Source organism: Sciurus vulgaris (assembly GCF_902686455.1).
Source record: "Sciurus vulgaris genome assembly, chromosome: 11".
NCBI lineage: Eukaryota > Metazoa > Chordata > Mammalia > Rodentia > Sciuridae > Sciurus > Sciurus vulgaris.
This window is the reverse complement of record NC_136472.1, coordinates 109,873,153-109,945,241: the sequence shown is the minus strand read 5'-3', so window position 1 is coordinate 109,945,241 and position 72,089 is coordinate 109,873,153. Positions and strand designations below refer to the sequence as shown.

General features: G+C 37.2%; 1 protein-coding gene across 1 annotated transcript; it reads left to right on the top strand.

The window, feature by feature from the left end:
* Positions 1–46,621: 46,621 nt before the first annotated feature.
* LOC306640031 (NXPE family member 1-like) lies at positions 46,622–60,889 on the top strand (the record flags this gene model as incomplete). Its single annotated transcript, XM_079103872.1, has 4 exons — positions 46,622–47,253; positions 49,784–49,845; positions 59,773–59,985; positions 60,354–60,889. The coding sequence occupies exons 1-4, from the start codon at positions 46,670–46,672 to the stop codon at positions 60,887–60,889; spliced, it is 1,395 nt and encodes a 464-aa protein (XP_078959998.1). The 5' UTR covers positions 46,622–46,669.
* Positions 60,890–72,089: the final 11,200 nt, after the last annotated feature.

Sequence of the window (72,089 nt, the reverse complement as noted above, 5' to 3'; positions counted from 1 at the left end):
TATATTAGGTAGAGAGGACTGAAGGGAGGGAAAGGGATATGGGGGAGGGAATGATAGAGTGAAACAGACATTATTACCTCATGTACATGTGTGACTACATGACTCATGTGATCCTGTAAAATGTATAATCAGAAAAATAAGAGATTATAGTCCATTTATGTATGAACTATAAAAATGCATAAATGCATTCTACTGTCATGTACAACTAATTAGAATAAAAAAATAAAAGAAAAAATAAAATGGATGCCAACCAAGAATACTACACCCAGAAAAATTAAGCTTCAGATTGAAGATGAAATAAAAACCTTCCATGATATACCGAAGTTAAAAGAATTCACAATTAGAAGGTGTACACTACAGAAAATTCTCAACAAAATGTTCTAGGAGGATGAAAAGAAAAAAAAAAAAAAAACAGGAGTGAAAACCACTAAAGGAAGAACTACACTAAAGGAATAGTCAACCAAAGGAGAAACAAAGTCAAATTAAAAACCAGAAATAAACTAAAATGACTGGGAATACAAACCATATCTCAACAGTAACCTTGAACATTAATAGCCTAAGCTCACTAATCAAAAGACAAAGACTGACAGACTGGATTTTCAAAATGTCTCCCAAAATAGGCTGTCTCCAACAGACTCGCCTTATAGGCAAAGATCCACAGACTTAAGGTGAAAGGAGGAGATAAAAAATATCACTCTCGTGGATCACATAAACAAGCAGGGGTTTCCACCTTTGTATCAGATAGAGTAGACATCAAGCCAAAGTTAATCAGAAACAACAAAGAAGGACATTTCATATGGCTTAAGGGAATTATGCATCAGGAAGACATAACAATCGTAAATATTTATGTCCCAACATTGGAGAAGCTGAGTATATCAAACAAACCCTTCTCAATTTCAAGAAGAAAGTACACCACAATACAGTAATACTGACTTTAACACACCTCTCTCACCACTGGATAGATCTTCCAAACAAAATCCAAAGAAAGAAACTATAGAACTAAATAATACAATCAATACTTAAGACTTAAAAGACATATATAAAATATTTCATTAATCAATGAGCAAATACACTTTTTTCTCAGTAGCACATGGATATTTCTCTAAAATAGACCATATGGTATGCCACAAAGCAACTCTTAGCAAATATAAAAAAATAGAGATGCTATCCTACATTCTATTAGATCATAATGGAGTAAAGTTAGAAATCAATGATAAAGTAAAAAATAGAAGCTAATATAACACCTGAAGACTAAATAAAATATCACTGAATGACAGATAGCAGAGGAAATCAGGAATGAGATAAAAAATACTTGGAGGTAGATGAGAACACTGATACTGATACAACACATCAAACTCTCTGGGTCACTATGAAGGCAGTGATAAGAGGAAAGTTTATTCATCTCCAGGATATATAAAAAACTCAAAAAACTAAACACCAAAAAAATCAAATAACCCAATCAATAAATGGGTTAAGGAAGTGAATAGACCCTTCACAGAAAAAGAAATACAATCAATCAATAAATACACACAAAAAGTTCAACATCCCTAGCCATTAGAAAAATGCAAGCGAAAACTACACTGAGCTTCCATCTCACTCCAGTCAGAATGGCGATTATCAAGAATACAAGCAGCAATAACTGTTGGTGAGTATTTGGGCAAAAAGGTGCACTCATACATTGCTGGTGGGATTGCAAATCGGTGCAGCCTCTGTGGAAGGCAGTAGGAGAGTCCTCTGAGAACTAGGAATGGGATCTTTGTTTGACCCAGCTAGCCCACTCCTCAGTTTACTCAGCACACGACAGCGATGTAGCCGCATCGATGTTTACAGTGACTTGATTCACAATAGCTGGATTAGGGAATCAACCTATGTGCCTGACCTTCAACAGATGAATGGATAAAGTAAATGTAGTGTATACAAAGTGAAATGTTAATCATAAAATAGAATGAAATTATGGCATTTGCTGATAAATGGATAGAGTTGGAGAATATCATGCTTAGTGAAATGAGCCAATCCCAAAAAAACAAAGGCTAAATATTTTCTCTGATATGCAGATGCTAATTTAAAATAAGGGATGGGGGGCTAGGGAAAAATAGAAGTACTTTGGATTAGACAGAGGGGAGTGAAAGGAGGGTAAGGGATATGGGAACAGGAAGGATAGTAGAATGAATCAGACATCATGACTCTATGTGCATATATGGCATCTGCAGGTAAATGGATGGAAATTGAAAATATCATGCTAAATGAATAAGCCAAACCTACAAAATCAAAAGTCAAATGTTTTCTCTCACATGAAGAAAAAACAAAATGAGGGAAATAATTAAGCGATCTCAGTAAAAACCCTAATGATGCATCTTGATGTCTTAGGGAAAAAAAAGAAACAAACCAATCCCCAAATCAGCAAAAGTAAAGAAATAACAAAGATCAGAGCAGAACAAATTGAAATGGAGACTGAAAGACCCTTTGGAAACATTTTTAAAATGCATAAACTTTTAGCTAAAGAAACAAAGAAAAGACCAAAATAAATAAAATTAGAGGTGGAAAAGGAAACATTATAACAGACAACACTGAAATGTACACAATCATTAGGAAATAGTATGAAAAAGAGTATGCCAATATATTGGAAACTAGAAGAACTGGGAAAATTTCTGGACATATATGATCTAATCAATATTGAACCAAGAAGATACAAGAAACCTAAATAGATCAATAATGAGGAATGAGATGGAAGCAGAAAAAAAAACAAAAGCAATGAATAACCCAGGACTATATGGATTAACTGCTACATTTTTCCAGACTTTAGAAAATAACTAACACCAATGCCAATCAAATTGTTCCATAAAATAAAATGGAAGGAACCTTTCCAAAGTCATTCTTATAAAAAGTATTACCCTGCTAACCAAAACCAGATAAGGACACACACAAAAATATATTTAACTATGGATCAATGTCCCTGATGATCATAGATGTAAAAATTCTCAATAAAATACATGCATATGAAAATTACAGCACCTTAAAAGATCATATGCCATTGTCAAGTGGGTTTGATTCCAGAAAGTAAGAATGGTTCGACATATTCAAATCAACAAACATAATTCAGCATAAAAATAAAATAAAATAGTAAAAATCACATGATAATCACCATATATGCAGAAAAACCTTTGATTAAGTTCAACATCCCTTCTTGAAAAAAAAAATCCCTGAGTAGGTATGGAAGGATCATAATTCAATATAATAAGGGTTATTTGTGATAAATCCATAACTAATACTATAACAAATGGGTAAAATACAGAATCATGTCCACTAAGATCAGGAAAAAGACAGGTGTCCACTGCCATGACTCTTATTCAACCTAGTACTAGAAATGGTGTCCAAGGCAATTAATCAAGAGTAAGAATTGAAAGATACAAATAGGAATCAAATATAATTATCAATGTTTCTAGTTTACGATTCTATACATCGAATACTAATGGCTCCACCACAAGACTTGAAACTGATGAAATAACAAAAGCTAGATACAAAATCAACAAAGAAAAATCAGCAGTGTTTTGATACTATAGGGTGTGGAAGACTTCTACAATCAAAATTACAGAACACTGAATAAAGAAATTGAAGACTGGCACCAGGGAGGCAGGCCCAGAGAGCTGGGTCCAGCCCAGGGCCGCCAGATGAGACTTCCACACCGGGGAAGTAGGTATAGAGACTCATTTCCAGCCCAGTGCCACCAGGCAAGATGTCCACTACAGGAACCCAATCCCAGACCAGCTGGGCCCCAGCCCACAGTCTAGTGCCCCTGCAGTTGACAATCTGTCAACACGTGGAGGTGACTCTGTCCACTTGCAGGGAATATACCCTACCTGGAGGCCACCATCTCTAGAGGGCAGCATCCTTTTGGGGTCACTGCATTATCAAGTTCCTCCAAGATTTCAGGCTACTGAAGACTAGGAGGTGAGTAATTGGAAACCTGCAGGGACACTATAAGTCTATAGGGGGGAAATTGCAATACCTCATATCTGCAGTCCTAGGGGGAAAGATACCTGAGCAACATGAGAAAACAAGGGAAGAAAGTATCCCAAACAAACCCAGATGCTGCATCAATAAAATCCAATGACAGCATGGCAGAAGAAATGTCTGAAAGGGAGTTCAGAATGTACATAATTAAAATGATCAGAGAAGCAAACAATGAGATAAGAGAGCAAATGTAGACATTGAATGATTGCACCAATCAGTAGTTAAAAGAGCAAATGCAGGAAGCAATGATTCATTTCAAAAAAGAGATAGAGATCCTGAAAAAATAAATCAAACAGAAATTCTTGAAATGAAGGAAACAATAAAGCAAATTAAAAACTCCATAGAAAGCACAACCAATAGGATAGAACACCTGGAAGACAGAACCTCAAACATTGAAGACAAAATATTTAATCTTGAAAACAAAGTTGGCCAAACAGAGAAGAAGGTAAGAAATCATGAATAGAATGTACAAGAATTATGTGATATCATGAAAAGACCAAATTTAAGAATTACTGGGATTGAGGAAGGCACAGAGAACCAAACCAAAAAAAGAATAATCTATTCAATGAAATAACATCAGAAAATTTCCCAAATCTGAAGAATGAAATGGAAAATCAAATACAAGGGGCTAATAGGACACCAAATGTACAAAATTACAACAGAACCACACCAAGGCACATTATAATGAAAATAACTAACATACAAAATAAAGGCAGAATTTTAAAGATTGTGAGAGGAAAAAAAATCAAATTACATTCAGGGTGAAACCAATACAGGTATCAGCAGATTTCTCAACCCAGATCCTAAAAGCTAGAAGGGCCTGAAACAGCATTTTACAAACTCTGAAAGAAAATGGGTGCCAACCAAGAATCTTATACCCAGCAAAATTTACCTTCAGATTTGATAATGAAAAAAAGTCTTCCATGATTAAAAAAAAGTTAAAAGAATTTACAAATAGAAAGCCAGCACTACAGAACATTCTCAGCAAAATATTCCATGAGGAAGAAATGAAAAACAATGATATAAGTCAGCAAAGGGAGGAACTACCCTAAAGGAATAGCCAAATAAAGGAGAAACCAAGTCAAGTTAAAAACCAAAAATAAGCCAAAATGACCAGGAATATAAATCATCTCTCAATAATAACCCTGAATGTTAATGGCCTGAACTCATCAATCAAAAGACTTTGACAGGAAGATTGGATTAAAAAGAACCAACAATATGCTGCCTTCAAGAGATTCATCTCTTAGAAAAATATACCCACAGACTAAAGGTGAAAGGATGAGGAAAAACATACCATGCACATGGACTCAGTAAAAAAGCTGGAGTATCCATCCTCATTTCAGATAATGTGGACTTCAAGCCAAAGTTAGTCAGAAGGGATAAAGAAGGTCATTTCATACTGCTTAAGGGAAGCATAAATCAGCAAGACATAACAATCATAAACATCTATGCCCCAAACATTGGCTCATCCATGTACGTCAAACAAATCCTTCTCAATTCCAGAAATCACATAGACCACAACACAATAATACTAGGTGATTTTAACACACTTCTCTCACCACTGGATAGATCTTCCAAACAAAAATTGAACAAAGAAACCGTAGATCTCAATAACACAATTGACAATTTATCCTTGAGACATGTATAGAATAGTCTATCAATCAATGAGCAAATACACTTTCTTCTCAGCAGCATATGGATCCTTCTCTAAAATAGGCAATATGTTATGCCACAAAGCTACTCTTAGCAAATACAAAAAGATAGTGATACTACCTTGTATTCTATCAAATGATAATGGAATGAAATTAGAAATCAATGACAAAATAGAAAACAGAAGCCACCACCCCAACACCTGAAGATTAAATAATATCCTATTGAATGATGCATGGATAACAGAAATATCAGGGGGAAATAAAAACATTCTTAGAGGTAAACGAGAACAAAGATACAACATATCAAAATCTCTGGGATACTATGAAAGCAGTACTAAGTGGAAAATTCATTACATGGAATGCATTCAATAAAAGAAGAAAAAGTCAACGAATAAACAACCTAACATTACAGCTCAAAGTCCTAGAAAAAGAAGAACAGAGCAGCATCAAAAGTAGTAGAAGACAGGAAACAGTTAAAATCAGAGCTGAAATCAATGAAGTTGAAACAAAAGAAACAATTGAAAAAATTGACAAAATAAAAAGTTGGTTCTTTGAAAAAATAAAAAAAATTGATAAACCCTTAGCCACACTAACAAAGAGAAGGAGAGAGAAAACACAAATTACTAAAATTTGGGATGAAAAAGTAAATATCATGACAAACACTATTAAAATACAAAATATAATTAGAAGCTATTTTGAAAATCTATATCCAACAAAATAGAAAATCTCAAAGACATCAACTTGTTTCTAGAGACACATGATCCACCCAAACTGAATCAGAAGGACATACACAATTTAAATAGATCAATTTCAAGCAATGAAATAGAAGAAGTCATCAAAAGTCTACCAACAAAGAAAAGTCTGGGACCAGATGGATTCTCAGTCAAGTTCTACAACAGCTTCAAAGAAGAACTCATTCCAATACTCCTCAAAGTATTCCAAAAAAATAGAAGGGGAGAGAACCCTTCCAAACTTGTTCTATGAAACTAATATCACCCTGATACCAAAACCAGACAAAGACTCATCAAGGAAAGAAAATTTCAGACCAATATCCCTAATGAACATAGATGCAAAAATTATTAACAATATTTTAGCATATTGCTTACAAAAACATATTAAAAAGAATACACCACAATCAAGTGGGCTGTATTCCAGGGACGTAAGGTTGGTTCAACATCCAGAAATCAATAAATGCAATCCACCATATCAACAGATGTAAAGTTAAGAATCACATGATTATTTCAGTAGATGTGGAAAAATCATTTGATAAACTACAGCACCCCTTTATGCTCAAAACACTAGGAAAAAATGGGGATAGTAGGAACATTCCTTATCATTGTAAAGGCTATCTGTGCTAAGCCCATGACCAACATCATTCTAGATGGAGGAAAACTGAAAGCATTCCCTCTAAAAACTGGAACAAGGCAGGGATGCCGTCTTTCACCACTTCTATTCAACATCGTCCTTGAAAATCTAGCCAGAGCAATTAGACAGACTGAAGAAATTAAAGGGATACGAATAAGAAAAGAAGTCAAACTCTCCCTATTTGCCAATGACATGATTCTATATTTAGAGGAGTTGAAAAATTCCACCAGAAAACTTCCAGAACTCATAAATAAATTCAGAAAAATAGCAGGATATAAAATTAACACTCATTAATCTAATGCATTTCTATTCGTTATCAATGAATCCTCTGAATGAGAATTCAGAAAACTACCCCAGTCACAATAGCCTCAAAAAAGTAAAATACTTGGGTATCAATCTAACAAAAGAGGTGAAAGACCTCTACTATGAATACTACAGAACACTAAAGAAAGAAATGAAAGAAAACCTTAGAAGATGGAAAGATCTTCCATGTTCTTGGATAGTAAGAATTAATATTATCAAAATGGCCATACTACCAAAAGTGCTATACAAATTCAATGCAATTCCAATTAAAATTCCAATGACGTACCTCATAGAAACAGAGCATGAAATCATAAAATTCATTTGGAAGAACAAGAGACCCAGAATAGCTGAAGCAATCCTTAACAGGAAGAGCGAAGCAGTGTAGGTATCACAATACCAGAACTTCGAATATACTACAGAGCTTGCAACAAAAACGGCATGGTATTGGAACCAAAATAGACAGGTAGATCAATGGTACAGAATAGAGGACACAGACACAAACCCAAAGAAATACACTTTTCTCATATTAGACAAAGGTGCCAAAAACACAATGGAGAAAAGATAGCCTGTTCAACAAATGGTGCTGGCAAAACTGGAAATTCACATGCAGCAGAATGAAACTAAACTCCTATACCTTGCCCTGCACAAAACTCAACTCAAAATGGATCAAGGACCTTGGAATCAGACCAGAGACCATGCACCTTATAGAATAAAAAGTAGGTCCAAATCTTCATCAAGTTGGCTTAGGATCAGACTTCCTTAACATGACTCCCAAAGAACAAGAAGTAAAAGCAGGAATCAACAACTGGGATAGATTCAAACTAAAAAGCTTCTTCTCAGCAAAGAAAATTCAACAATGTGAAGAGAGAGCCTACAAATTGGGAGAAAATCTTTGTCACACATACTTCAGATAGAGGACCAATCTCCAGAATCTATAAAGAACTCAAAAAACTCTACACCAAGAATACAAATAACCCAATCAATAAATGGGCTAAGAAAATGAACAGAGGCTGCACGGTGAGCTGTTTGGACCTAGAGGGACCGCTTCTGAACACCGGGGCCTGCCCTGAGGAGGAGGAGGAGGAGCGTGGCCGCGTGGATTCGAAGTGACTGCACCAGAGCTACAGGCGGTTGCCAGAGGAGGAGCTGCGTGGTGAGCTGTTTGAACTCAGACCACTTCTGAACACCGGGGCCTGCCCGGAGGAGTAGGAGGAGGAGGAGGAGCACGGCGGGTCGTTTAGACTCGCAGTGACTGCATTAGAGCTTCAGGCGGCTGCTCAGAGGAGGAGGCGACTGGTGAGTTGTTTGGACTTAAAGCAACCGCTCCTGAACACAGGGGGGCTGCCTGGAGGAGGAGCGCGGTGGATCGCTTGGTCTCGAGTGGCTGCACCAGAGCTCTGGGCGTGCAGCGGGTCACGTGGATTCAGAGACACTCAGAGCGACCGCTCCTGAACACCCGGGGGGTTACTTGGAGGAGGAGGAGGAACGGGGAGGGTCACTTCGACTCGGAGTGATTGATTGCCCAGGGCTACGGGTGGTTGGTGGGAGGAGGAGGCACGCAGTGAGTTGCTTGGACTCCTAATGACCGCACCGGAATACTGGGCGGCTGTCTAGAGGAAGAGGCATGTGGCGGGTCTCTGGGACTCAGAGTGATTATACAGGGCCCCAGGTGGCTGCTCAGAGGAGGGGCCGCATAGCCAGGCGATTAGGTGCAGAGCAGGGTCCCAGGATCTAGGAGGCTTCTGGGTGGAAGAGCCGCACAGAGACAGGCTTAGGGCGGAGCGAAGGTTCCAGGACTGCGGGCAGATTCTCTGAGGAGGGGCAGCCTAAGGAGATTCATCTGCGAAGGGTGAGGCTCCCAGGCACAGTAGGTGGGGCCGGGCCCCTGGGAACTTTGCAGAGGAAGGCAGCCCAGCCCAGGCGGTAGCTGTAAATTGAGACGAACCTCTAGGAGGGAACTGACCAGCGAGACCTCCCCACCGGGTGAGTCTTCCCTGCCGGGTGAGGTTTCCCTACAAGGACGGTAAAGCCAGAGACACAGGCCCAAACAGGCCTTGCCTCAGCCCGCAGCCTAGTTCCCCTTTGGATGACCATTGGTCAACAAGTGGAGGCACCTCTGCCCACTAGCAGGGATTATACCCCACCTAAAGGCCACCACTCCTAGAGAGGCAGCTTCCTTGTGGAGCACCGCATTATCAACTTCCTCCAAGACTTCAGCCTACTGAAGGCTAAGAGGGGATATATATAGAAATCTTCAGGGACATTGTAAGTCAATAGAGGAAATCTGCAATATCTCAGTGGTCCACTGATACCTGAACAATATGAGAAAACAAGGAAAGAAAATGCTGCAAACAAATCTAGATGTTACATCAATAAAACCCAATGACAGCATGGCAGAAGAAATGACAGAAAAGGAGTTCAGAATGTACATAATTAAAATGATCAGAGAAGCAAACAATGAGATGAAAGAGCAAATGCACGCACTGAATGATGAGATGAAAGAGCAAATGCAGGCATTGAATAATCGCATCAATCCACAATTAAAAGAACAAGTACAGGAAGCAAAAGATCATTTCAATAAAGAGTTAGAGATATTGAAAAAAAAAAAACAGAAATCCTTGAAATGAAGGAAACAATAAACCAAATTAAGAACTCCATAGAAAGCATATCCAATAGGATAGAACACCTGGAAGACAGAACCTCAGACATTGAAGACAAAATATTTAACCTTGAAAACAAAGTTGAACAAAGAGAGAAGATGGTAAGAAATCATGAACAGAATCTACAAGAACTATGGGATATCATGAAAAGGCCAAATTTAAGAATTATTGGGATTGAGGAAGGCCTAGAGAAACAAACCAAAGGAATGAACAATCTATTCAATGAAATAATATCAGAAAATTTCCCAAATCTGAAGAATGAAATGGAAAATCAAGTTCAAGACGCTTATAGGACTCCAAATACACAAAATTACAACAGACCCACACCAAGGCACATTATAATGCAAATACCTAACATACAAAATAAAGACAGAATTTTAAAGGCTGTGAGAGAAAAGAACCAAATTACATTTAGGGGGAAACCAATACGCATATCAGCAGATTTTTCAGTCCAGACCCTAAAAGCTAGAAGGGCCTGGAACAACATTTTTCAAGCCCTGAATAAAATGGATGACAACCAAGAATCTTATACCCAGCAAAACTTACCTTCAAATTTGACGATGAAATAAAATCCTTCCATGATAAACAAAAGCTAAAAGAATTTACAAAAAGAAAGCCAGCATTACAGAACATTCTCAGTAAAATATTCCATGAGGAAGAGATGAAAAACAAAGAAGCAAATCAGCAAAGGGAGGAATTATCCTAAAGGAATTGTCAAATAAAGGAGGAAACAAGTTGTGTCAAACAAATAAATAAATAAAATTTAAAAAATGAACCAAATGACCAGGAAACCAAATCATGTCTTAATAATAACCCTGAATGTTAATGGCCTGAATTCATCAATCAAAAGACATAGACTGGCAGGTTGGATTAAAAAGAAAGAACCAACAATATGTTGCCTACAAGAGACTCACCTCATAGAAAAAGATACCCATAGACTAAAGGTGAAAGGATGGGGGAAAACATACCATGCACATGGACTCAGCAAAAAAGCTGGAGTATCCATCCTCATTTCAGATAATGTGGACTTCAAGCCAAAGTTAGTCAGAAGGGATAAAGAAGGACATTTCATACTCCTTAAGGGAAGCATAAATCAGCAAGATATAACAATCATAAACATCTATGCCCAAACAGTGGCTCATCCATGTATGTCAAACAAATCTTTCTCAATTTCAGAAACCAAATAGACCATAACACAATAATACTAGGTGATTTTAACACGCCTCTCTCACCACTGGACAGATCTTCCAGACAAAAACTGAACAAAGAAACCATAGATCTCAATAACACAATCAATAATTTAGACTTAACGGACATTTATAGAATATACCATCCAACCAAGAGCGAATACATTTTCTTCTCAGCAGCACATGGATCCTTCTCTAAAATAGACCATATATTATGCCACAAAGCTAATATTAGCAAATACAAGAAGATAGAGACACTACCATGTATTCTATCAGATCATAATGGATTGAAGTTAGAAATAAATGAAAGAGTAAAACACAGAAACTATCCCAACATCTGGAGATTAAACAATATGCTATTATATGATGAATGGATAACAGAAGATATTAGGAAGGAAATTAAAAAATTCTTAGAGGTAAATGAGAACAAAGAAACATCATATCAAAATCTCTGGGACACTATGAAAGCAGTACTTAGAGGGAAATTTATTTCATGGAGCTCATTTAATAAAAGAAATAAAACTCAACAAATAAATGACCCAACAGTACAGCTCAAAGCCCTAGAAAAAGAAGAGCAGACCAGCACCAAAAGTAGTAGAAGACAGGAAATAGTTAAACTCAGAGCTGAAATCAATGAAATTGAAACAAAAGAAACAATACAAAAAATTGACAAAATAAATAGTTGGTTCTTCGAAACAGTAAGCAAAATTGATAAACCTTTAGCCACACTAACAAAGAGAAGACGAGAGAAAACCCAAATCACTAAATTTCGGAATGAACAAGGAAATATCACAACAGACAGGAATGAAATACAAAACATAATTAGAAGCTATTTTGAAAATATATACTCAAACAAAATAGAAAATTTTGAAGACATCAACAGGTTTCTAGGGACATATGAATTGCCTAAACTGAACGAGAAGGACATACACAATTTAAATAGACCAATTTCAAGTACTGAAATAGAAGTCATCAAAAGCCTACCAACAAAGAAAAGTCCGGGACCAGATGGGTTCTCAGCCGAGTTCTACAAAACCTTTAAAGAAGAGCTCATTCCAATACTTCTCAAAGTATTCCATAAAATAGAAGAGGAGGGAACCCTCCCAAACTCATTCTATGAAGCCAATATCACACTGATACCTAAACCAGACAGAGACTCATCAAGGAAAGAAAATTTCAGACCAATATCCTTAATGAACATCGACACAAAAATTCTCAACAAAATTTTAGCAAATCGCATACAAAAACATATTAAAAAGATTGTGCACCATGATCAAGTGGGTTTCATCCCAGGGATGCAAGGTTGGTTCAACATCAGGAAATCAATAAATGTAATTCACCATATCAATAGACTTAAAGTCAAGAATCACATGATTATTTCAATAGATGCAGAAAAAGCATTTGATAAAATACAGCACCCTTCATGCTCAAAACACTAGAAAAAATAGGAATAGTGGGAACATTCCTTAACATTGTAAAGGCCATTTATGCTAAGCCCATGGCTAATATCATTCTAAATGGTGAATAACTGAAAGCATTCCCCCTAAAAACTGGAACAAGGCAGGGATGCCCTCTTTCACCACTTCTATTTAACGTCGTTCTTGAGATTCTAGCCAGAGCAATTAGACAAACCAAAGAAATTAAAGGGATACGAATTGGAAAAAAAGAACTCAAACTATCCCTGTTCGCTGATGACATGATTATATATTTAGAGGAACCTGGAAATTCCACCAGAAAACTCTTAGAACTCATAAGTGAATTCAGTAAAGTAGCAGGTTACAAGATCAATGTTCATAAATCCAATGCATTTTTATACATAAGTGATGAATCTTCAGAAAGAGAAGTTAGGAAAACTACCCCATTCACAATAGCCTCGAAAAAAATAAAATACTTGGGAATCAATCTCACAAAAGAGGTGAAAGACCTCTACAATGAGAACTATACAACACTAAAGAAAGAAATTAAAGAACACCTTAGAAGATGGAAAGATCTTCCATGTTCTTGGATAGGAAGAATTAATATTGTCAAAATGGCCATACTACCTAAAGTGCTATACAAATTCAATGCAATTCCAATTAAAATCCCAATGACGTACCTTACAGAAATAGAGCAAGCAATTATGAAATTCATCTGGAAGAATAAGAAACCCAGAATAGCTAAAGCAATCCTTAGCAGGAAGAGTGAAACAGGGGGTATTGCAATACCAGATCTTCAACTCTACTACAAAGCAATAGTAACAAAAACGGCATGGTATTGGTACCAAAATAGAAAGGTAGATCAATGGTACAGAATAGAGGACACGGACACAAACCCAAATAAATACAATTTTCTCATACTAGACAAAGGGGCCAAAAATATGCAATGGAGAAAAGATAGCCTCTTCAACAAATGGTGCTGGGAGAATTGGAAATCCATATGCAACAGAATGAAACTAAACCCATATCTCTCACCATGCATGAAACTAAACTCAAAATGAATTAAGGACCTCGGAATCAGACCAGAGACCCTGCAGATTATAGAAGAAAAAGTAGGTCCAGATCTTCAACATGTCGGCTTAGGACCAGACTTCCTTAACAGGACTCCCATAGCACCAGAAATAAAAGCAAGAATCAATAACTGGGATAGATTCAAACTAAAAAGCTTTCTCTCAGCAAAGGAAACTATCAGCAATGTGAAGAAAGAGCATACAGAGTGGGAGAATATCTTTGCCAATCATACTTCAGATAGAGCACTAATTTCCAGAATCTATAAAGAACTCAAAAAACTCTACTCCAAGAATCCAAATAATCCAGTCGACAAATGGGCTAAGGAAATGAATAGACACTTCACAGAAGAAGATCTACAAGCAATCAACAAACATATGGAAAAATGTTCAACATCTCTAGTAATAAGAGAAATGCAAATCAAAACCACCCTAAGATTCCATCTCACCCCAATTAGAGGGCGATTATCAAGAATATGAGCAACAACGGGTGTTGGCGAGGATGTGGGGAGAAAGGTACACTCATACACTGCTGGTGGGGCTGCAAATTAGTGCAGCCACTCTGGAAAGCAGTGTGGAGATTCCTTAGAAAACTTGGAATGGACCCACCATTTGACCCAGCTATCCCACTCCTTGGCCTATACCCAAAGGACTTAAAATCAGCATACTACAGAGATACAGCCACATCAATGTTCATAGCTGCTCAATTCACAATAGCCAGACTGTGGAACCAACCTAGATGCCCTTCAATTGATGAGTGGATAAAGAAACTGTGGTATATATATACAATGGAATATTACTCAGCCATAAAGAATGATAAAATTATGGCATTTGCAGGCAAATGGATGAAACTGGAGAATATCATGCTAAGTGAGATAAGCCAATCTCAAAAAGCCAAAGGACAAATGATATCGCTAATAAGTGGATGATGACACATAATGTGGGGAGGGAAGGGTTAGTGTTAAGGTTAGAGTTAGGGTTAGGGAGGGGGGCAAGTATGGAGGAAGGAAGCACTGTATAGAGGGAAAAGAGGGGTGGGGGGTGGGGGGAAGGGAAAAAATAACAGAATGAATCAAACAACATTACTCTATGTAAATTTATGATTACACAAATGGTATGCCTTTACGCCATGTACAAACAGAGAAATAACATGTATCCCATTTGTTTACAATAAAATAAAAAAAATCAAAAAAAAAAACAAAATGAACAGACACTTCACAGAAGATCTATAAGCAATCAACAGATATATGAAAAAATGTTCAACTTCTCTAGTAATAAGAGAAATGCAAATTAAAACTACCCTAATAATTCATCTCACCCCAATTAGAATGGCAATTATCAAGAATACAAGCAACAATAGGTGATGGGGATGATGTGGGGAAAAGGCACATTTATACACTGTTGGTGGGGTTGCAAATTAGTGCAGCCACTCTGGAAAGCTGTGTGGAGATTCCTTAGAAAACTTGGACTGGAACCACCAGTTGACCCAGTTATCCGACTCCTTGGCCTATACCCAAAGGACTTAAAATCAACATACTACAGAGATACAGCCACATTAATGTTCATAGCTGCTCAATTCACAATATCTAGATTGTGGAACAAACCTAGATGCCCTTCAATAGATGAATGGATGAAGAAACTGTGGTATATACACTCAATGGTATATTACTCAGTCATAAAGAATGATAAAATTATGGCATTTGCAGGCAAATGGATGAAGTTGGAGAATATCATGCTAAGTGAGATAAGCCAATCTCAAAAAGCCAAAGGACAAATGATATCGCTAATAAGTGGATGATGACACATAATGGGGGGTGTGAGGGAGGCAAGAATGGAGGAAGGATAGATTGTACAGAGGAAAAAGAGGGGTAGGAGGGGTTGGGAGAAGGAAAAATAGCAGAATGTGACAAACATCATTAATCAAAATAAATAAATTTAAAAAAGACAAATGACAATAAATGTTGGCGAGAAGAGGTACACTCATATACTGCTGGTGGGAATGCAAATTGGTGCAACCACTGTGGAAAGCAGTATGTAGATTCCTCAGAAAACTTGGAATGGAACCACTATTTCACCCAGCTATTCCATTCCTCTGTTTATATCCAAAGGACCTAAAATCAACATATTATAGTGAAGCAGTCATATCAATGTTTATAGCAGCTCAATTCACAATAGCTAAACATTGGAACCAACCTTAGTGCCCTTCAACAGATGAATGGGTAAAGAAAATGTTGTACATATACATGATGGAATATTACTCAGCCTTAAAGAAGAATGAAATTATGGCATTTACCAGTAAATGATGAAGCTGGAGAACATTATGTTAAGCAAAATAAGCCAATCCCCCAATAACAAAAGCAAATGTTTTCTCTGATATGTGGATGCTAATTTGCAATAAAGCAGGGGGCAGGGGTTAGGGAAGGATAGAGTTACTTTTGATTAGGTAGAGGGGAATGAAGGGAGGGGAAGGGGTATGGTGGTAGGAAAGATAGTAGAATGAATCAGACATCATTACCCCATATACATATATAACTATACAACCAGTGGGATTCCACATCATAAATAACCAGAAGAATGAGAAATTATACTCCACTATATATGATGTATCAAAGTGTATTCTACTCTTGTATATAACTAATTAAAACAAATTTTAAAGAAAAAAAAGAAATTGAATTTCATACTAGAGGATAGAAATATCTCCCATGTTTATGGATTGCAAAAAGTAATATTTATAAAATGGCTATTCTTCCAAAACCAATCTACAGATTTGATGAAATTCCCATCAAAATGCTAATGACATTCTCCACTGAACCCCAAAAATTCTAAAATTCATATAGTAGCACAAAATACCCTAAATAGCTAATGCAATCCTTAGCGAAAGAAAGAAAGAACGAAAGAAAGAAAGAAAGAAAGAAAGAAAGAAAGAAAGAAAGAAAGAAAGAAAGAAAGAAAGAAAGAAAGAAAGAAAGAAAAGAAAGAAAGAAAGAGAAAAGAAAAAAAAGAAAAAAGAAAGCAATGCTGGATACTTTGCAATAACTGATTTCAAAATATACTAAAAGGGACATAGTAACAAAGACAGCATGATACTGGCATAAAATAGATACACAGATCAATGGAACAGAATATTCCCTGTCTCAGAAATGATTCCATGTGTCTATAGCCAACTGATTCTCTGCAAAGGTGCCAAAACTTACCTTAGAGAAAAGACTGCCTTTCAACAAATTGTGCTGGGAAAACTGGATATCCACATATAGAAGATTAAATCTACATCCCTCTCTCACACCCTGTACTGAAATCAAATCAAAATGAATGAAACACCTTAATGTAAGACCTGAAACCTTAAAACTACTAGAAGAATCCATGAAGCATACACTTTGAGATATTGGCACAGGCAGTGATTTCCTGGATAGAAGTCTAAGAGCTCAGGGGGGGAAAGCAAGAACTGACAAATGGGATAACATCAAATTTTAAAACTTCTACATAGTTAAGGAAACAATCCCAAGAGTGAAGAGATAACCTAGAGAATGGGAGAAAACATTTGCTACGTGTTCAACCAACAGGATTCATATCCAGAATATATAAAGAACTCCAAAATTTCAACAGCAAAAAGCAAGCTATGAATCAAAACATAGGCCAAAGACCTGAATAATCACTTCTTAAAAGAAGAATTACAATAAATAAATACAGGAAACTAATACTCAATACCTTAAAGCATCAAAACTATATTGGGATTCCATCTCACCCCACTTAGAATGGCTATTATCAAAGAAAAAAAGATGAGAAACGCTGGAGAGGATGTGAAGTCAGTAGAGCCACACACACTCTTGGTAGGATTGGTAACCAGTATGCAAAACAGCATGGGATTTCCCCCCAAAATAAAAATAGAACTAACATGTGATCCAGCTAAACCACTCCTGGGAATATACCCAAAGGAAATGCAGTCAGCATACAAAGACACCAGCACACCCATGTTTATGGTAGCACTTTTCACAACAGCCAACATAAGGAATAAGTCTAAGTGCCAGTCAACAGAAGAAAGGATTTTTAAATGTGGTATATATGTATGAAAACTGTCATAAAGAATAACCCCATACCATTTTCAGGTAAATGGATGAGACTGGAGGTCATCAGGTAAAGCGAAGTAAGTTGCAAACAGAAAGACAAGTATCACATGATATTTCTCAGAGGCAGAAATTGAAAGAAATTTTTAAAGTAACCTCAAAGTGGAAAAGGTACTATTACAAAATGGCAAAGGGGCTGGAGAAGGAGGAAGAGTGGAGAGGATAAGATGGGGCAGAATGGAGTGTGGACATGATCAATGCACGACAGAAGCATTATGAAAACATCACAGTGAGACCCATGAATTTGTACTACTTGCACAACTACTGCATACTAATAAAAGTAAATAAAGTGGATAACTACCTAAACTTTTGAAAAAGTAAAAACAAGCTAGGACATTCACAAGGTGAAATATCATTCACCACTAAAAAGAAATCAGCTCTCCAGGCATGAAAAAACATGAAGAAACTTAAATGGATATACTAAGTGAAAGAAGCCAATCCGAAGACTGTATGATATATTATTTCAATGATGTGACGTTATTGCAATCTATGGGGGCAATAAGATCAGTGGTTACCAGAGGTCAAATGGGAGGGAGGGACAACTAAGCAGAACACAGAAAATCTTTAGGGCAATGAAATTACACTCTTATGACACTATACAATGGTGTATAGATGTCATTATATATTTGTCCACGCCCAGGAATATACATCAATACTGAAAAATAATAGACAGTGTACTGTGGGTGCTAATGCTGCATCAACAATGTAGGCACATCAGATGGTCAGATATGACCTTCCCTGGTTGATCAAGCTTCCTGGTGTGTTTCCAACACCATTTTTTCTATTTCCTTTCATCTTCAACATCTATATTTCCTTCCCTTTTCACATTTCTTTACATCTTTCTTATCTAAATTAATCCACAGACCAGTACCAGTCCATGGGTCGCTTGTTAACTGGTCCTCCTCAAGGTAAGCACAGAAGGTGACGGCAAGCATTCAGAACTTACAGGACAATTTCACATTGCATTGGCATGAATGCAGATTGTAACCGGATTTTTCAAAAGAAGTCCTACATGACAGTTTGGAAGTTGAAAGCATAAATAAATAACTCTGTCTTTCACCCAGATAATTTTGGGAAAACTACATCAGGGATGTTTGACAAACATACGTTATTTGTGAACTTCCAAACCAGGTCTTAGGAATTGGCACAAGTTTGGGCGTCCAGGTTTAGAGATGTAAATGGAGATACATTTATGAGAACTGAAGCAAGAGTTGCAAGACACAATGGAAGGTACCAGAGGGAAGAACATGATGTATAAACCCTCCTCCTAAGCATGACAATGAGCCACACCCCCTTTCCCTACCCCACAGAGCAAACATGCCTTCCCCTATTCTTAGGGATCCTTCCCAGACTGATCGCACTCTCTCAGTTACCCACCTGCTCTCTGCACACATTCACTGGCACTGCTTCCTCCTATGTGGAGCTGTCCTGAGACTCCAGGTTCTCAGAAGACATTCTGCCCACATAGGAGAACCAGAGTGGGTAAGTTTACACTATGCCTTCAAGTACCACGGCTGTCTTCCAACTAAGATTTACATTCCCAAAAGACTCTCATTTGGGGGGAGAATTGGGAATCTCAGACAATTTCAGACAAACATTCAGTTAGATGAGCCTTTGAAATTATATCACCATTTAATTGTATTACTTTTGTTGTGAGGTGTACTTTTTAATTGTGAACTAACTGTATGTATTTGTGGATCATGTGATGTTTTGATAGATGTATATATGGTGGGATGGACAAATAAAGTTAATTAACATATCTATCATTATCATCTCCTTGTGGTGAGAACATCTGACATCCTTTTACCTATTTTAAAATATACATAATGACTGACTACAGTCACTGTGCTGTGCTATACAACTCCAGTACTTTTTTTTTTCTGTTCTAATCATCAAACTGAAACTTTGTACCTGTAATTGTATGATTTTTATTGCTTATTCAATTCTATGCCTTAAGATAGTACTAAGCCAGTTGACATTGTATAGAGGCTGATGAAACTAAAAGCGTTCACAAACGGGGAAGAATACGCGTTTTACACAGCGACAAGAGCTAGGTAAGAACTCACAGGACTTTTCCAACTGCCAGGTGGGGGATCATTAAAACAGGTGAGTAGGAAAGCTATGGAGAGCCTACTCTTCTCCTCTAGTCCTGCCAGCCATCAGAGCATAGGGAAATGAAAAGAAATTAGAAAGACCATGTCTCTCCAAGGTCTTCTCTCAAGTATGAGAAAGAGAAGAAAGGGGGAAAGTGTAGCAGGAAACTGTGAAAAACAAAACATAAAGTGACATGTTTTGACAAGTGTCCTTCTAACAAGGAAAGGCTGGTTTGAGTTTGACATGGTTTGAAGATAAAGTATTTTCCTCAGAACCAACCAGCAGTAGTACCCAGAGCTCCATGGGGAGCCAGCGTGGAGAGTAACTCAGCTAACATCTAGTTGAAGAGAGAGAAAATACATTAAAAAATACCTCTTTATGGCTGATAATATTTCTTTACCTTGTACCATGTGTGACATTGCCTGGGTGGAAAATGTACAAATGTGCCACAGGATTTCAGATATGGCAGACATCAGGGTGGTGTAGGATTGTTCTGGAAAGCTTTCTGGAGCGATGGGTTCTAAGTTGAGGACAGATCATTGAGTTTGGATTTGTGCAGGGGCAACCCAGCCCAGGCGGGCGCAGTATCTCCTAAAGTCAGAAAAGCAAGAACTTTCTTTAATTTGTGTTTTCAATGTGTATATTTGTGTATACAATGACTTGTATGCACATGTTTAACTCACATAGATGATTTTTGATGACCATTTACAGTGCTTGTGATGTTCCTCACGTAGCTCATGGCCGTCTACACCAACACTCCATGTTGTATGTAGACACAGAGAATTGCTTCTAAATTCTGGGGATTGCCTTGCAATACACACCCAGCACATTTTTCTTTACCACTTTATAGTATCACATATTAAATTCTATCTGATTCCCAACAACTCACACACAGATATTCAACCAAAGGAAATAAAATTTTGTGCATGACTTTTATTGACCTAACTCTGAAATATTTTATGATTTCTCAATGGAAACAAGATAAAGGTGCCCCTATTACTCATGTTTGTTGTGGATGTGTGTTGATGTAAAGGAACCATAAAAATAGCACTTGTATTTGTATATATCCACAACATAATTTTTTTAAATGAAATGAAAATACTCTACAGATAATGAATGTTCATATACTATGAATGTTCATAGTATATATTTATACATATAAATATAATTTATATTTATAACAGGTAGAACTTACAAATAATTTTTCAAAAAAACAGACTAGCTTGTACCTCCTTTTAAAAACAATTAGAAAAACTGAAAATTTTTATTTTTACTCTTTATGAAGCATCAGGGAACTGCCAAGATGGTGCAGGCTTGAGAAAGTAAGAGATAAGCAAAGAGTAATTTAGGCAAATAAAAGAAAAATGGAGTAAAATATCCAAACTGCTGATGCTCCTGTCCCCTACCAACAAAGAAACAAACAAAAACACTTCACAATATAGATTAATACTTGGCAAAATTATCTCTCAAATATGGCAATAAAAGAAAAAATTTTAATTTTCAAAATTTGTCATTAGAAGATTTAGACTTACAGAATAATAAAGACAATTCCTCAAGCAGAAGAAAAATGCCTCCAAATGACAGGTGTGCAAGGTAGAATGAAACAAAGGGCCACTAAGTGTACAAATCTAAATGAATAATTATTAGAGAAAATGTAGTAGGTACATTTGCTACAATTCCTGTGATTCTAGGAATTAAATGCCTGATAATCCAAATGACCAGAAGGTGGGGGATTGAAGGCCAATGGAACATGATTTTGTAAGGCCCTTCATTTCCAGAAAAAATTAAAAGTTCAAATTTATATTACACATTCTGAAGTCAGAGGTGGATGCTGAAACTTCTAAAATACAGCAAATGACTAAAGCATTTTGTATACCTGGCAACCTAACTGAGGGGAAGAAACTGAATCATCATAAATTTTTGATTAATGCAAAAGGACACAAAAAGAGGGAGAAAAATGGAAGAGAGAACAGGTAGAACTTACAAATAAAAACCAGTAGTGAGATAAAATTACAATGATAGTGTGACATGTCAACAGACTAGGAAGTTCCAGCAGCAAAAAAGGCAAGTCGCTCAACTGGAACTAACATTTAACATCTAACAGCATTAAACTCTGCAAAAAATATGTTTGAAGTAATTATTTGGAAGCACTAAAGAAAGATCAAAACCTGCAGACACCGGAGGATATTGGGTCCTTGAATGAAGGGAATCAGGCCGAGTGGGAGCTATGCTTAGGTTTTTGCCAGGAAAGGAGCCTCAGTTTCATTGTGCAGGGCAACCTGAATTCAAGCAGAGAACTGCAGACTTGTGACCCAGGCATCACTATAGAGTTCAGAGCAGAGAGCGGCTGTGCATTCAGCAGGAAGGAGAAAGTCACAGAGAGAAAGAGCCCCCAGGCCCAGGTATAATCCACCCTCAAATCCTTGACTGAGCCAAGCTGCATATGCACAAGGGAGACTCCACAGAGCTTAGCGGGGAGCAGCGGTGAGGAAGCCTGTAATGACTGAGCCGGCTCTCATCTGTTGCCACGCAGGACAACAGTCTGCGCTTGCAGGTCCAACACAGTACTTGGTAGAAAGCCCAGGCTTCTCAAGACCCACCTTGAAGATCATCAAACTGAGAACTCACAAGTTCAAACAGAGAGCTTAAACCATGCTCACAATTAGAAATACTCAGCATTGTTAGTAGAGCAGTTCTTCCCAGACCTATCTACAGATTAAGAGCAATAAAGTCCAGCTGGCTTTTGGTAGGTAAACATCTACTTACCATGTGAATCAGTCATTCCACTCTCGGGTATTTACCAAAAGGAATTTTAATCTGTCTGCAGGATAGAGAACTGTATGGGAACATTCACAGCACATCTATTCACAAAAGCCCACACTGGAAATAAATGTCCGTAAAATGATGAAAAGATACAAATGTGATGGCATATTCATAAAATGGAATACTATTCAATAATGAAAAGAATCAGGAAATGATGAGTTCATCAACACAGACAAATTTCATATAACTTAATGAAAGTCATTTGTAAGCAATATGTTGAAAGCCCCTGTACCCAGAAACAATAGGGACGATAGAAGGAGGTCCACTAATTGAAGACATACTGATGAGGCAGATGTAAACAGGTTGTACCACTGTGGGGAGGGAAGACAGAAAAACAAATGACAGGAACAATGACAAGGAAACAATTAGGTGTTTATTTCTCTCTCCTGTGACTGTCCAGGGAGGTCCAGCCCATTGAGGTCATCCAGGAAGCCAGGTATTCTGGATGCCCCAGTAACCTCTGCCTGTGGTCTCAGTCTAGGTTGGGGACCCTCAGATGGATCCATGATCTCAAATAGGAAAAATTGCATCTTTATTGTCACTAGCCTCAACATGACGTTTATCAATCTCAGTTCTGAATACTGACAACGAATCACAGGAGTTTTAGCAGTAACTGTGGCATTTGTCACAATTATGAAAGAATCCTGAAATATCATCCATACATAACACAGCTTTGGAATTATTGTACATATAGTCATGCTGCTAAGTTTTATATTTTTGTGTGTAAAGAATTGTTATATGAGCATGTAACAAATGAAGTCACTTAAAACTCTGATTATTATATCTCGATGTAATTGGGTTTGTTATCACTCCATATGTGGCATTTTACATATTATAAAACTTTATTCGGAGAAGGTCAAAGACTTCACAGAATGACCAAGGGTACACATGTTACAAAGAAGTTTTAGAAATCCCCTGTACCAGGACGTTGTTGTTATGTTTACTATCGAAGCAAGTCTGGCAGAATGCTGATGGTTGCCATTCAAACTGGAGTGAGATAAAATTTCAGTGAAGTTTGGATTTGAATTTCCCTAAGTGCTAAAGATGTAGAACATTATTTCATGTTTGCTGGCCATTTTTACTTCTTTTTGCTTTTTATTTTTTATAGGTTGCTTTTAGATATACATGACAGTAGGGTGTATTTTGACATATTATACATATGTGGAATGCAACCTATTACAATCTTGATTCCATTCTTGTGGTTGAACATGATGTGGAGTTACACTAGTTGTGTATTCATGTGTGAGCATTGGAAAGTGATGTGGTTCATTCATTCTACTGTCTTTCATATTCCCATCCCCACACTCTTCCCTTCATTCCCCTTTGTCTAATCCACTGAACTTCTATATTTCCCCTCCCTACCCTACCTTGTTATGGGTTATCATTCACATATCAGAGAGAACATTCAGCCTTTGGTTTGGGGGGCTAGCTTATTTCACTCAGCATGATATTCTCCAGTTTCATTCATTTACCAGCAAATGCCATAATTCCATTCTTCTTTATGGCTGAGTAATATTCTATTGTGTATATATGCCACATTTTCTTTATCTATCCATCTGTGGAAGGGCACCTGGGTTGATGTGGCTACATAACTGTAGTATGCTGATTTTTAGTTCTTTGGGTATAAGCCTAGGACTGGGATAATGGTTAAATTGTGGTTCCATTCCAAGTGTTCTAAAGAATTTTCCATACTGCTTTCCAGAGTGGTTGTATCAATTTGCAGTTTGACCAGCAAGGTACGAGTGAACCTTTTTTTCCAACATTTATTATTACTTGTATTCTTGGAAATTGCCTTATTTCTTCTTTTGAGAAGCATCTGTTTAGTTTATTTGCTCATTTATTGAATGGGTTATTTGGTTGGGGGAATTTTTTAGAGTTCTTCATGTATTCTGGATATAAACCCTCTGTTAGAAGAGTAACTGGCAAAGATCATCTCCCATTCTATAAGTTCTCTCTTCATCCTCTTAATTGCTTACTTTGCTGTGCAGAAACTTTAATTCAATGTCATCCCATCTATTAATTCTTAGTATTATTTCCTGAGCTTTAGCAGCCCTATTGAAGTTCTTGCCTGTGCCTACATGTTGATATGTTTACCATACATTTTCTTCAAGCAGTTGCTAAGTTTCTGGTCTAATTCCAAAGTCTGAACCATTGAGGTGAGTTTTTTCCATGGTGAGAGACATACACCTAGTCTCATTTTTCTACATATAGATAACCAGTTTTCCCTCTGCCATTTGTTTAAAACATGATTTGGTCACCTTTGTCAGGGATCAGCTGACTATATCCATGTGGCTTTATCTCTATCTTCTCTTCTGTTTCATTGATATATATATGTCTGCTTTTAGGCCAGTACCATGCAGTTTTTGTTACTATAGTTCTGCTATATAATTTGGAGTGAGGTATTGGGTTGCCTCCAGTTGTTTTTTTTGTTTGTTTTTTTTGTTTGTTTGTTTTGTTTGTTTTTTTTTTTTTTGTTTTGTTTTGTTTTTTTGCTTTAGATCTGCTTTAGCTATTCTGGGTATTTAATTCTTCCAAAAGAATTTTAGGACTTTTTTCTAGTCCATAAAGACTGAAGACTCAAGACTGTCATTGATATTTTGATGGGGATTGCATTGTATCTGTATATTGCATTTGTAATATGGCCATTGTAACAATATTAATAATTCTTATCTGTAAATATGGGAGGTATTTCCATCTTCTAGTAGCTTCTTCAATTTCTTTCTTCAGTGTTCTATAATTTTGCTTGTAGAGGTCTTTCACCAGCTTGGTTAGATTTATTCCAAGGGTTTTGTTTGTTTGGAAGCTATTGTGAATTGAATTGTTTTCTTGATTTCTTTTTCACCAAATTCATTACTGGTGTGTAGAAAAGCTCATGAATTTTGTATACTGATTATTTTATTCTGCTACTTTGCTGAATATATTAGAAGTCTTCTGGTAGAACTCTTTGGAGCTTCTAAGTATAAGATCATATTATCTGCCACAGAAATAATTTTATTTCTTCCTTTCCTATTTGTATCTCTCTTATTTCATTCTCCTGCCTAACTTCCATAGCTATTTTTTTCTTTTTTCTTTTCTTTTTCTTTTTGGGGGGCAAGGGAAACCAGGAATTGATCTCAGGGGTGTTCAACCACTGAGCCACAACCCCACCATTTTTGGAGGGGGGCTGCTTTTTAACATATTTTCATTAGAGACAAGATCTTGATAAGGTGCTCAGGATCTTCCTAAGTTGCTGAGGCTGGCTTTGAAGTTGTGATCCTCCTTCCTCAGCCTCCTGAGCCACTGGGATTATAGCATCACCATTGCACCCAGCAAAAAATTCCAAGAATCATATCGTAGGAGTAGTAAAAGTGAACATCCTTCTGTTATTCCTGATTTTAGAAGAAATACTTTAATTTATCCTAATTTAATATGATGTTAGCTTTGAGTTTATTTTATATAGTGTTTATGATATAGAGGTAACTTCTTTCTATCCCTGGTTTTTTCAGTGTTTCTGTCATGAATCAATACTAAATTTTGTCAATGTTATTCCCTGATTTTATTGAGATGACTGATTTTTGTCCCTAATTCTATTTGTGTGGTTAATTACTTAATTGATTTGTGTTTCCTGAAGCATCCTGGCATCCCTGGAATGAAACCAACTTGGTCATGTTATACAATCTTATTAATGTGTTGTTGAATATGATTTTCTAAAATTTTATTAAGGATTTCTGAATCTATGTCCATTGGGAATATTGGCCCATGTTTTTTTTTCCTTCATGTGTCCTTATCTGGTTTTGGTATAAAGCCAGTATCAGGCTTTATAGAATAAATTTGGAAGAGTTCCACCCCCTTCTATTTCATGTAATAATTTCAGTAGTATTGGCGTTAGTTCTTCTTATTGGTCTCATAGAATTCAGCTGAGAATCCGTCTGGTCCTGGGTTTTGCATTTTTGGAGGTCTTTTATTACTGTTTCTGTCTCAAAGTTTGATGTTGTTCTGTTTATGTTGTCTATGTCTTCTCACTTCAATTTGAGAGGTCATATGTAGGTCTAGAAATGTATCCACTTCTGGATGTTACCATTTATTGGAGTGTAAGTTTTCAAAATAATCCCTAATGATCCTCTGGATTTCTGTGCTATCTGAATTCTTATCTCTACTTTCATCTCTAATTTTATTAATTTGAGTAACTCTCTTTTGTTCAGTTTCCCTAGGGGTTATCAATTCTTTTCAAAGAATCAACTCTTCAATTCCTTTCTTTGTAGTTTTTAAATTCTCTATTTCATTAATTTCAGCTCTGACATTAATTATTTACTTTCTTCTACCAATTTTGTAAATGGCTTGTTCTTGTTTTCTTAGGGTCTTGAAATGCATCATTGAGCTGTTTACTTGGAATCTTTCTGATCTTTTTGCAATGCCATAGCTATAAGTTTTTCTGTTAAATAACCCACATTAATACAGTTAATTCATACTAGACAAAGGTGCCAGGAACATATATTAGAGGAAAGATAGCCTCTTCAACAAATGGTGCTGGGAAACTAGAAATCCTTTTGTAACAAAATGAAAATAAACTATCTCTCATCCTGCACAAAACTCAACTCAAAGTAGATTAAGGACTAGTGCACTGGACCAGAGACACTGAATATAATAGAAGAAAAAGTAGGTCTTAATCTACATCATATAAGCTTAGGAACTCACTTCCTCAACAAGTCCCCTAAAGTGAAAGAAGTAAAATCAAGAATCAATAAGTGGAATGGAATCAAATGAAGAAGCTTCTTCACAGCAAAGGAAACAAACTAGAATGTGAACAGAAAGTGTACAGAATGGGAGAAAAATCTTTGCCATCTTTAACTCAGAGAATTATTTACAGGATATATAAAGAATCCACAAAATTCAACACCAAAAAATAATAATAACCCATTCAATAAATGGGCAAAGGAACTGAGCAGGCACTTCACAGAGGAGAAATATGATCAGTCAATAAATCTATGAAAAAATGTTCAACATCTCTAGCAGTTAGAAAAATGCAAATTAAACTATATTGAGATTCCACCTCACTCCAAAGGCCAAATGTTCTTTCTGATATGTGGATCCTAACACACACCAAGGGGGAGGAGGGAACAGAAGTTCACTGGATTAGACAAAGGGGAAGGAAGGGAAGGGAGGGGATGGGAAAAGAAAAGACAGTAGACTGAATTGGACTAAACTTTCCTGTGTTCATATATGAATACACGACCAGTGAAACTCCACATCATGTACAACCACAAGAATGGGAAGTTATGCTCCATGTAGGTATGATATGCAAAATACACTCTACTGTTTTCAATGTTAGAGCAGCACAAGTCAAAATAGCTAAGCTATGGAAACAACGTAGGTGCCCTTCGACAGGTGAATGGATACAGAAAATGTAACATATATACACAGTGGAATATTACTCAGCCATAAAAATAATGATTTTATGACATTTGCCAGTAAATGGATGGATCTAGACACTATCATGGTAAATGAAATAAGCCAATCCCAGAAAAACAAAGGTTGAAAGTTTTCTATTATATATAATGCCACCACACAAAGGGTGGTGAGGAATAGAAGTTTATTGTAGTAGCTAAAGGGTAATGAAGGGGAAACAGGAATAGGAAAGACAGTGGAATGAATCTGATATATGTTTCCTATGTTCATGCATGAATACACTTCAATGAATCTCCACATCATGTACAACTAAAAAACAGACCCTAATTAGAATAAGATATACTCCATGTACATGTAAAAATGTCAAAACATACTCTTCTGTCATGTATGACTAAAAGAAGAAAATTTTTAAATATTTGTAAGGATACTGTCCAATCCTCATATGTTTATATTGTTTCTGTAGCTTTTTTTAGTACTGTTTTCTGATTTCATTCAATTATCATCCATAAAATGCAATGAATAATACCAGTTTTTTGATATTTGCTAAAACTTTCTTGTGGCATAAATTATGATCTATCTGGGAGATGATTTCATGAGTAGGTGAGAAGAAAGTGAACTTGGCTGTGTTGGATGAAATATCCTATAGATGTCCTTCTGGTCCATTTAGTTTATAGTATTCTTTAGGCCTGAAGAGTCTCTACTGAGTCTATATCTGGATGACCTATCTACTGGTGAAAGAGGTTTTGAAATCACCTAGTATTACTGTATTGGGGTCTATCTGCATATTTGAGTGTATGTCTCTCTCCTGGAGAGATTTTCAACTAAATTATTTCTTTGATTTATTGTACCTTTCATTTCCAAGATTTCTGTTTGATTCTTTTTCAATGTCTCTATCACTTTATTCAATTTTTCATTCATGTTCTGTACTGACTTCTTTAATCAGATGTCAGCTGGAGTGGCCTGAAGCAAAATCTGGTTGAAAAAGCTTTAGCTTCCCTGTTCACCAATAAAAGGGAAGTACTATCAATTGAAGTTTTGTGTCTTGCACTCCCAGGGTGGGGCTGATGCACCATTCTAAATGGAAAGTTCCAGCAGCTAGGGCTTAGCTCTGATTACAACTTTGGGAATTTTGTCAGATGGTATCTGCCCTGGAGAGATTAGATCAATACAATGCTGGAGACAGGAAGTTGCTGATCTTTGCTGGACACCAGAATCTCAGGGATCTCCAGAGAATTCTACTCCCTGGTCAAGATAACCAACCCTCCACAGGTCTCACATCTCCATCACCCATGAGTATGGTGTGCCCAGATTCAGTCACAGTGTGTGATCATGCCTGGCTCATCAGCTTCTTGGTCCTTTTTAATCAATCACATGAGCCACCAGATTCCAGGGGGAAAGCAAGTTGCACTCCCTTCTCTGTCTCTGACCTTAATCCTGTTGGGGACAATCCTCTCTGTAACTGTTTCAATCATGTTCTGCTAGGTATAACCTAGTCCTGGTGACAGGCACCAGCCCAGACAGGGTGGCAATATGTACAGTGGTCTCCTGGGCTCCTGCAGCAGCCAGCTACAGCACCACCACCTCAAATGGCTCCCGCCTCACTTCTCAGCCTTCCGGTTGAGAAGCATGGATCCCTGTCAAACAACAACTCGCTATGCAGCCTCTGATTCAGCTAAGTTCAGGCTGCTTTTCAGTTCTTCAGGTTTTCCCATGTCAAATTTCTCCACTGTTTCTTTCTCCGTTACCCGTTTTCCCTCTGTGGTGACCTGGCAACCGTCACCACCAGCTTGGCTCCAATATACCCTTTCTTGTCCATTGTTCAAGAAACCTGAATCTCTGGGCCTGAGTGTCCAATATTGAATTTTAGTCAATTCCCTCTCTCCCTTACCTCACTGAGAAGCAGTATTTCTACTGCTCGAATGCTAATCCATGGAACAAATGGCAAGTGCAGCCTCCCTCTTTGATCTCCCAGATGACAAAATATATTACTGAGACAAACTGACTTTCAGAGTCCCTAGACTGAGGGTTGTTGACAAATCCCATCTCCCAGGGAAAAAAAGAAAAGAAAATCTGCTTTCAGCCATTGCCAATTTCCATGATGAAAAAATAGCCATAATGGAAGAGACTGGAAAAGGATGCACAAAACGGATGCTCAGTAGTCAACATAATTAAGGCCTGGCATAACCTCTGCCAGTAAGAATTTCCAAGGAGAAAATTATTATAGATACTTGAATATATAGAGCAATTCTAGGGAGTAGAATCTGAGTGAGACTTTGATTTTGGAATAAATGAGATTATATGGCCATAAGGCACCAAGTAGGACTGTGATCAGTGATCCTTTGCTTTAGTCAATAGTTATCTATGTTAAGGTTTCCAAATAGAAAAGAGATGCAAAAATGATTTAGTGTCAGGTTAGAGAGCTTTCCATTGCGGTGACAAAATGACAGGGAAAAGTAATCACTCATGGTGATAAATGCCTTTAATCCCAGCTACTCAGGAAGCTGAGGCAGGAGGATTGTGAATCCAGTATAATCTGAGCAAGTTAGCAGGACACTATCTCGAAAATAAAAAATACTAAAAACAGCCATAGATGCAGTTCATTGGTAGACTACTGTTGGGTTCCCCAGTACCCTAAACATAATAATAATAATAATAATAATAAAAACAACAATGAAAACTAACTCAAGGGAGAAAAGACTTATTTTGTCACATGGTTTCAGAGGTTTCAGTTCAGAGTCATTTAGTGGCATCCCTTTGGACTTGCAATGAAAGAACCTCATGGAGGGGAACACATGGTAGTGATAAAACTGCTCACTTCCTTGTGGTTGAAAGGGTTCAGGGGCAATCTCTACCCTTAGAAAACATGCCCTCAGTGTCCCACCCCTTCAAATTAGGTCTACATTTAAAATTTCCACCACCTCTCAACAGCACTACCAGTTGGGGACCAAGCCTTCAACACATAGCCTTTGGGGGACATACCAGACCTATTTTAGTCAGCTTTTTTGTTGCGGTAACTAAAAGACCCAACCAGCACAACTGTAGAGGAGGAAATATTTATTTGGAGGCTTACAGATTCAGAGGTCTTGGTCCATAGACACCGGGCTCCAATCCTACGGGCTAGAGATGAGCAGAAGATCATGGCAGAAGAGTGTGGCAGAGGGAAGCATCTCACATGACCTTCCAGAAGCAGAGCAAGACTCCACTCACCAAATACCAAATATACAACCAAAAGCTACTACACCCCCAATGCCCACTTCTTCCAGCCATACCCCTACCTGCCTATAGGAACCACTAACTCAATCACTTCTCCTCTGACCCTCTTGCATTGTCTCACGTGTAAACTTTGGGGGGACACATTACACCCAAACCACAGGAAGACCCAAACTATAAGTGATATGGAGGATATGATGAATAAAATTTCTAAAACATGGCAATCAGTAAATTACCTTGGGCTTTTGTTATTGTTGTTGCTTTTGTTTGTTTGTTGTTTTTTGGTACCAGGAACTGAAAACAGGGCACTTAAACACTGAGCCACATCCCCAAACTTTTTGTATTTTATTGAGAGACAGGGTCTCCTGAGTTAAGTTGCTGAGGTTGGCTTTGAACTCATTATCCTCCTGCTGCAACCTCCAGAATCACTGGATTACAGACATGAGGCACCAAGTCCAGCAGAGAAATACCTTTTTAAAAAGAAGCACTCTGGCCAGTCTCAAGGACGCCTACTCTGGCCAGCTAGTACTTCATCAGGGGAAATGTTAGATAAGGGATATAAACAAGAGAAAGGGCTGATTGTCAGGACCAGTATCTGGTGGGGCACATATCAGCAGTTTAAGGTGTATGGATTCAGTCTAAGTTGATTCTCCTTTTGGACAAGGTGATATCCTCTAGAATGTCCAGCATGAAGTAAGTGACACAAGAGAATATAAAATACACCAGTGCAGCACGTATTATAACAAAGGTGTGCATAATAGACTAGCACAGAGGAGTAAGTTATTATCTAAAACTACTGAGGAAAAAACAGTCTGCACTCAAGCACAGCCTCAAACTATGTATAGAAATTCTCCAGCTTTCCCAAAGAGGGAATTTGAGGGCATGGGTGCAGGGAGGGAAGAGGTGATGAGAATTTCAGGCAGCAGGTGCAAGCAATGACTCAGAAGCATGGAGGAATAAGGCTTATTCAGAGACCAACAAGAAACTAGTGTTTCCACTAACATATTCCAATCCTCATGAATGTTTATGTAAATCATTTTGTTGGTTCACTTGATCTTCAGTATATTACATACTATCCGACACAGATTGGGTAAGTACTCAGTGATATTTAATAAGTGAATAAACAGAATAAATTTAAAAACCTAGAAAAAAGAGGAAGAGATTCTACGTTGTATCAAAGCACAAGGTTATCATGCTTGGTTTTTTTAATACTGTTGACACTTATCCACATAGAGTACTTTCTAGGTACATAAATATGAATCAAACCAATCATTGAAACTCACACACTATGGAATTCACTTAGAAATGAGAAAAGGTGGGTTAGGCTCAGAATAGGGAGTAAGGGGTCCTCAGAGTAGTCCTTTGATATTTTATCCTATTGAACATGCTATATGAATATTGTGAGAATATATAAAATTTCAGTGTATGGAAGTTAAAGTTGATCTGAAAAGGAGGATTCTGTTTATAAATCACTCATTCAACAAATATTATGCTTGTCCATCACTGCCCTAGACACTGTGTACACAACGCTCCTGCATCCCTTTCCTCATGTACTACATAACCTCTGTTCTTTAGGTTACTTTATTTGTTCTAATTAGATATGTGCGAAAGTAGAATACATTTTGATAAATCATACATAACTGGAGTATACTTTCTCATTTTTCTGAATGTGCATATTGTATGATCATACCGGTCATGCAGTCATATATGTACACGAAGTAATGATTTCTGTTTAAATTTACTCTCCTCCTATTCCCATGCCCCTTCCCCTCCTTTCACTCCTCTTTTCTTTTAAGGAGAATAAATTGGTCTAAAAGGAGTTTCCACTTCCAAATTTCATATTCAGTAATCAGCAAACCAAAATTCAACTGCCCTGCTTACCTGACCAGATAAACAGGACCAACTTTATTTAAGGGTGTTTATATATTATGTTTTGTAACATAGCATATTCTTGTGTTCCCTTCAGCTATCCCAAGTCTTCCCCCAGTGACAGACTGATGAATTAAATTTCTGCTTCTCATTGTAATGGTGGTCTGTGGAATTGTTTTAGTCGCTACAACTGAGAAACTACAAAGTGCAGTGAAAGAATGTAAGAGGGACATCTACCTCCCATTTCAGAATCTTGGAAGGAGGAAGCAACAATCCTAAATAAAACTTGGATAAGGAGCAGCCAACAGGTGGTCAAAGGGGCTGATGCTGTGGTTGGTTGTTAAGAGAGAGAAAGAGACAGTTCAGCAAGGAGGAACAAAGTCTCATGGGCAAATTGCAGGTGAAACATAAAACAATGTGTACAGAGGGACGCACTTTTTGTATGATTCTGTCTCCTGTGTTGTCTTTCCTAGGACTCTCATCATGTTATCAAATGCAATGCTTCAGAAAATTCTGCTGGTGCTGACATCTCTTTTAGTCATTGCCTGGGTAACTTCCACAATCTCTCAAAACTCCACAAAGGTACGAACGGTTTTCTCTAGTTTGCTTGGCAACCTCCTTCCCCTTCCCTCCCACTCCAGCTCTGCTTTCTTCTCCCCTTCTCTTCCTCATTTCAGAGGGACATTGTCTCCATTTTCTCACTTCCAATTCATTCTCAATGCAATATCATCAGATTCTGCCTCCTATAAGGTCTACCTCCCTTTTGAAGGTCACATGCTTCCATGTCACTAAATGAGTCCTTGTTACCAAATCAGGTGCGTCTATTTCTTGACTATATAGTTCCAGTCTGCCATTTTCTTTTTATTTTGATGATTTATTTTCCATGTAAAAGTTATTTTTAGTAATACATTTTCCCTGTTGTTTCTGGTAATTTATAATCAGAAGATTTTCCACAAGAGTTTATATAGGAATCTACCTGTGTTTTCTTATATTTTTGTTTTGTATAATTTCACTGTTTTTAAACATCTGATTCACTTGAATTTGGCTGTGAAATTGTATTGATATGACCTAATTTTGCTTTTACATATTGCTATCTAGTTATTCTATTCCTCTTGGTAAAATTCCATTTACACCCCCACTGATTTTGAGTGTAGCCTCTATAGCATATTAAATTTCTATATATGATAAGGTCTATTTTGATTCTCTATTCTGTTCCACTAACTTTTTATTCACATCCCTATTGTACCTACGGAGATTTTAGAAGTAAACTTTAATATCTACTAAGGCTAACCCTCCCCCCAGACACCATCCCTGATGTCTCATTCCTTATATGTTTCTGGCTATTCTTTCTTATTAATCCTTTCAGGTGAACTTTCTAATTGACCCATCTGGTACATAAAATACTCAGGATATTTTTATGTCATTGAGTATACAATTAACTTTACAAGAAACAGTAGCTCCATCATGTTTTCTGTCTAATAACATAGTTCCCCTTCCAGTTGCTCAATTTTGTTTCCTGAGTCTTCCTCATGCAAACATTGGACACATGTAAAATGTATAACTGAATATCTTACTGTCATTTTGCAACCATACACCAGATCATCTGTTTTATGTGACCCTCTCTGTGTTTCTGTCTGTCTATGTGAAAGCTACTGATCTTCATACATTCATTGTATTACCTGACTTTTTGTTAAGACCTTCTATTGTCTGTAGCCATTCTTCCATTTCTATTTTGGGATTTCCCATAAAAATATCCATTGTATCTGAAAAGAAGGCCCATTTAACCTCTTTTTCAGTTCAAATGACCTGCTTGCTTTCCCTTTACCAGTCACATGAGCAAATACTTCCAGCCCAATATTAAATATAATAGAACCTGGGCACTTTACTCATCTCATCCTCAATTTGGAGGCAAAGCCTCTATGGTTACTCTTTAAGTAAAAGCCTAGCTTTTGAGCTACAGAACATTGATGGGTAGAATATGGGAATTTTTGTTGAGTGTTTTATAACAAATTTGTGCTAAGTGATTTGAAGTAATATCTTTTACTCAAGTTAATACCCCAAGGCAATTAACAAGCAAATACGACTTTTCACCTCTCTCTAGTGTCCAACGACTTTTATGGTGGTATTGCATAGTACACAGCCATGTGCACATATTCTATTCCTTGTAACCACCCATTAGAATTATTCCTGTAAGCTAATAGATGTTTAATTCTTATCACAAACACTCATATCAAACTTTCTGGTCATTCTCATTGTTTAAAGTTCAGTCGGTTTTAATAGGTTCTTAGGAAGGATTCAGAGGAAACAGTATCCTAGCAAAATTCAAGAGTTTGTCTGTCAGGGTTGGGGTCGTGGCTCAGTTGCAGAGCACTTGCCTATCATGTACAAGGCATTGAGTTCGATTCTCAGCTCCACATATAAATGAATGAATGAAACAAAGGTCCATCAACAACTAAAGCTATATATAAATAATTTTTTAAAAAGAATTTGTTATATTTATCACAAAGAGCAATTTGTCTTATTTTAAAATGCCTGTCTCATATTTCTTTCTTTGCATGCCTGAAATATTTTACTCTGGTGAATTTTAGCTGAAAATATGAATATTAATGAGTAAAGAAATTAGAAATTTAAGAAAAAAACACAAACAATAAAATGGTATGCCACACAAGGAAAAATCCACGAAAGAAGATATAATCGTCATATAGTAGGATGAACCTAGCAAAACACCCATATACAAAAATGAGAACAGAGTTACAAGCTAAACTTGATATGTCACAGTCATCATAAATAATTTATTATTACTATTTCAGAAACTTATAAATCAAGCAAACTCCAAAATTAGTAAGTATCTGTAAGGTCACAACACAATAAACATAAACTTCATCTAACACAAAAACATTAGGATGAGGGAGGTGGTATCAATAGTGACCTAAATGATATATTTTTATTTAGATACTGTTTTGGTCTGTTGTAAACTTCACTTGGATCTCTTTAACTAGTCCTTCCATTTGCTGATATTTCCTATCTTTCTATACATGACCTCATTTAGCATGGTTATTATACCTTTTCCAAGACTCTGTCTGATCATTCTAACATCTTCTCTCCATGTTTGTTTCCATCAATTACCTTCTTTGAGAAATATTGCTTGTTTCTGGTCCCTTCTATGCTGAGTAATTTTTAACTGCATACTGTTATGTTGTGGGGACTGTGGGTCTTGTTTTACTCCTCAAGATTGTGTTGATATTTTTTTGAAGTGGCCAATGATGAACTTGATTCAACTGGAACTGCAAACTAGCTCATCTGTGACTAAAAGTAATTCCAAACGTAGTTGAGTTACTGAGTTGTTTATGTGATCAAAGTTACCCCTACAGTTAGTATACCATCTCAAGATGAAGAAAATTCTTGTTGAATCTTGGTTTGGATTTCACTGGAGTTTGGACGCTTAGCAGATGTCCATCAGCCTTTGGCTGTGGATCTCTCCTGAGTTCAGGGGCTCAGGAGCCAATTCCCTAGTTGCTATGAAACTTCCACCAGCAGCTTCTGGTTCATCAGTTAGGGGCCTGCAGCTGAGTGCTCAGAGGGCACAGTGTTGTCAGGTGGCTGTTTCTACTGTGTGCAGCAGTTCAGAATGCAGGCTCTGAAGTGCCCCTCTTTGCTGTGGGTCACCTTGTACCTGGTCCCCTTTACTGGATCCTTTCACAGTAATGAAGATCCTGGTGGCATTCTGTGAGTGCAGGAACTCTGGTTGGGGGTTTTTCCCAGGTGATCTGTGGTGCAGAAGTATTCCCCTGGTTGACACCACTTTCTGAGGTTCTCTAGTGGCTCACCTGGACTCTAGTTTCCATTGCGACAGGCTATGAATGGTGGATGTTGATTCTGTTGATTACTAAGACTGATGCAAGGTCCTGAGAGTATCCAAACAATGCCCTGTCACTTGCCAATTGTGATCCCAGTTCAGGATGTGTCCTTGTTATGGCTGGTATCTGCCCCTTTCTGCTGTGTAGCCTCTTGCAATTTCCCACTGGATCTCTATGTCACCAGATATTCAGGCAGCTTCCCTGTCCTATGGCCCTGCGATCCTGAGACAGCCTTTAAGCTTCCCATGGTTCCAACCTCCAGTGTCAATGTTCAGGACCTGGTGAATCTGCTTTCCTTCAGGGCCAGAGTTGCCTTGCTGTTGTCTCTGAGTTGGGTGAGTGAGTGGACATGGTGCAGAGCTTCATATCCTTGCCTGGGTACTAGAGATGAGCATGGCTTGGCCCACTTTCCTGGCACAGACTCCAGCAGCCTCTTCACCCCCTTGCTCATGGTGTGGGGGTGGTGTGGGTTTCGGTGATTTACCACTAGTATTAGTCCCTCTAGCAGTTTTTCTGATAAGATTCCTAAGATGTCCCACTTCAGGGGACTTCCCTCTGGTTGAATTTGCAGCTGTCAGGGTGTGGCAGACCCATGCTGATTTAAGAGGGTGACTGGTTGACTGAGGGTTCCAAAAGACCACACTGCAGACCCCAGACTCAGCCTCTTTTCATGATTTGGTTTTAAGCTATTTTTGCTATTTTAAGGAGCCCTCTGCTGCCATTGGCTTTAAATTTTGTGTGTCTATCCAACAGTTTCTAAGAGGATGAGCTTAAGGACACTCTATAATCCCCTTCCCTTCTCATCCACTGGCTCAGGTTCAGGTTAGGCACTCTCAGTTTGCTTCTACTCTGGCGACCTCTGGAGTCTCATCACATTCCATTGTGAGTGAGGGAAAAGGTTTCCGTCAGAGGAATGGGGCGGGCTGTAAATTAATCACTAAGAACCTTATTTAATAGAAAAACCACAGGAGACCATTTTCTTCTGAATTGGGTCATGATGGATTGAGCCCTGCTAAGATCCGGCTCTAGTAAAGAGCTCACCCTTTGCTTCATTTATAGCCATACAGGTAAAAGGGATGCTGGGCGGAGCTTCTTCCATGAGAAACAGGATGGGGTGGAGTTCAGGAAGCCATTTTGCTCTGGCAGGTCCTCCCAGTAGGACCTACAAAAACCACAAACTCCAGGCAATCTGGAACAATCTGTCATGACGCCAGTTCCTGGCAGCCAGATGTCCTTGTCTGACAGCTCACCAAGCCTGGTTTTATTTGCTGGCCAAGGATGGCTTCCTGCAGTAACCTGTCTTCCATCTCTCCAGGTCTCAGATGTTGTAATACTGAGCCTTAGAACATTTACTTTGTCAGCCACCTCTCAGTTCTGCTGTTCCCTCACTGTCTCCTTTCTGTGTTGTGAGGAGGTCTGGACTCACTGCCCAGCTTGTTTCCAACATCTTCCCCAACTCTTCAAAAATAGGTCCTGATAGCCTCTGGATTCCAGAAGGTTCTATGCTGATATATCCTTTTTCAACCCTAGTTTTATTGATTTGGCTCTTTTCTCTCTTCTTTTTCTTACTTTGGGTAAGGGGTTATCAACCTTATTTATCTTTTCAAAGAACCAACTCTAGGTTGCATTGATAGTGTGTATTTTTTTCTCCATTTCATTAATTTCAGTTCTCATCTTATTATTTTCTGTCTACTACTGATTTTGAAATTAGATAGTTCTTCTAAGTCCTTGAGGTGGAACATAAGCTTATTTATTTAGGATTTTTTTTTTTTTTAATGCAGGCACTCTGTATTAATTTTCCTTTTAGAAATGCTTTCATCCTGTCCCAGACATTTTGATATGTTGTATCTTTTGTCTCATTCATTTCTAAAAATTTCTTGACTTCTTCTCTTATCTCTTCTTTGACTCATTCTTCATTTAAAAGCATATGACCAGACTATCCCACTCCTCAGTATACTTCAAAAAAAAAAAAAAAGATTTAAAATCCATATACTACAAGAAGGCAGCTTCCTCAATGTTTAGAGCAGCACAAGTCCAATAGCCAGATTGTAGAACCAAACTAGGTGCTTTTCAATGGATGAATGGATAAAACAAATGGGGTATATATACACCATGGTTAATCAGCCTTAAAAAGGAATGAAATTGTTATTTGCTGGTTAATGAATGGAACTGGAGAGATAATGCTAAGTGAAACAAATGAGACCCAGAAAGTCAAATGTTGAATATTTCCTCTGATATGCAGAAACTAGTCTTAAAAAGAGGGGCAGAAAAAAAGAGATGGAAAATAAACCATTGGGAGGATTCTGTCAAAAAAAAAAAAAAAAGGAAAAGGACATGGGCTGGGGTTGTGGCTGAGTGGTAGAGCACATGCCTAGCACATGTGGGGAGGCACAGGTTCAATTCTCAGCACCACATAAAAATAAACAAATGAAATAAAGGTACTGTGTCCATCTACAACATAAAAAAATTTTTAAATAAATAAAAATAAAATATTAGGGAGTAGAAGTAGAAGGTTGTGGAAGAGAGAGGAAGAGATAAGGGAAAAACAATGAAATGAACCTGATTTAACTTTCCAATGTACATAAATGAATATACTACAGTGAAACTCACCATTATGTATTACACAAGATACTGGCAAAAAGTGTAAATAAACATATCAGCAGAATAGAGGAAAATAAACAGGGGGAGAGAAGAGGGGCATGGTAACGGTCAGTACTGGCCACTGAATTGGAGCAAATTGTATTCCATGCATTTATAATTATGTCAAAATGAAACCTAATGTTATGTATAACAATTATGAACCAATAAAAAATCATGAAAAAAGATGATTCAATCTTCATGTGCTTATATTGTTGCTGTTATTTTTCTTGTTGTTGATTTCTAGTTTTATTCCCTTATGATCTGATAGGGTGCATGGAATCATATAATTTTTTTTATATTTGTTAAGCTTTACTTTGTGATCTGCAGAGACATGTTTGGGTAGCCCTAGGATGGCGGCTGGCATTGAGCCAAGAGGTGGCGCATAGTTAGTGTTAACATGGCGTGATCTACTTTTGCCTGATTAGTTAATGTCTCTTCTGTGCTAGTGGTCAACAGATGTTCCTCATTCTTTCTTGATTGGTACCGTAGGGCATGCTTCAATTGTGCTGATCCTAAGCTGATTGACTGCCTTAGGTATATAGGACATTCTCTTCACCTGGGCGGGGGTCACAGGTTGTAGGACATAGGCCGCATGCCCGCGCGCACCGCACCTCCAAGAAGGGACCCACCTTTAAGAAACAGTAGACCTTTGATAAGCATAGCCTCTCTGAAAGAGTAGCATTCTCTAAAATTAAGCAAAGCCTCTTTTCCTCTAAGCAAAATCTCTTTTCCTCTAAGCAAAGTCTCTCTTGCAAAGTCTTTCTTCCTCTCAAAGCTTCTCTTCCTCTAAAACTAAAAGTAAGCAAAGCCTCTCTTCCTCTATAAACTAGTAAACAAGCAAGTAAGCAAGAAAGCCCATATAAAGATAATAGAAGTAATTCAGTTCCAGTCCACCTCCGATAAATTACTGCGAGATTGTTGCTGCAGGCGGCAACAGTGATCTAAAACATGGTGTATTTTAGAAGAAGTTACGTGAATTGCTGAGAAGTTAAATTCAGTTGTTTTGGGGTAAAATAGTCTGTAAATTGTTTTTAGGTCTACTTCATTTTATAGTATTATTTAGGTTAGAAATATCTTTATTGATTCTATGTTTTGATGACCTGTCTATTGAAGATAATGATATGTTTAAATCACCCACTATTATTCTGTTGGGGTCTGAGACTTAATGTCATGGAGTATTTTTTTATGAAATTGGGTATGCTGACACTTGAGTCATAAATATTTACTATCATAATAGCTTCTTGTTGGATTGTTTCCTTTTAGAGGATATAGCAAACATTTTTGTGTCCTCTGATCAGTTTTTGCTTGCAATATGCTTTGAGAATATCTACTCCTGCTTGTTTTCAGGGTTCATTTGCATGGATTGTTTTTTTCTATCCTTTTACCTTCAGCTTGTGTCTTTCCCTGTAAGTCTTTTATAAGCAGTATATAGTTGGAGCTTGTTTTATGATCCATTTTTCTAACACGTGTCTTTTCATTGATGAATCAAGACCATTAACATTCAGCATCAGTATGGATATGTGTTTGTGGCATCCTGCCATTTTGATTTTTTTGCTATTTTTAATACTGTCTTTATTCTTGTTTAATATTTTACTCTTTTGTTCATTTCCCCTAGTTGGGGGCTTTGGTATTTCTTTTCTAGTTCCTCTAGGTGCAGTTCATCTTCGAGTATTCTTTAGAGTGCTGGCCAGGCAGTCATGAATTTGTTTGTCTATTTTTATTATGGAAAGTTTTTATTTCCTCCTCAAATTTGAAATGAAGCTTTGCTGGGTATACTAAACTTAGCAGGCAGTTGTTTTCTTTTAGATCTTGGAATATCTCATTTTATCCCCTCCTTGATATTAGGATCTGAATTGAAAAATCAGAATGAGCCTTGTTGGCTTGCCTCTAAGTATGACCTGATGCTTTTCTCTTGCCATTTTTAATATTCTTTCCTTATTTTCTGTTAGGCATTTTGATTACAATATGTCTTGGAGAACTTCTCTTTTGGTTAGGTCTGTAGGGGGTCCTGTTTGCATCCTGTATGTGAATATCTATCTCATTTCTGATATGGGAAAACTTCTCTGTAACTATCTCATTGAAAATGTCCTTAATGACTTTAGCTTATATCTCCACGTTCTCTTCTGTCCCAGTAGTTATGAGGTGTGGTCTCTTACTATTATCCAAGAGTTCCTGTATACTCCAATCATGTTCTATTTTTTCCCTTTATTGTATTCTGTATACTCAAAATCATGTATCCTGTCATCAAGGCCTGAGATTCTGTCAAGGGCTGAAGGTCTATTTTCTATGTAATCTAATCTGCTGGTGATCCTTAAAATGAATTTTTAATTTGACTCATTGTGTCTTTCATTGCCAGGAGTTCTGACTGGTTTCTTTTTAATATTTCTATTTCTTTATTTGAGTAGTCTTTCATCTCCTGCATTGGCTCTCCTAAACATTCCTTACATTTTCTTTTAAGCCCATCTAACATTCTACTAATAAGTTTTTTGTAATCTTCTCAGGAATTTCATCCATTTATCAGTGGGATTCTTTGTTGAAGGGTTCTAAGTTTTTAGGGGAGATTTGTTTGCCTGTTTCCTCATCCTTTCAGAAGTCCTGGATTTGCACATCAATTAAGATGGATTCCCCTTCCAGTTTTATACACAGGTTCTTAGGTGTGTAGGTTTCTTTTTTTCTTTCTTTTTTTTTTTTTTTTTTTTTTTTTTTGTTTAATGCTAGGATTTCCCTCTGTTTTTGAAATATGTGTGGATGTCAGGGGTGGGTACTGAAGTTCCCTTCTGGTTATTCCCCCTGGGGTCCTGGTTTTTGTTTCGGTGGTTTTGTCTCCCCATTTCAATGAGTTCAAACTATGTTTAGGCTCAGCTGGGGTAAGATCTTGTGTTGGGAGAGATTCTCTGTTGTTTGGATAGTTTATAATTCCTCAGCAGCTGGGTCTCTACTGTGGAAAATTGTGTCATGATCACTTTCCAGCTCCTGTTACAGCCAGGGGTAGCTAGGAGTAGCCCTGTCAATAACTGATGTATAAAATGATCTGTCTAGAGTCAACTTTGACATATCTAACATTAATTGCCACCTCACTGAGAAGTTATCTTCGCCCATTATGAGTCTGATGCTGCGGGACTTCTATGAGGTGCTCAGCTGGAAATTTGAATAAAGTTCTTATGGTCTTGGATTTCCCCTTTTTCCAGTAACTGTGGTTGATGAAGGGGAGGGGATGCTGGTTCTGCTGACTTTAAGTGTTCCATCTTTGTCTTCCAACTGCTATCAAGTTAACATCATTAAAATAGATTTTTCCTTAATGGCTCATTCTTCCAGGCTTCAACTTCCCCTCAAAAGCTGACAGATTTTGTAGACCCTCCTTAGCCTGCAGCTAGTTGTTTTAGTGTTTAGCTCAGTGTTGACAATAGGTATTGAAGCTACTTGGCCATGCGTGAAGTAGAAATATTTTATGATTTATGTTTTTTTTTTCACTTATTCTCCACTCGTACTCTCGTTCCTCTTTTCCCACAGGCACATATTCCACACTGCTTATTCCTCACAGTGTTCAGTTCTGACTCAACACGTATACACGGGTGTGGGTGTGGCTTTGAAAGATACATAGTGAAGTGATAATGTATGGTGCACATTTAATGTATATAAGGTTTTCATTCAAAATTGTTTCTGGAATCTAATCACATTACTGTCTGTAAATCTAGTTCATGATGTCTAGTTCATGAGAGCTCATATATTCCAATGTATAAATATACAAAATTTAACTTATTCATTCTCATAAGTGAACTGTATCCATTACTTTCCTAATATTTCGAATAATGTGGTAGACACTTTCATACATATTTTCAATGTATAGACTGTTGATTTTTCTATTGGGTCTACTACTATATATTTTATTATTTTTAGTAATAACTTTTATATTCTAGGTAATGATTTCTGTGTTCAGATGATGCATGTAATTTATCCAATTTTTTCTGTTCCCATGATGTTCTTTATAAAAATTTTCATTTTGAAGTAAAAACACTTTTTCTTATATTTTGAACCTTGAAGTCGTAATTACGAAATATTTCCTAATTCAAAGTCAGAAAAAACCCTAAATTTCTTTGTAATGCATTTGTGAGTTATGATATTCCTATTTAGGACTTTTATTCATTTAGACTTTTAGTATTCAGCATGGGATCGAAATTTTTTTTTTTTTTTTGCAATATACTAAACAGTTTTCCTGGTTCAAATTACTAAATACAATTTTATTTTTCCTGATTTTACCACCAACATAATACACTGCCATATATAAGCAGAACTGTTCCTAGGGGAATCTATTCTATTCTATTGGTTTGATATTAAACAGAAATGATACAATTTGTTAGTATAATTTGTGCTAGAGTTAGTAGTTTTTAAATAGTTCCTAACTACTTACAGATTACTATCTTCTACAAAAATTTAGAATCAATTACTCAGCTTCCATCTCTCCCACCCGAGAGAATCCTTCTGAGAATAAAATTTAAAAGATAGTTTTAAAATCATATTTAAGGAGAAATATCAATTTTACATTGTCCTCTAACATATCAAAGCTGAATACCTTTTTATTAATTCACGTCTTTTAAAATAGTCTTAAAGGAGTTTTTAAAATGCCACCATCAAATCAGAACTTTTATCCTATTTCATTTTCTAATAATTACAATTGGTATAGATAAGCACTAATGACATCATAATTTACCTTTGTTTTCAGCTCCTGATATCTTAATGCCAGTAATTTTCTAATAAAATTTTCTTTTCAAACAGTCACATCTACAGAAAACAAAAATAAAGAAAAAAATTTTTTAAAGTCATCAGTAAGCCTCTTCACTTAAAATTTTTGAAACCTCAAGGTTTCATTGTTCCTTGATTGGTTGGTTTGATTTTATTGCTCTGGACCTCTAATATGTTGAACATTAATTCACTTGTTGGTGGCCAACATTCTTGTCTTCTTCCTGACTTTGAATTTTATTTATCTGTACATGTTAAATATTTGTGTTAAATAAATAAATAAATAAATTGAATGCTTTCTTGACAGTGAAATTCCCATCAAGTAAGTTTGAAAACAATGAAAAATCACAAGGTTTGTCTTTAATCCATTAAGATATAAACTATATTGAAAGATTATTCTCTCTTGGCCCATCTTTACAATCCATAAGCCACCATGATAAACACACACACACACACACGCCCACCTGTAAATTTTCTTTGTATTTACATATCTCTATATAAATATATACATCTGGAGAGAGAGAGAGAATTTAAAGGCCATGTTCACGAGTGCAGTCTTTCACTTTTCCTATATTGCCTTATCAAGTTTTAGTATAAAGTGTTTCCTCATTATACAAGTTAATAATGTTTCTACTCACAAATAAAAATTCTTCAATCTGTAATGTTAGGAACTGGGCAAAACAGAAAGATGTTTTCATCATGATTATATTGTCATTAGTATTTTACATACTGGGTAGTGATTTTCTATCCCACTTCTCTATCACATAGTGTGTGTACTTTTGCTTTCATAGAAAAAAGATATACATGAAAGGATTCCCATTTAGATTTTGTATATTTGCATCTCTCTCTTTCTTGCTGGGTTCACCCAAAGGTCTCTCAATTCTCTAAGTTTTCTCAAAGATTGAAGGTAGGGTCCCTTCACCTTTATTTCAGTTGTATGTCATTTCTTGGTTTCCAGTCTCCTTTGGTTTACTATGCCACTTTATTAACAACCACCAAGGTTTTACTGATTGATGGTGGGCCACACGGCAGTCAGGCAAGTATTTCTGGACTGCTTTGCTTTAAGCTCTACATATGTTCTTACATGTGAGGCAGCTGACAATCCCTGATCTATAACCAGTGTTCTCGACCTTCTGAGCACAGGATGTCTGTGAAGTGTTTGAAAAACACACACTCCAGGACAGCACATTTAGTGACTATGGTTCAGTTGACCTGGACAGCACCCTGAGAATCCATACTTTGAGAAAAGCTTGGCATTTGCTTCTGATTATCAACAAGATTCAGAAACCACTGAATTTGAGCACCTATAGTACACTGTCCAGGGACAACTAAGGTTGTGGTGATTCTAAATGAGAAGTTAACAGATGTTTAGTTTGTCTGGAGAAAAGAAGGAGGTAGCCACCAAAGCAGGAAGAGGAGAAAGCATTAGTAAAGAGCAAGAAGTACAAGCAAGGAAGGTCAGCTCCTAAAGAGAAAAGCAGTTTGTGTTGTCAAAATAGAGGGCACAGGAGGAAGTAGAGAACGAGGCAGGGAAAGGCAGGCCAGAGCATCAAGCCCTGTTAAGATTGCACTTCACCCCAAGAAGACAATGAAGGGGAGTAAGGAGGGAGAATAGGTGAGTAGTTTTGCTTTAAAATAACTAACTTAGCTACAATGGAGAAAATTTAAAATGAAGAGAAAGAAGGACTATCCTCATGAAGCCTGAAGAACTGCTTCACCCTTGAGGAAACTACAATCCAGGAGACAAATGATGGCAGCTTGAACCATGATAAGCTGGGGAGGAAAAGACAGTTAAACATGGGTAAAAGTGTATGGAGGAGGAACCAACGGAAATGAGCTACTGGAGGTAAGGTCTATCTGAAAAGGAAGAACAAGGGAACCAGCATCAATTTTTTTACTCATATGTATTGTTTGAGCTATAAATCTAAGATTTAATATGTTTATTCATAATTGCTCAGGCAGTCTCTGAATTATTGACATAAAAATATAAATGGTTTCAACTTTATTCAGAATTGTCAGAAGGTTTAAATAATATTGATAACAGGTGAACTCAAGTTCATTATAAGTAAAAATTATTGGGAACAAGTTTATTGAAGAGAATGTCTTGTTTGTTATCATTTCAGCTTTGGTCTGCTATAAATGTACCCATCTGCTTATATCACTGCAGCATCTCCACAAACTCTTCATGTTCTGAAACAAAAATGAGCCCTGTAAAGACACCAAGAGAGACTCAGCTGAGAATAGGGAAGATCCTGGGAACACTAAACCAGCTGATGCCGCCCAGACCCTTCACCCACGTGAACACCACCACCAGCGCCACACACAGCACAGTCTCCATCCTCAACCCCAGACACACATACTGCCGGGGGGACCAGCTGGATGTCCTGTTGGAAGCCAGGGACCACCTGGGACATAGGAAGGAATATGGAGGGGACTTCCTGAGGGCCAGGATGTCCTCCCCAGCCCTGAAGGCAGGCGCCTCAGGAAAGGTGACAGACTTCAACAATGGCACCTACCTTGTCAGCTTCACTCTGCTCTGGGAGGGCCGCGTCTCCCTGTCTCTCCTACTCATCCACCCCAGTGAAGGGGTGTCGGCTCTCTGGAGGGCAAGGAACCAAGGCTACGATAAAATTATTTTCAAAGGTAAATTTGTTAATGGCACATCTGAAGTCTTCACTGAATGCAGCCTGACCCCGAACTCTAGCACTGAACTATGCACATACCTGTATGGGAGAGACCAGGAAGCCTTCTACTGTGAGAAGCCTCCACACATGCCCTGTGAGGCCCTGACCCATGTGACCACCAAGAACCGAGAAATTTCTTATCTTACTGTCAAGGAAAAAAGCCTTTTCCATAAGTGAGTATATTTTTTTAATACAATGAGAAGTGCCTCCAAGCAGAGCTACATTGCCCGTCTCTCTATTTATCCTCTCAGATGCTTCGTCCACTCAGGGTTATGATCAGATTTGTGATGTGATATTTTAATGGCACCAAGTGTTCATGAGTCCACACCATAGTTTGCATTGTGATTGATATAATCACAAAAAGATGGTTACACAGGAAGAATTCAACAATATACATGCCTATACATGTCTGTGTCAATCAGGAATGTTATTATAGACATATATTTTACAAAATACACTCTATGGAAAACTATTTCGCTATGTGTTCATAGATATTCCACTCAAAAAAAAAAAGATTCCTTATTAATGTATGATATCATCATGCTACTTCACCTCCCATATTGTATTCCACAGATGGTGCCTTTTAAATATCTTTATTGTTCATTCCTCTCCATGCCCAGTGCTGCTATTCAAGTTGAGACCACCATTACCTCACCCACATGACTGTAATGGCTTCCCACCTGGTCTCCCTCCCTTCATCAATCATACCCTCCTTGAACCCACTCTGCATTGAACCCAAGCAATCTTTATAAAAAGTCAGCTCCTTTGGGTCATCTCCAGTTGACCTCACGATCAGAGATGCCACAGTGTACACTGCTCAGGGCAGAGGCGTCCCCCTCTCCACACTGTGACCATCAGTTCCTGGAAGCCCTGGTTGAACAGCCTCCTCCTCAGTGCCCACATTAGCCCTATCAGTCTTGGCTGCGGCCACACCATGCCTTTCTCCTGCTCACAAACAGATGCTCATTCCCTGGTCTCCTTGTTCCCCACTGAGATGGAAACAAAATTCTTCATTGCTTAGAATAAACTATCAGGTATTTTTCATGGGCCTCTTTGAGTGTTTGCAAATGGAAACTATTATAAAAACCAGAACTATGAGCCAAGCCACTGAGACTCATATCAGTATCAGAGTTTTTTGTTCATTTGCTAATTTTCCATAAGTCTCAGTCTACTTCCTTTTCACTTTCCATTCTGCCAAAATCTATTCTCCTACCCTATGGAGACTTAATTTCCCTACATTTGGTGACAGTGAAATGCTTGATTCTGAGCAATTCCTTTCTTAGCAGTTTTCAAAGTCAAGCTTAGAATTTTTTTTCCATACACTTTTGAAACTATTTGGTTAGAAGAGGTAGGAGTAAACATTGAACACGGAAAAATAACACACATTCCAGATGCTTACGCAGAGACCCTGATCTACAATGCACGACTTACTTCTGAACAAATAAAAGCACAGTTGGTTTTCTTTTCCTTCCTTTTTGTCTCCAATGGTGCAATTCACCAGATCTCTGCCTCCCCACTAACCATTCTCATGCCTAAATCCCACTAAGGATCATTTACCTTTCCATGGATTTGGATCTAAAGAGAACAGTGTACCACTTATTTCTGTGGTACCAGGAATCTGAGTCTTCATCCTTCCTTTGACCCCTTCCTGCCTGCCTCCGTTTACGCACACACATACACAGGAGATAAGCAGTGGGCTTTTAAGTAGGAAAATTCAGGTAGTCTTTCATCAAGTGGAGGAAAGAAATGCAATGTACACATAGAGTGTACATTTATTTATTCACGCATCAGGTTGAACATTACTTTCTGCCAGTCACATTGATGGATATTTAGGGTACAACAGTGCATACATATATGCTTGCTCTCTCTCTCTCTCTCTCTCTCTCTCTCTCTCTCTCTCTCTCTCTCACTCCCTCTCTCTTTCTCTCTCTCTCTCTTTCCTTCCTGGTTACAACCATGTCCTGAGCTGCTTTCTTCTGCCATCACCTTTTGTCATGATGTTGTCTCACCTCAGGCCCAGAGTTATGGAGTTGGCTGACTATAATCTGAACCTCTGAATCTCTGAACCCATGAGCCAAAATAAACATTTTTCTCCTCTTAAAAAAATAAAGTGTATACATACAAATACATTACCTTTCTTCACATGATCCTCGGAAAGCATGTATGCAGGAAAAACTGATGGTAAACAGCAGGAAACATATCTAAAGAGGAAAGCAGAGGCTCTGTGATGAGGGGTCTAGGTGCCATGACAAGGAGCCTGAAGTCCTTAGGTAAGGCAATCGAGGGTTCTAAACAACAATGCAGTTGTGTTTGCAATTGGAAAGGCTCTAGAGGGTGCATTGAAAAAAGTAGGTGGGATAAAACTCAGGCCAGTCAACTAGAGTTTCACAATGATTCAAGAAAAATATTATATGAACTTGAATAGGTGACATCGAAGAGGATAGAAAACTTGCGGATTTGATAAATATTATGAATCTAAGATTCTAGGACACGACTATTGCATGCGAAAGATAAGAAGAGCTGCCCCGGACTTCAGGTATTCTCCATAGGACAGAAAGCCTTCCAAAATCCTACTTCATTTATAATACCCAGTATATCCAATGTTTATAACAAAATACATAGTTTTTAAATCATTAAAAAATTAAAATTATCCTGTGCTATGTGGACACACAACAGGCTAATCTATGGTCTTTTATTTTGAAGGTCCAAAGTGGGAATTGAAATGATGAAAGATCTTAAAAATATTGATGTCTCCCATTGTAACAGTAAGTCTGCTTTTATTCTGCGGTGGATGTATTTGCCATGTGTCTTATGCAGAGAAAATTTATCAGTATTAACTCTATCAGTTAATAATAATAATAATAATAATAATAATAGGCAACATAATTTCTAGCAGGTATGCGTGATCTCCATCTTTTTGGAAGTTATAGAAGAAATCAATTCAAGGAAATTAATTCAAACGTTGTTTATAACAGATTTCTTCTTAATTTAATCTAAAGGAAAAACTATTAGTAACCTATATTCATCTCCGAGAATCTGAGGTGCTGTGTAAATGTCTTTGATGGATACCCATGACTTCAGAGTAGAAACACTCTGCTTTGGTTCTTCATCTGTTGGGATAATCTCCAGCTTTTAGTTGGTACACTTAGTAATTTCATATGGAGCTTCCACCTTATGAATTGTTTCAATGGATACAAAGCAATGTTACATATGAAAGAATAATATTTATAATTATTTCTACCTTAGCTTTTTTGTTGTTGTTGTTATCTTTAAAATATCTGTTTATTTTTATTTATTAAAAACCATAAATTTACATAGGGCAATGTTGTTTGATTCATTCTGTTATTTTTTTGCTTTCCCCCCCACCCCTCCCACCCCTCTTTTCCCTCTATACAGTCCTTCCTTCCTCCATTCTTACCACCCTCCTTATCCCTAACCTAAACCTAACCCTAACCCTAACGCTAACCCCTCCAACCCTCCATTATATGTATTCATCCACTTATCAGCGAGATCATTCGCCCTTCAGATTTTTGAGTTTGGCTTATCTCACTTAGCATGATATCCTCCAATTTCATCCATTTGCCTACAAATGCCATAATTTTATCATTCTTCATGGCAGAGTAATATTCCATTGTATATATATATACCAGAGTTTCTTTATCCATTCATCAATTGAAGGGCATCTAGGATGGTTCCACAATCTGGCTATGGTGAATTGAGCAGCTATGAACATTGATGTGGCTGTATCTCTGTAGTATGCTGATTTTAAGTCCTTTGGGTATAGGCCAAGGAGTGGGATAGCTGGGTCAAATGGTACTTCCATTCCAAGCTTTCTGAGGAATCTCCATACTGCTTCCCAGAGTGGCTGCACTAATATGCAAATCCACCAGAAATGTATGAGTGTACCTTTTTCTCCACATCCTCGCCAACACCTATTGTTACTTGTGTTCTTGATAATTGCCATTCTAATTGGGGTGAGATGAAATCTTAGGGTAGTTTTGATTTGCATTTCTCTTATTACTAGAGATGTTGAACATTTTTTCATATATCTGTTGATTGCTTGTACATCTTCTTCTGTGAAGTGTCTGTTCATTTCCTTAGCCCATTTGTAGATTAGATTATTTGTATTCTTGGTGTAGAGTTTTTTGAGTTATTTATAGATTCTGGAAATTAGTGCTCTATCTGAAGTATGAGTGGCAAAGATATTCTCCCCCTCTGTAGGCTCTCTCTTCACATTACTGATAGTTTCCTTTGCCGAGAGAAAGCTTTTTAGTTTGAATCTATCCCAGTTGTTGATTCTTGCTCTTATTTCTTTGGCTATGGGAGTCATGTTAAGGAAGTCTGATCCTAAGCCAACAAGTTGAAGGTTTGGACCTACTTTTTCTTCTGTAAGATGCAGGGTGTCTGGTCTGATTCCAAGGTCCTTGATCCATTTTGAGTTGAGTTTTGTGCAGGGTGAGAGATAGGGGTTTAATTTCATTCAGTTGCATATGGTTTTCCAGTTTTCCCAGCACCATTTGTTGAAGAGGCTATCTTTTCTCCATTGCATATTTTTGGCACCTTTCTGTCATATGAGAAAATTGTATTTATTTGGGTTTGTGTCCATGTCCTCTATACTGTACCATTAATCTACCTGTCTATTTTGATACCAATACCATGCCATTTTTGTTACTATTGCTTTGTAATAGAGTTGAAGATCTGGTATTGCGATACCCCCTGCTTCACTCTTTCTACTGAGGATTGCTTTACCTATTCTGGGTTTCTTATTCTTCCAGATGAATTTCATAATTGCTTGCTCTATTTCTGTAAGGTACATCATTGGGATTTTAATTGGAATTGCATTGAATCTGTAGAGCACTTTTGGTAGTATGGCCATTTTGACAATATTAATTCTTCCTATCCAAGAACATGGGAGATCTTTCCATCTTCTAAGGTTTTCTTTAATTTCGTTCTTTAGTGTTCTGTAGTTCTCATTGTAGAGGTCTTTCACCTCTTTTGTGAGATTGATTCCCAAGTACTTTATTGTTTTTCAAGGCTATTGTGAATGGGGTAGTTTTCCTAACTTCTCTTTCTGAAGATTCATCACTTATGTATAAAAATGCATTGGATTTATGGGCATTGATCTTGTAACCTGCTACTTTACTGAATTCACTTATGAGTTCTAAGAGTTTTCTGGTGGAATTTCCGGGTTCCTCTAAATATATAATCTGTCATTAGCGAACAGGGATAGTTTGAGTTCTTCTTTTCCAATTCGTATCCCTTTAATTTCTTTGGTTTGTCTAATTGCTCTGGTTAGAGTCTCAAGAATGATGTTGAATAGAAGTGGTGAAAGAGGGCATTCCTGCCTTGTTCCAGTTTTTAGGGGAAATGCTTTCAGTTTTTCACCATTTAGAATGATATTGGCCATGGGCTTAGCGTAGATGGCCTTCACAATGTTAAGGAATGATCCCACTATCCCAATTTTTTCCAGTGTTTTGAGCATGAAGGGATGCTGTATTTTATCAAATGCTTTTTCTGCATCTATTGAAATAATCATGTGATTCTTGACTTTTAGTCTGTTGATATGGTGAATGACATTTATTGATTTCCTGATGTTGAACCAACCTTGTATCCCTGGGATAAAACCCACTTGATCATGGTGCACTATCTTTTCAATATATTTTTGTATGCGATTTGCTAAAATTTTGTTGAGAATTTTTGTGTCGATGTTCATTAAGGATATTGGTCTGAAATTTTCTTTCCTTGATGAGTCTCTGTCTGGTTTAGGTATCAGTGTGATATCGGCTTCATAGAATGAGTTTGGGAGGGTTCCCTCCTCTTCTATTTTATGGAATACTTTGAGAAGTAATGGAATGAGCTCTTCTTTAAAGGTTTTGTAGAACTCAGCTGAGAACCCATCTGGTCCCGGGCTTTTCTTTGTTGGTAGGCTTTTGATGACCTCTTCTATTTCACTGCTTGAAATTGATTTATTTAAGTTATGTATGTCCTCCTGGTTCAGTTCAGGTAATTCATATGTCTCTAGAAACTTGTTGATGTCTTCGAGGTTTTCTGTTTTGTTGGAGTATAGATTTTCAAAATAGCTTCTAATTATGTTTTGTATTTCACTCATGTCTGTTGTGATATTTCCTTGTTCATTCCGAATTTTAGCAATTTGAGTTTTCTCCCTCTTTCTCTTTGTTAGTGTGGCTACATTTATCAATTTTGTTTATTTTTTCAAAGAACCAACAATTTATTTTGTTAATTATTCCAATTGTTTCTTTTGTTTCAATTTCGTTGATTTCGGCTCTGATTTTAACTATTTCCTGTCTTCTACTACTTTTGATGTTGGTCTGCTCTTCTTTTTCTAGGGCTTTGAGCTGTAGTGTTAAGTCGTTTATTTGTTGATTTCTACTTCTTTTGTTGAATGCGCCCCATGAAATAAATCTTCCTCTAAGTACTGCTCTCATAGTGTCCCAGAGGTTTTGATATGATGTGTCTTTGTTCTCGTTTACTTCTAAGAATTTTTTTAATATCCCTCCTGATGTCTTCTGTTATCCATTCATCCTATAATAGTGTATTATTTAATCTCCATGTATTGGAGAAGTTTCTGTTTTTTATTCTGTCTTTTATTTCTAATTCCAATCCATTATTATCTGATAGAGTACAAGGTAGTATCTCTATCTTCTTGTATTTGCTAACAGTAGCTTTGTGGCATAAAACAATGTCATTTTAGAGAAGGATCCATGTGCTGCTGAGAAGAAAGTGTATTTGTTCTTTGTTGGATGGTATATTCTATATAAGTTGGTTAAGTCTAAATTGTTGATTGTGTTATTGAGATCTATGGTTTCTTTATTCAATTTTTGTTTGGACGATCTATCCAGCGGTGAGAGAGGTGTGTTAAAATCGCCTAGTATTATTGTGTTGTGGTCTATTTGATTTCTGGAATTGAGAAAGATTTGTTTGACGTCCATGGATGAGCCAATGTTCAGGGCATAAATATTTATGATTGTTATGTCTTGCTGATTTATGCTTCCCTTAAGCAGTATGTAATGTCCTTCTTTATCCCTTCTGACTAGTTTTGGCTTGAAGTCCACATTATCTGAAATGAGGATGGATACTCCAGCTTTTTTGCTGTGTCCGTGTGCATGGAATGTTTTTTCCCATCCTTTCACCTTTAGTCTATGGGTATCTCTTTCTATGAGATGAGTCTCTTGCAAGCAGCATATTGTTGGATTTTTCTTTTTAGTCAAATCTGCCAGTCTATGTCTTTTTATTGATGAGCTCAGGCCATTAACATTCAGGGTTATTATTGTGATATGATTTGTATTCCTAGTCATTTGACTCATTTTTGTTTTTTTGACATGATTTGGTTTCTCCTTTATTTGGCTATTCCTTTAGGCTAGTTCCTCCCATTACTGATTTGCATCATTGTTTTTCATCTCTTCTTCATGGAATATTTTGCTGAGAATGTTCTGTAATGCTGGCTTTCTTTTTGTAAATTCCTTTAGCTTTTGTTTATCATGGAAGGATCTTATTTCATCGTCAAATCTGAAAGTAAGTTTGCTGGGTATAAGATTCTTGGTTGGCATCCGTTTTCTTTCAGGGCTTGGTAAATGTTGTTCCAGGCCCCTCTAGCTTTTATGGTCTGGATTGAAAAATCTGCTGATATTCTTATTGGTTTCCCCCTGAATGTAATTTGATTCTTTTCTCTCACAGCCTTTAAAATTCTGCCTTTATTTTGTATGTTAGGTATTTTCATTATAATGTGTCTTGCTGTGGGTCTGTTGTAATTTTGTATATTTAGAGTCCTATAAACCTCTTGTACTTGGTTTTCCATTTTATTCTTCAGATTTGGGAATTTTTCTGATATCATTTCATTGAATAGATTGTTCATTCCTTTGGTTTGTTTCTCTAAGTCTTCCTCAATCCCAATAATTCTTAAATTGGCCTTTTCATGATATCCCATAATTCTTGTAGATTCTGTTCATGATTTCTTACCATCTTCTCTGTTTGGTCAATTTTGTTTTCAAGATTAAATATTTTGTCTTCAATGTCTGAGGTTCTGTCTTCCAGGTGTTCTATCCTATTGGTTATTCTTTCTATGGAGTTTTTAATTTGGTTTATTGTTTCCTTCATGTCAAGAATTTCTGTTTGGTTTTTTTTTCAGTATCTCTAACTCTTTATTGAAATGATCTCTTGCTTCCCGTATTTGCTCTTTTAACTGTTGATTGGCGTGATCATTTAATGCCTGCATTTGTTCTTTCATCTCCTCCTTCAATGCCTGCATTTGCTTTTTCATCTCCTCGTTTGCTTCCCTGATTGTTTTAATTTGTACATTCTGAATTCCCTTTCTGACATATCTTCTGCTGTGCTGTCATGGAGTTTTATTGATATAGTATCTAGGTTTGTTTGGGACATTTTCTTCCCTTGTTTTCTCATATTGCTCAGATGTCAGTGGGACTCTGTGATATTGCAGATTTCCTCTATTGGCTTATAGTGTCCCTGTAGACTTCCAGTGTATCACTTCCCAGCCTTCAGTAGCCTGAAGTCTTGGAGTAACTTGATAATGCAGTACTTCCGAAGAAAGCTGTCCCTAGCCTGCTACTGGTTCCAGGGCTTGGAGGTGGCTCTGTGTGGAAAGGCTCTCACTGGGGGGCCTGCTCCGAGAAGTTGGCCATGTGGGAGGAGCCCACTGCTGGAGTGCTCAGGGCTGCCTGGAGAAGACTCTAGCTGCCATGCCCTACTCTAATAATCCGCCCGAATCCAGGCCTGCCACCCGGGCCGAGCTTCACCAGGTGGGGGAGACTCACCCTGTGGTTCTATTTTAGTCTGAGTTTCTCAGTGCCTCCCCTTCTTGAATCCTGGGTTCTGGAGCGACTAGAGATGCAGTCACCCTCTAGTCCGCCATCTTGGATCACCCTGTTGAAAAAGCCTGTGGCTGGAGCGGGGCAGGGCCGCCTGGAGAGGTCTCTGGCTGTCCTGCCCTGGTGCCAGAGGCTGCTTGTGGGTCGGAGGTCTCCACTGGCTTGGGGACTTGTGGCTGGCTCTGTGAAGAAAGGCTCTCATTGGGCAGTCTGCTCCGAGAAGATAGCCTAAAAAGGCATTTCCTGCCGGAGGGAGCCGGGCTGCTTGGGGAAGTCCCTGGCTACCCTGTCCTGGTCTCTGAAGCAGCATGTGGGTGGGCCGGAGCTCACTGTGTGGTGGCTCAGGGACTTGGAGCTGGTTGTGTGCAGAAAGGCTCTCACTGGGAGGCCTGCTCCGAGAAGCTGGAGTATCTGGCCCTGTGGGAGGAGCCCACCACCAGAGTGCTCAGGGCTGCCTGGGGGAGACTCTAGCTGCCCTTTCCTACTCTAATAAGCCACCCGAATCCGGGCCTGCCGCCCGGGCCAAGCTTCACCAGGTTGGGGAGACTCACCCCGTGGTTCTATTTTAGTCCGAGTCTCTCAATGCCTCCGCTTCTTGAATCCTGGGTTCTGGAGCAACTGGAGATGCAGTCACCCTCTAGACCGCCATCTTGGATCCCCTCTACCTTAGCTTTAAATAATTGTATATAAAGCCTGTTATTGGTAAAATTGACAACTCATGATTTATTGCTAATATTTATTCATTGCTTCAGTAATTGTTTCCTGAGGGTCTAACAGATATGAGACATTTTGAGTCAATTGAGAAAAATTAATACTTAGTAAGTTTGTGATCTAAAAAATTTTAATCTGCCAACTTTGTGAAGAAAGCAAAATGCAGAAGGAGTTACATTAACGTTAATATCTAGTAAGCCCTGAAGAATATCTGTAGTCAGAGAAAGAGGTGAGAGAGAAACCTCATAAAGATCGTGGTAAGAGTTGTCAGATTTAAGTAAATAATACAAGAAATCAGTTAATTTTGAGCAGATTCTAATAGCCTATCTATTTATACATTGAGATAAAGGAAATGTTAAATGAGACATACACGAGAAAAGTCTTCCTTGCTAGAAGTTATTTAATCCTCTCTCCTGGATTCTTTAACGTGGCAAGCTTTTTTATGTGATTCATGAGAAAAGTTATCCAGACCTAGACCTTGTTCAATAGGCCAATGTGGTAAGTACATAGTGGAATTGGAAGATGCTAAATCATGGAAGTTCTCAAGTCGAATGCTAAAGATTTCAGTGTTTATTTGGTAGACTTTTGAAAATTTCAGAGATCAGCTGAGGAAAAGTGGTATGCTCCCCTTGTATTTCAAAAAGCAAATTCACCAAGTGAACAAAATGAGTATGAACTACACAAAGAGAATTTAAAATGTTACTAAGGGACAGAACATAAAATTTATACATGGAAGAAAGTATGCTGTTTCTGGATGGGATGAGTTCATATTGAAAAGATATTCATTTTCTCTGCATTAGTTTCTTCATGCTGCTATAACAATGTGGCTTTCAGTAAGAAGAATGTATTACCTAAATGTTATTCTTCCAAAGCCCAATATCAGTCTCACCAAGCTAGTCAAGATAGAGCAAACCTGTATTCTTTTCTGGAAGTGTAGGGAAGAATCTGTTTCTTTGCCTTCTTGACTTCAAAAGGCTGCCCTCCTTCTTTGTAACCCCATCTTCCTCATCAAAGCCACAATAGTGGGTCAAATACTCAGGTTACAAGTTTCTGATCTACCGTCTGCCTCCCTCTTTCAATTTAGAGGACCAATGATATTAGACTGGACCCCCTCCCCCAGATAATCCAGGATTGTTCCCATCTCAAAGTCTATACACTTAGTCTATCTGGAAAAACCTTTCTGCCATGGAAGGTAACAAATTCACAGGTTTGAGGAATTATGACCTGAATTGGGGGGAGCACAATCTGCCTACTACAATCTCTAATCAAAAAGATGCACAATATGAACTGTATATTGCTCAAATTATTGAGTCCATACTAAAATTAAATTATGTAATAATAATCATAAGGAAAAAATTCTCTGACATATAAATATTATACAGCATATGCTTTTCAATAATAAGCTCAAAGGCTATCTTCTTGGATATACCAGTACATTATTGGGATGGGGAATACTTAGTAATTGTGAGTGTTGAGTTTCTGGCATTATGGTATTTAAGCATCCAGGATGCAGTGTTATCAAGCCTCCTAGAAGACCAAACATGTCACAGTAAAATCCCAACATAATTATAGTATTAGGAAAACTCATTTTGATAAGAAAAATCACCAGGATTTAAGAGATTTTTCAGGTGCATTTTCTAATTCTGCCACCAGCACCATTTTGCCACTTCCTTGTCAAATTACAAATATAGTTGTCCCTTGGTATTTGTGGGGGTTTGCCTGCAGGACCCATGAGGGACATCAAAATTGACATCAAGATGCTTATCTTTCATATATAATGGCAAGGTACTTGAAATGAACTACAACATCCTCCCCTATACTTTAAATCATCTTCAGAACACTTATATTACCCAATACAACAAAACTGCTATGTAAATACTTGCTATGCCATATAGTTTAGGAAACAATGGAAAGAAAAATTTGTATGTGTTTAATAAGATAAAAAAAAAATTACCTGAATATTTTCCATCCATGGTGGATTGAATCCATAGAAACAGATCCCATGGATACAGAGGGCCAACTGTACAGTACAACATGTAAGGAAGTACTATTTTATGGACATAGACAACCATAGACTGCAAGGCCTATATGGAGCTAGGGAAGGAAGGTAAAGCTCAGACAGCTGTTAATCCCATGCTATCCATTCCCTTCTCCCTCTTTAGAAGAGAAACCATTAGTTAAGCTGAACTCCTGACCACTTTTCCTTGTGTCTACTTATGGCCACATTAAATTTTTTCTAGGAGTATGAATAGGAATGGTTTGGGAAATTGGTAGGTAATATCTTTAAAGGGAAAACAACTTGCCCTCCTCATCCATTTGTCTCCTTCCCCATAGCTGAACTGTCAATAAAATGAAGCTCAGTGATAGAGTCCTGACCTAGCATGCAAAGGCTCAGGGGCCTGTTCCACACGCTGAAAAAATCAAAACAACAACAAATAAAACTAAAATATGAGGCAATGACTCAGCAGTGGCTCAGCAGCGTAGCCAATGGCAAGGAAACATGATGTCAGACATTTGAGGACCTTCGTTAGAGCAGGCAGAGTTGGTGCTCTGCCACGTGGGATACCATAGAAGGTAGACCATGAGAGAGCCTGCAGTTCTAGGAAAACAGTGTAATATCACAGAATATTGATTTCTGTGGAATGCTGCAAATCACCTTTAGCAAGGTACTATTAAAAAAAAAAGCATTAAGTCAAGGTAGGTATTTCATACTGTTTGAGGTTTTCAAAATATTTTGTCATATTTTAAGCCCTGGAAAATTCACAATTCCTTTATTGATGGAACAATTAAAAATGATTCAATAACAAAGAAACCAACTGGCAATCCAGTAACACCATTCAGGAAACAGAATGAAGTCACTACAAAATCAGAGGAATGGCAAGGGAAAAAAGGACATTGAGACTTAGCTAATGACCACAGGTGGGAGAAAATGAATAGGGACAAATCAGCATGACTCAAAATCTCTCAAAAGAATGAGTAGTAGTGCCTAAAACAAAGCTCATGGTCAAGAACTACCTCTAGTAAGAGAAGACAACAGGAGGAAGAGAGAAAGAGATCAGGAAAGAAAAGGACCAAGAAAGAAGGCTGGGTGTTTAACACATACCACTAACATCACTCACACAGGATCTCTGCTACCAGAGAGAGAAAAGAGTGCAGAAAAATGCCAAATTGGAATGAAGACTCCTGTCCCTGGTGGATACACTTTACAAGGAAGGTGGATAACAACATTTTGTGACCAGATTCAGCTGGATACAAATAAGACCAACGGCTGCTTGAAAGGAAAACTCATTTACCTCCTGGGAGACTCCACGCTGCGTCAGTGGATCTACTACTTACCCAGAGTTGTAAAAAGTATGTAGTTACTTTATATTCTTTTGGAAATTCAGGCTGATTGTAAAGTACTTTCAATGAGGTCTCCATCTATTCTCACTTAGGCTGGGTTTTTAAAAATTATTTCATTTAGCTTTCTAGAGTTGAGTCTTAATTTAAAATCTATTGTATTCTCTCATAAGAAACGCTGTTTCTCCTTATAAACTCCAATGAAAACTTCACATTTTGATTGACATTTTACACATGTGAATTGGTAATTTACTCTAGAAATTAGAATGCTCCTGGCAAAAATATTTCAGGTAGGTATTGTAAATGATACTGTGAATATTCTTTTAAAAAGCACTAATATTATTTTTAGTTAAAACCTGTGTTTCTTTTTTTTTAATCAGCACTGAAATTTTTTGATCTTCATGAAACTGGACCTTTTAAGAAACATTTGCTTCTGGATGCTGAACAACATATTCAAATTCAATGGAAAAAACATGGCTATCCTTTTGTCACTAATCATCTCTACTCTGTGATAGATGAAGGTTTTATCCCTCAAGAAATTGACCGACTATCAGGGGATAAAAACACAGCCATTGTCATAACCTTTGGCCAACACTTCAGACCCTTCCCCATTGACATATTCATTCGCAGGGCCATCAGTGTTCGAAAAGCTATTGAGCGACTCTTCCTAAGAAGCCCAGACACTAAAGTGATCATTAAGACAGAAAATATCAGGGAGATGCACATAGAAACCGAGAGGTTTGGAGACTTCCATGGGTACATTCAGTATCTTACCCTGAATGACATTTTCAAAGACCTCAATGTGGGTGTCATTGACGCCTGGGACATGACCATTGCGTATGGCACTGATAATGTCCACCCACCTGACGATGTGATTGGAAATCAGATTAACATGTTCTTAAACTACATTTGCTAAAGCATAAGTATACAAAATCACTAAGAACAAATTTTCATATCCCTTGTGTATTATCAATGAAATTTTATTCATTCTAAGTACTAAGAAAACCAAATTTAAAAGAATGTCCATGGGATTATTTGTGGGACACTTAAGGACAATAGCATGGAGATCAGCTGCAAAGCCAAGAGAGTGAGATGTAAAGAATGATCATACCACACCTGGAGCTTGTCTGTGTGTAATAATAAATATATTTTAGATATAATTGGGTTATGATTTCTGTTACTCATGGCTAAACAGTAAGATAAAAGGGAATAAGCATGCAATTATCATGATGTTCTAAAATAATCACCTAACTTTCTCTGTAAAGGTATAGAGAATAAATATTTTGGAATCTGAAGGCTATCCTGCCCCTATCACAACTGCTTCACTCTGCACTACAGTGCAAACGCAGTCACAGACAACATGTAAAAAATGAGTGTGTTATATTTTAATAAAACTTTATTAATGGACAAGGAAACTTGTATTTCATATAATTGATACATGTCAGTAAATAGTATTCTTCTTTTGATTCCCCCCACCAACTACTAAAACATGCAAAAACCATGTTTAGATCACAGAGCCCCCCCAAAATGTGGTGGACATATTTAGTCCCTAGGCTTACTTTGCTGGTGCCTGATTTAAAAGAAAAAAATTGGTAGAATTGATCAAAAATTCCTCTGAGATTGAGGGGAAAACTAGTACAAACTAGAAATAGAAGAAAATTCCCATTAGTAGAGAAAATATGTGTACCAGAAAACTATAAGCAACATCGCTTTCCTGAGTGAAGCCCAACAGACATTTCTTAGTAAGTCAGATAATGGTTGTGAGAACCTCTTACTAGCTCTATCTACCTGTGAACTTCAGTACATGTCAGAAAGGAACAGAGTAACTGCTCCTATTTCATCATTTCCTAAGGAAAAAACAAAGAGCCTAAGTAGAAGAATTTAGAAGGTGACCTAACACAAATTCAATATATAAAACCTAACAGCTTCTCTAACAATAGAAATAGATATTAGATAACAAAATTAAAATTTCATGGTATCTCTGTGTAGATATTGTGCATATCTTTCATTGTATTTAATCCTAGATTTTGTCTCTTTTATAGCTCTACTATTGCATTTTTGTAAAACATTTTATTTTTACAAATATGCAAAAAACTTGAAAGTACAGCTCAGTAAACTATCAAAAATAAATACCTGAGTAACCCAATGATTAGAATTAAATGCAGCAGAAGATGTATAAGATCACAACATCACATCAAACTGAATAATTAAATAGTCCTATAGATTAAATACAATTCTTATCAAAGTCTTAAAAGATTATATATGTGCATGAGGTTGTATGTAATTTGATGATGTGATTCCAAAATTCCTTTAAAAATGTAAAGGGTTAAAAATAATCAAGATACTTCTGAACAAGAATAAAAAAATTTACTTTTCCAAACATGAGTATTATCTTAAAGCTAGAATCATAACGGTACGGCACTGGTGCAGTGAAAAAACAAAGACCAATGAAACAGGATCTAGGGAGTAGAAGAGGCCCTGCAAATACAGTTGCTCCATGACACATGGAACAATGAGGAAAAGACAGTAATTTGAATAAAAGTTTTGGGAAAATAGGATAATGATATGTAAAAAAAAAAAAAATTGAACCTCTATATTACACTATTCACAAAAAAATAAATTAAAGTCCAGGGAGATCACAGACCTAAGGTAAAGCAAGAGTAAAGCTTATTAAAGTGTGCATCTCACACCATCTGTGGTAAAGTCAGTTCTTTAAAATACCTAAACTTTCTAGGAGCCATGCCTGGTCATACTGCACAGGACTGGTACACAGCTTGGTCACCTTTGACTCTCTACTAGAGTTTGACAGCACCTCACCTACCAGTGATCCTAATTCATCACTCACTCTCTTGTGTGCCATGGTGATGCCACATTCCTATAAACGTTTCTAAACATCGATTCTAAATTTCTACACTTCTATACTCATGGATCAGTAAAAAAACAGATCACAAACTTACCCATCTCCTTACACCTCAGTGAGAGACACAGTGAGAAACGATTCTTAGACCGTTGATAACAACATAGAAAAATATGGTCATGACTTCAAGAGAGAGTATGCTTTTTTAGACTGAGTTCAAACAAAAGGGGAAATACTGGTTAGTCTTAATACAGTAAAATTAGAAACTACCTATCAAAAGATATCATTAAAAGAGTAAGAAAAAACTCAAAGCTATGAAAAGATATTCATAATAGAATAAAGGACTCTTTTATCTGTTTCCATACTGATAATGTGAAATCCAGATTAACAGATTGGACTATGTATATAAAATATTTTACATTGCCCCCTAAAAAATACAGCAAAATATAAATGGCAAATAGAAACGCTTGCGATCTATATCCTAGACAATAAATTAACATGCTTAATATATAGAAAGCTCTTAATTAAAAAAATCCAGGGAAAGTGCTGGGGAGTGATATTGGCCAAATTATATTGTTATAGTGTGTGCATGTATAAATATGTAACAACAAATCCCATCATTATATATACCTTTCTACAGTTTTCTAATGTTCTATAGAGTTCATTGTAGAGGTCTTTCACCTCCTTGGTTAGATTTCTTCCTAGGTATTTTACGGTATTGAGGGGCTAGATTGAATGAAATTATTTTCCTACTTTCTCAGAAGATTCATTGGTGGTATATAAGAAGAAAATCTATATTGATTTTGTAACCTGCTACTTTGGCAAATTTGTATATTAGCTCTAGCAGACTTTTGGAAGAGTTTTTGTATATTGATTTTATATATCACTTACTCATGATGTATAATCTGTTGAGCATGATGTCTTAATATTTTATTAAGAATTTTTGCATGTAAGTTCATCAAGAATACAGATCTATAGCTTTCTTTCCTTGATGTGTCCTCATCTGGTTTTGGTATGAGTGTGATACTGAATTCATAAAATGAATTTTTTTAAATGTTCCATTCATTTCTGTTTCATGGACTAATTTGAGGAATATTGCCATTAGTTCTTTAAAAGTCTGGTAGAATTCAGCTGAGAATCCATCTGATCCTTGACGTTCTTTGTTGAAGGGCTTTTTATTACTACTCCTATCTCATTATATGTTATTGATCTGTTTAGGTTGTCAATGTCATCTTTTTTATATATTGGTTCTTTGTAGTCATACATGAAAATAGGATTCATTCTAACATATAAAAGCATGGGATATAATTTTTTTTCTAATTCAGATTCTATTTTGGCAGATCATATGTGTCTAAAAATGTGTTTATCTCTTTTAGGTTTTCCAATTTTTTGGAAATAATAGTACAGAATGATCTGCTACATTTCTGTCATGCCCGTGGTGATTTCTCCTTTTTCATCTCTAATTTTTTTAATTGGGGTTTCTTTCTTTTCTTATTAGTCTGGGTAAGGGTCTATCAATCTTGTTGATCTTTTCAAAGAAACAACTTTTTTGTTTCATTGAACTTTGTGTTTGTTATTCTCAATTTCATTGATTTCAGCACAGATCTTAATTATCTCCTTCCTTCTACTGGTTTGGGAATTGGTTTGTTCTTTATCAAGAGCCTTGAGCTGAATCATTAGCTTGTTTATTTGAGATCTTTCTGATTTTGTTATGCAGGCACTCATAGCTATAAACTTTCATCTTTTCACATTGTTCCAGAGATTCTAGACTATTGTATAACTGTCTTCTTTGAGACTAAGAATTTTCTAATTTTTCACATGATTTCTTCTATCACCCATTCATCATTCAAAAGTTATTGTTCAATCTCCATGTTTATACAGTTTCTGTATGTTTTGTCATGTTGATTTCTAATTTTATTCCATTATTATTTGATAGGATGCAAAGAATTGTATCAATTGTTTGTATTTGCTAAGATTGTTTTGTGGACTAATAAATGGTCTATTTTGAAGAAGTTTCCATGAGCTGCTAAGAAAGAAATGTATTCAGCTGTTATTGGATGAAATAGTCTATAGATGTTTGTTAAATTCCTTTGATTTATATTTTCTATGTCCAAGAAGACTTACTGAGTTTACACTCAGATGACCTATCAAATGGTGAGAAAGGTGTTTTTGCCGGGGTCCAGCCTTAGCAGGAGTTGATGGATTCCACACTGGTAAACGGGGCGTGGGGAGACAGCGTCGGCAATGGATGGAGAATGAAAGACACAGACTCTAGTTCTGGTGCAATCAATCCCACTTTATTCTGGGGAAGGCTGGGTTTATATACATTTTTCTTCAGGCTTTGATAACAGGCTTGTGACTAAAAAAATCAAAGAAGTTTCCAAAGCATAGGCAGAAATTGTTTTTACCGAAAGATTATGAGAAAACAGTAACCGTACAGATTATCCTTACTAAATCACAATTATTTTAAGAATATCTAACTATGTCAATGAGCTAATACAATGTTTATTTCCTTAATATCTAAACTCTATATGACCTAAGACTATTTTAATTACTTTTGCGGTAAAGCGATAGACAAATAATGTCATGTGACCATCTCTACTAGGTCCTTCTGGTTAATATCTAAATTGCTGAGTTAAGGGTTACAGGAGGGCAGCGGTCCCAATGGTTATTGTGTACCAACGTTTTCTTATAGGGGTGACATATTCTTTGTAGGAAGGAAGGAATGTTGTGAAACCTTATTTTTTTACCTTACCACCACACATAAACACAACCATCATCTGGATAAAACCACCCTGTAGGAGACAGGGGGAGATCTATATCTACCTTCTCTAAGGGCTTGCCTTTAGGGGGGTACCAGGGCTTGCCATAGATAAAATAAGCTAGTCCATATCTAGTAGCTACTGTGGGAGGTGCTTTGTGCTTAGAATTTGGGGAAACATTGTTATCTATAAGTTTCTGTGCCCCAACAGGTTCTGGCTGTGACAGTAAATGCAGTGTTTGATTTTTAACATAATAAAAACATTCTCCTGTAGTGAGGTTAACATCACAGGGTTTCAACATGTGTTTTGTCTCCATGATGTTTTTCTGGAAATTTGTAGAATTATTCCCATCACCTCTAGCAAGATCCTCAGACTGAAGTGAGTAATATATTATTAGGAAAACTCCACAGAATAACATCCAAGCTAGGGAGGCATACATCTGGCTACAATCCTTTTAGGATGAGTCTCTGCCATCATCCTTGAGTGGAACTCTGTCAAGCATTGCAAGGAGAGCCAGGTGCCCCTGCATGTTTTGAAATCACTATTATGGTACTGGGATCTATCTGAGTCTTCCTCTCGAGTAGTGTCTCTTTAATGTAATTAGTTGCACTCATGTTTGAGGCATAAACATTTATTATTGTCATATCTTCTTGTTGGATTATTCCTGTTACCAGTATGAAGTAACCTTCTTTGTTCCTTCTCATTAATTTTTGTTTGAAGTCTGCTTTGTCAGATATGAATACTACTCTTGCTTGTTTGGAGGTTCCATTTGCATGGTACATCAATTTCTGTCCTTTTAGCATTTGACTGACTTTGCCTGAGTCTCTTGTAAACAACATATGATTGGTTCTTGTTTTATTATTCACTCTGCCAGACTATGTCTTGTAATTGGAGAGTTGAGACCATTTATATTCAATGTTATTATACAGAGAGATTTATTAATTCCTGTTATTTTGATTTTTTTCATATGTTTAATTTGGTCCTGTTTCTCATTTGCTTAGCTATTCTTCAAATGAGAGTTGTTTATTTGTGAGCTCTGGGGGTTTGGGTTTGGGTTTGGTTTGTTCTGTTTTTATTTCTTCTGTGTGGAGTATTTCTTTAAATAACCTCTGTAATGCCAATTTAGTAGCCATGAATTATTATAGTTTCTTCTTATGTTGGAAAGTTATTTTTTCTTTGATTTTTAAGGATGGCTTTGCTGGATACAGCTATTTTTCTTTCAGGACTTGGAACACATGGTTACAAGCCCTCCTGGCTTTTAGAGTTTATGCTGAGAAATCAGAAGTGATTCTGATTGCCTTGCCTCTAAATGTGGCACTTTTTAGTATGGACTTTTTAAAGTGGACCTGATGTTTTTCTCTTGAGGATTTTAAAATTCTATCTTTGTTCTGTATATTAGGAATTTAATTACAATTTGTCATGGAGAGATTCTTTTTTGCTTCTCTCTATTTGGGATTCTGAATGTGTCCTGTATCTGAATGTCCATCTCACTCTCCAGGTTTGAAATTTTTCTGTTATCATTTCCCTGAAGAAGTTATTCATTCCATTAGCTTACACCTCACAACCCTCCTGGACTGCAATGATTCTTAAATTTCATCTCTTAATGTTGTCCCAGAGTTCTTGTATATTCAGGTCATGGTTGTTTGGTTTTTGTTTGTTTAAATACTGTCTAAATGTTTGATGCTGGCCATTTCATCTTCCAGCTCTGAAATTCTGTCTTCAGCATGGTCTATTTAACTGAAAATTTTGATTTATTGTGTTGTTCATTTCCAACATTTCTGTTTGGATCTTTTTCAGTATCTCTATCTCCTTATTGAATTCTTCATTTATCTCCTGTACTGACTTCCTTAATTCATTCAGTTGTTTTTCTGTGTTTTCTTGGAATTTATTGATCATATTTATAATCATCTTTTTGAATTCTTTATCTGTTATTTCATCCACTTCAATATCTTTGGGGTCATTGGGTGGTGAATTATGTAATTTAGGAGGTATCATGTTACCTTGTTTTTTCATATTTCTTGTATTCCTATGTTGGTTTTTATGTATCTGTTGGGATTGATTTATTTTTCATTCTTCTGTGTGAGCCGTTTTAGGGAACAGCCTTTACTTGATAAAGTGTCCTAGAGTGATCAAGATTGAGACTCCCCTCGTAGGTGTGGTATGCACAGGCTTTTTATTAATTCTCCATGCTTTTGCTGTAGCCATGGATGTCTGCGAGTGGGACCTGAGATTGGACCCCTGTGTGTTTCTACTTAGGGCCTGGTCATTAGTTTGGGGTTTTCACTCTTCTATTCTTTCTATTAAGGAATAGAAATCTATAGCTAAAATTTGAGTATCCTTAATTTGTGTGTGGAGCAAGGTGCACTGTCTTTTGGTTGAGTTTAGTTCAGCAGCAGAGCCTCTGTGAACCTGTAGTATCCCTATAGGTTCCCAGCACCTCACACAATAAAGGGAAAATAATAGTAACAACTGTTGCAAACAACATACAGCATTGCTATAAATACTCAGTTCTTACTGTGACATTTACAATATTAATTACCACACACACACACACACACACACAAAACAGGAATTGTGGGGTCAGCAATTTCCTACAGCAAAAACTATAAATAACCATAAACGAGATATGGCATTAAAGCAAATGACAGGTGTCATCTATGTCATCCCCAACAGTATTGCACTAGGAGGAATGTGGGGACAGGAGATCTATAAAGCAATTAGTTCTAAAAGATGGTAAAAATACAGTTAATTAAGAGAAAAGAAAATGTGATAGGAAAGTAGAAGAGAGTTTACAATTCCAAAAAGTGAATAGAGAGAAGGTAGAAGAGATGTAACTTGTGATGGTTATAAGGAAGGAAGAGAAAAAATAGGAAAAACAAGATACAGGGAGAGAGAGAACGAGAAAGTTTGGCTTTTAGCAGGAAAAAAAAGAGAGAAAAACAAGAGAGAGAAAAAAAAAACAAAAACACAACTAAAATATACAAACACAAAACCCAAACCCTCAAAAGATAAGGCAAGGAAAAATAGCTACATGTTTAAAATTATAAAAATGAGGGGAAAATTTTTTAAATATGTATGTGTGTCCATCAAAGAATCAGCACAGCAAAAACACCAATAAGAAAATGAAAGATGCTTAATGAAAAACAACGGTATCATCTCCTTTGAGGTGGTCAAAATAGTCAGTGAGAATGGACAGTCACTGCCTATGCCCGACTGTCTTTCTGTTTCTTCTTGGGAGAGAAAGAGAGAACAGGGAAGAGAGAATGAGAGAACATGTAAAGGGCTGGATGTCAACCCCTTCCTCTTTCATGTTGCTCTCTGAGCTGCCATTGGAGTTGCCTAAGACTGAGGCTGAATGAAATAGCTCTCAGTTTCTGTCCTCACCATTGTAAGGCTGGATGGAGTGAGAAGTACGGTCTGTTGGGAGTTTTTGCTGCAGAGACCATATCTGTGTACTCCCAGAGTAACGCTGAGTTCTATGGGAAGGGGAGTTCTGGCAGCTACCGCTTAGGTCTAATCAGGCCTAAGAGGCTTTGTTGGATGGCAGTTGCTATGGAGAGATTAGATCAACACACCCCTAGGGATTGACAGTTGCCAATCTCTGTCAGTATCCTGGATCTCAGGAGACTCAAGAATTCTACTTGTAGGAAGCAATCCTCGAAATAATCTCTGCCCCTGAACATAGCCTTCCCAACATTAATCCCTCACTGTATTCACATCTGCCTGTTCAGATTCTTGACCCAATTCAGGTAGTCACTGGAGATGCCAGACTAAATGGAAAAGGAAAAGTGAGTGGGGTTCCCTTTTGTTTTACTGATACATATCCCTGGATACAATCTTCTTTGTGCCTGTTTCACTCACATTCTGCTAGATACACACTAGGCTTCATGGTAGGTGCTTGCTGAGACAGTATGACAATATTGGCTAGGACTGCCCGGCTCCACAGCTGGACCTGCAGTGTGGCCAGTTCAGGACATCTCTGCCTCTCCACAATCAGTTGAGAAACGCAGAGCACATTTCAGGCACGGGTTTAAAGTACAATCACTGAATCAGCTACATTCAGGCTACTTTTCTGACCTCAGGTTTCTCTGTACCAAATCTGTTCATTGTATTTCTCTCAATTATCCCTTTCCTCTGTGGTGAACAAGTATCTCTGCCATAACCAGCTTGGCTCCAACGTACTCTTTCTTCTTTGTTCAAAGTAACCAAATTTCTGATGTTTTAAGACACTCTGTCTGTCCAATATAGAATTTTAGGGAAATCCCTCTTTTACCCATCTTGCTGAGAAAGCAGTACTTCCACTGCTATGGAGCAGCTAGGAATGCAGCCTCCTCTGATCCTGTACTACTTCTTTGGCTTCAAAATTCAGAACTCTGCAAAGTGCACAAACACACAAAAATAGCCCTCCCTTCCTCACCTTCCCTCCCACCAAAAAAAAAACAAACAAACAAACAAACAAACAAACAAAAACCCAGAAATTCAACTATCATTAGTTAATGTCAGAGTTGGGTCTAGAATCCATGTGGGAGAATTCTAGTACAGTTGATCTATTTACTAAGTCAAGACTGCACCAGCAATAACTCAGAATCAACTAATAGATATTTACCATCATACCCAGGAAACCATCACTACCTGCCCATCTATGTCCCTGGGTCCTGCTCCTATCACTGACTCCATCCTGCCCTTGGATACATAAGGCTTGAGATCTCCTGCTTAGCAAGAAAACTGATCATCTCAATAAAAAAGGAAATTGGTAGCGCAGTTCCAAGGAGAATTCCCAACAGAGGAAGAGATTTAAATTCTGAACTCTATTATAATATTCAATTACTTGGGACCAGCAAAGGTCTGCTGATATTCTTCCACATCATATTCTACAAGGGTGGGTCTCTTAGTTCTACATTGTATTGTGTTACTGAGGTAACTACCTTCTTCAGCTCATCTTGAAGGTTGCAGTAGGAAAACATCTCTTGTATGTTTTGTTAAAAGTTTAATTCTCTGGTCAGCATGTACATTGAAAGCAAAAACTGAAGTAAGGTGGAAGCAGAGTGAAGAATATAGTTTTGACATTTTCTTCCAAATAACCCTCCAGCATGTCTGTTTTCAAGTCACTGGGTTAAGATTTCAAATTTAGCCCTACTCTAAGGTAGTACCTTACAAAGTACTAGTAACCATTTAGTACACATTTCCTACTGATGTTCTTGCTACAAATCAGCTGGCCTTGATACTCAGATAAAAGTGTAATCAGCATGATGGAAAATGGAAGAATTTCATCTTATTCTATTCTGGTTGTGATTATTTCCAGAAAGGTCAAGATCAGGTAGATTATTTTCATAAGAAAAGTGGAAACTTTTAAGTGTGATTCTGGTAGAAGCTGTGTAATCCTGGGCAGGTAAATTCCTATCTTGGTTTTCTTTTCTATGACAAGGCAATTAAATGCATAAATGAGGGCCTTTGACATGAGTGACTGCCTCAGTCCAAATGAATGCTTCATAAACTGTTAATGACTTCACAAATAAACAGTACTGCTGTTTATAGATGATGTACTCAGTACCTTTCCATGCATATGGAAGAAAACAAAGTTGTATAGAATATAATCTCAGACCTTAGGGAATTTACAAAGCTGTTAGGGAAATAGGCTTATTTAGGTTTCTTAATGTAAATAACATTAGTTACACTTCTCTATCCTCAAATGAGTTTAGTCTACTGTTAACAAGTTATACAAAACAACAAGTACAAAACTGATCACAGAGTCCTTCAGTGAAAGTTTTTCCAGAGACATACTATCACCAGTCCATTTCAATCTGCACGGTTCTGCAAAAGGGCATACATAATCTAGTATATAACATTTTTAATTGTTCAAGTAAGTTTCAAAAGTGTCCCCTAAGTTAAACCTTTAATAAGTCAGACATGGTTATTTTATTTGTGTCTGAGCACCAGACATTTCCTTCTAAGTCTACAAGTAGTCAATATTTTTTTATAAATGCATTATAGCTATAAATAATATTGGAATTTGTTTTGACATAATTATACAAGCATAGAATATAATTTACTGCATTTTAGTACCCAGTATTTTCCTTTCCCCTCCTCTTTCCACCCCTGTTGCCTTTCTTCTACTCCACTGATCTTTTTTTCTATTTACGTAGTTTTTTTTTTTAATTAGTTAACTATGAATATATATAAAGGTGAAAATCACTGGGGTATATTCATATATATAAACAGGAAAGGTTCATTACACAATTAGATTCATTCCACCATTCTTTCCATTTTCCTTCTCTTGCCTCTCCCGCTCAATTCACTTCCTTTACTCCACTGATCACTCTTCTATTTTGATGAGATCTCCTGCCTAGTCCCTCTTATTCTGGTCTTGCTGCTACGCATAAGAGAAAACATTTGACCCTTGACTTTTTGAGTTTGGGATATTTCGCTTACCATGATGTTCTCCAGTTCCATACATTTAGTATGATTTGTTAGTCTTTGTAATTTTATTCTTTTCACAT